The following is a 72,089-nucleotide window of genomic DNA, read 5'->3' as shown; positions in this document are numbered from 1 at the left end:
GCATACGCTAGCAAACCTCACCGCCAAGTCTGTATAGACAACCGTATGGACTATCTCCTGGAATTCTTAAAGGGACGTAAGTCCTTCCTACTCCAAGATATGACTGTGACGAAGTTGTCATCCCTTGCCAATAAGCATGAGGGGCCCAGAAACTACGAGGGGCCCAGAAACTACGAGGGGACGGTAGGCCGAAAAAACGTAAAGAGGTCCTTCGCCGGCGCAACAACCATCGGAACGGAGGAGACATGCACAATGTGCGGTGGACGACACGAACTGTACCGTTGCGTGACCTTCAGGAAAGCCACCCTCTCAGAAAAGACGACTCATGTAAGAAGCGCAAAGGCGTGCACAAAGTGTCTTGGGGATCACGAGGCCGACGGCCTTTGCACTCCTAGGTTCCTCTGCAGGAAGGAAGAATGCAAAAGAAGAAACGCCCCAGCGGATCACCACTACCTCCTGTGCCCCAAAAAACCAACAGCTAAACTCGCTACTGGAAAAGAAAAAGGTGAAGAGAAAAAACAAACCTTGCCAGAAGACATATCCAATCAACTAGAAACCCTCAACAAGACCTTTAAAGCATTTACAGGCAAAGCGGCATTGAGCGTATACCAAGCAGGACAAAGTGACCCAGACAACTTGAAAGAACACCCAGGCCTTTTTATGTTCGTGTCTGCCAAAACTGAGGGCGGAGTCAGTCTTGGGACCTTCGTAGATCCCGGTTCTGACACCAATTACATCACACACCAAGCGGCCAGGAAGCTTGGGTTGGTCGGCACACCAGCCTTAATAACCATCTGCGGAGTCGATAAGATGAAGGTGAGGAAAAAGAAGGGAACCAAGAGGTACCGTGTGACAATAGAGACACGGACCCCAAGGGGAACACTGAGGCACCACCAACTGATTTGCTATGGACTGGACACTATATGCGAAGTGAGGCACGTAATAACGCCGGAACGCCTACAGCAGTTCTTCCCAGGCGTCAAGCTGGAGGATCTGACACGCCCGAAGAAAATCGACCTACTGATCAGTGTGAGAGAAGGGGCTATTGCCCCCCACACCTTACAAAAAGTTGGCAACCTAGTACTATCGGACGGTCCCCTAGGCAAGATCGTGAGTGGAACCCACCCCGCCCTTTTCGAGGACGTGGAATTAGAAAAATATCTGAGAAGCTTTAGGACAGCAGCATGCAGCTCGGAGGTCCTTGAGTGGCTCAAGTGGGACAGCATCGGAGCCGCCTGCATTCCTGCATGCGGAGGGTGTCGTTGCGGAAAGTGCTCACCTGGAGGAAAAGAAATGTCCTTGGCCGATGAAAAAGAACTTGAGATAATAAAGGCGGGATTGACCTTCAAGGAGAGTGATGCTCACAGCAACCTGTCTCACTGGGACGCTAAGTACTCCTGGAGGGAGGACCCAGCATCCCTCCCCAATAACAGGAAGGCCGTGGAAGCAACGTTCTTAAGAACAGAGAAACAGCTCATGAAAGACCCCTTGTGGAAAGAAACGTACTCAAGGCAAGTCCACGACTTGCTGAGTAGAGGGGCCGCTGTCAAACTCAATCAGGAGATGATAAATGGTTGGAAGGGAGCAGTATGGTGGATAAGTCACCTGGTCGCACCAAACCCCCATTCGGCAACCACGCCAGTACGCCTTGTTTGGAATGGCAGCCAAGAATTCAGAGGAGCGAGCTTGAACAACATCCTACTCAAGGGCCCTGACGTCCTCAACCCCATTAGAGCGGTTCTCCTCAGATTCAGGGAGGGAAGGCACGCGGCCATTGGAGACATCAAAAAAATGTACAACTCGGTGTGGCTGGGAGAACAAGAGGTCCACGTGCATCGATTCCTGTGGAGGGACTCACCAACGGACGAAATTGAGGACTATGCCGTCGTAAGAGTGAACACGGGGGACAAACCCGCCGGATGCATCGCACAAGTAGCCATGCGCAAGACCGCGCAATTGCCCCAGTTCGCCGGCATGAGGGAAGCCAAGGAAGTCATCGAAGAAAACGCCTACGTCGACGACCTTCTCGTCTCCCACAATAACCTACAACGCCTAGATGAAATCCTGAAAGGAGTAGAAAAGATCCTGGAAGTCGGGGGCTTTTACCTTAAGCCTTGGGTCCGGTCAGGTCAAAGTGGGAGGAAGGACGAGTCGAAACCCACCTTGGTGACCATGGTGTTACCAAACCAACTAAAGGAAGAAGACAACAAAGCCCTAGGAGTTGGCTACCTCGTACTGGACGACAAGCTTTTTGCGATGGCCTCTATTAATTTCTCAAAGAGAAAGAAGAAAATGAGGACCGGCATTGACCTCACCGAGGAAGAGGTGGACACAAAAACACCAAACCCATTAACTCGCCGTAATCTACTGAGCCAGGTCGCTGGGTTGTACGACCCCATCGGCCTAGTAACACCTGTGAAGCAGAAAGGCGTGATCCTAGTGAGGAAAGCCTTCCAGGAAGCTGGTAAACTCACCAAAGACACTTGGGATGAGCCCCTCTCCGAAGAGCTCCGAGCAAGCGCTGTAGAACTATTCAAAGAATACACCCGTCTGAGCCGTGTCAAATTCTGCAGGAGCCTCACACCCCCCAACTGGAGGGGCAAACCTTGGGGGATTACGTTCTCTGATGGGAGCAGTGAATCCTACGGTGCTGCATTATACTTTCGCTGGGAAACTTCAAACGGTATAGTCACTCGCCTGGTGGAATCGAAAGCCAAGTTAACCCCCCTCGACCAGAAGGGCGACGCAGTTAAAACAGAAGTTTGTGGGGCCGTCTTTGCCACCCGCCTGAAAGAGTATGTACTGAAGCATGGAAGGTTAGGCGTAGAGAAATGGTTCCACTTCGTCGACAGCCAGACAGTGCTAGGAGCCATTCAGAGGGAAAGCTATGGGTTCCAGACGTTCTTCGCAAACAGAGTCGGGGAGATTCAAAAGGCTGGACCTGTAACTGACTGGTGGTGGATCCCGGGCGAAGTCAATGTCGCCGACCTAGTCACAAGGGGGTGCTCGCCTGAAGGGCTCAATAGCAACTCCGTGTGGCAAAAAGGACCCAAGTTTCTATCCAGTCCAGTCGAAGAGTGGCCCATGAAATCCGCCGCGATGGTGGCAGCCGAAGCCAGGGAAACAGTCAACAAACTCCAGAGGAAAGCCTTCACCGCGGTTCTTACCAGGGCTCAAGTAAAAAGAGGACAAGGAACCGTGAAACCAACCCCTGAAACCGTGGAAGATGGGGCGCTGTGGGGGGCTGCGCTCGTGGAACAGGTGGACCCAAAGAGGTATAGCTCCTTGACCAAACTCTGTAAGGTAATTAGTTACGTTCGGAGAGCCGTGAGGAAGTGGCTAGTCTGTTCAGGGAGAGCCCCTACTCCAGTAAAGTGGGAGGCAACACTGACAGTAGGAGAACTCAAAGCCGCGTTCCTAGACCTATGCCTGGCCACCCAACAAGGAATCACATTCCCTGTAACAACACTTAACAGGCTCGTTGTTAGCAAGGACAAAGCCTCTGGATTACTGCAGTGCTACGGCAGAGTTCAGAGTTTCAGCCAAGGAGAGCTCGGCTTTCCCCTCGGGGTACCCTTAGTTCCCTACAATGCCTGGCTCAGCACCCTTCTCGCGCAGGAAGCCCACAAAATCAACCACGAGGGCGTTGCCGGAACACTACTCCGGGTAAGGTCCAGGGCTTGGGTAGTACAGGGGCCGAGGGTCGTCAGAAAGATCATCGATTCTTGCGTGCATTGCCGTAAAGCCAAAGCAAGGACGTGCGAACAAATGATGAGCGACCTCCCCCTTGAACGAACCGAACCAGCCTCACCCTTCGAGTTGACAGCGCTTGACCTCTTTGGCCCTTACACCATCAGAGATACTGTTAGACGGAGAACAAAGATGAAGGTGTGGGGTGTAGTGTTTAGCTGTATGGCATCAAGGGCGATACACGCCGACATCGTAGAAGACTTGTCAACAGAAGGGTTCCTGAAGACATACCAGCGCTTCACAGCTCTCAGGGGCCACCCGAGAAAGCTTTGGTCAGACCAAGGGACCAATTTTTTAGGTGCCAGGCCAGTGCTGAAGGAGCTTTATAGGTTCCTAAATACTATTGACAAGGACCAAATCCAGACAAAGGCAGCAGTCGCAGGGACCGACTGGACTTGGGTGCTTCACCCAGCTGACTCCCCACACCGAAACGGAGCAGCCGAAGCAGCAGTCCGCGTACTCAAGAGGGCACTGAGTAACGTTGGCGAAGAGGGTAACTTGACAGCACTGGAGTTCCAAACCCTCCTCTACATAGCAGCCAACTTGTCCAACGAGAGGCCCGTCGGTGCCAGGGCTCAGGTGCGGGACGAACTAGTCGGGGTTATCACCCCTAACACACTCCTGCTTGGCCATTCTGGGCCTAGCGGGGACACTCAAGGATTCGAGTACCCAACCTACCCTGTCGTAAGACTGAGGGCGATTCAAATTGAAGTCAATGAGTTCTGGAAGCGGTGGAGCCAGCTGGCGGGCCCGAGCCTTTTCATCCGACAAAAGTGGCATACGCTCACCAGGAATATTGCAGTCGGAGACTTAGTGTGGTTGGCAGACCAGAACGCATTGAGGGGCCGATTCAGGCTGGGTCGAGTCGTGGAGGTATATCCCGATGCGAAAGGCGTGGTACGAGACGCAAAGGTGAAAACCTGCCAGAGTTGTCCAGTCTCCGATGGACGTCGCAAGAGGAGTCAGGGGGTGGAAAGCCATCTCTCCACCACCCTCCACAGGGATGTCAGGCGGCTGGTAGTCCTGCTACCAGTGGAAGAGCAGAAGTAAACCATCGCCACCAAGACGCCATGAGGACACCAGTTCATCCTGGATTAATCGGCATGTAATCAATGTATGTTGTCTATGGACAAACCTTTAATTGTGCACGTAGAGTGAAATGTGAAATGTGTTGATGTAGGTAGCATGTAGTATCATTGATGGATTAACTGTAATCTGTAATCTCTAAAACTGTCTAGATTGTTGTTGTGGCTTACTTGGGTTCAAGAACCAGGAAGCCAAGTGGGAGGTGTAGAACTTTCTAGCGGTTATTCAGCGCATTCTGTACGGAATCAGAGTGGGATCGTCATCAAAGCAATCGCAATCAAAGCCTTAACATCCAAGGCACTTCTTATATATAACCAACCCCTTATTTGTGTGTTTTCATCTGTAACTGATCATCAGAACCTGTATGCTTTGCCGGTTTACAAGCTATTAAGTAGTGTATTGAGTTGTGTTTAGAATAAAACCTCTTAAAGACACTCGAGTTGTCCGCCATACTTGTTCTGGTCGCCCTTTCCAGAGGGTAGTTTATTGAGCTGTAAGAAGCAGCCGATAAAAATCTGGACATATAACCAGGTTATATGTCCAGACCTGCTTCGGCTGCTCCATTTCGGTGTGGGGAGTCAGCTGGGTGAAGCACCCAAGTCCAGTCGGTCCCTGCGACTGCTGCCTTTGTCTGGATGTTCGGACTTCCTCACTGCCCTTTTCTCTCGTCTTCCCTGTGGAGTGTTCTTCGACTTTGATAGCCACCGCCCTGCTTGTTGTCACTTTTTGTAAGTGGTGTGATTTGCCAAGGGGACAGTCCCGCTGTACTGGGGTTCCAGTCCAGGACATGCAGGAACCATGTGGTGCACCACTTTCTTGTCTTATACTGGAGTTGACAGGGGCAGTGCTGGGTTTCGGTGGTTGTGGTGTACTGGTGGAGGTTTCCCAATGCATAAGGCGTGGTACGGGACGCAAAGGTGAAAACCTGCCAGAGTTGTCCAGTCTCCGATGGACGTCGCAAGAGGAGTCAGGGGGTGGAAAGCCATCTCTCCACCACCCTCCACAGGGATGTCAGGCGGCTGGTAGTCCTGCTACCAGTGGAGGAGCAGAAGTAAACCATCGCCACCAAGACACCATGAGGACACCAGTTCATCCTGGATTAATCGGCATGTAATCAATGTATGTTGTCTATGGACAAACCTTTAATTGTGCACGTAGAGTGAAATGTGTTGGTGTAGGTAGTAGCATGTAGTATCATTGATGGATTAACTGTAATCTGTAATCTCTAAAACTGTCTAGATTGTTGTTGTGGCTTACTTGGGTTCAAGAACCAGGAAGCCAAGTGGGAGGTGTAGAACTTTCTAGCAGTTATTCAGCGCATTCTGTACGGAATCAGAGTGGGATCGTCATCAAAGCAATCGCAATCAAAGCCTTAACATCCAAGGCACTTCTTATATATAACCAACCCCTTATTTGTGTGTTTTCATCTGTAACTGATCATCAGAACCTGTATGCTTTGCCGGTTTACAAGCTATTAAGTAGTGTATTGAGTTGTGTTTAGAATAAAACCTCTTAAAGACACTCGAGTTGTCCGCCATACTTGTTCTGGTCGCCCTTTCCAGAGGGTAGTTTATTGAGCTGTAAGAAGCAGCCGATAAAAATCTGGACATATAACCAGGTTATATGTCCAGACCTGCTTCGGCTGCTCCATTTCGGTGTGGGGAGTCAGCTGGGTGAAGCACCCAAGTCCAGTCGGTCCCTGCGACTGCTGCCTTTGTCTGGATGTTCGGACTTCCTCACTGCCCTTTTCTCTCGTCTTCCCTGTGGAGTGTTCTTCGACTTTGATAGCCGCCGCCCTCACCGCCCTGCTTGTTGTCACTTTTTGTAAGTGGTGTGATTTGCCAAGGGGACAGTCCCGCTGTACTGGGGTTCCAGTCCAGGACATGCAGGAACCATGTGGTGCACCACTTTCTTGTCTTATACTGGAGTTGACAGGGGCAGTGCTGGGTTTCGGTGGTTGTGGTGTACTGGTGGAGGTTTCCCGATGCGAAAGGCGTGGTACGGGACGCAAAGGTGAAAACCTGCCAGAGTTGTCCAGTCTCCGATGGACGTCGCAAGAGGAGTCAGGGGGTGGAAAGCCATCTCTCCACCACCCTCCACAGGGATGTCAGGCGGCTGGTAGTCCTGCTACCAGTGGAGGAGCAGAAGTAAACCATCGCCACCAAGACACCATGAGGACACCAGTTCATCCTGGATTAATCGGCATGTAATCAATGTATGTTGTCTATGGACAAACCTTTAATTGTGCACGTAGAGTGAAATGTGAAATGTGTTGGTGTAGGTAGCATGTAGTATCATTGATGGATTAACTGTAATCTGTAATCTCTAAAACTGTCTAGATTGTTGTTGTGGCTTACTTGGGTTCAAGAACCAGGAAGCCAAGTGGGAGGTGTAGAACTTTCTAGCAGTTATTCAGCGCATTCTGTACGGAATCAGAGTGGGATCGTCATCAAAGCAATCGCAATCAAAGCCTTAACATCCAAGGCACTTCTTATATATAACCAACCCCTTATTTGTGTGTTTTCATCTGTAACTGATCATCAGAACCTGTATGCTTTGCCGGTTTACAACCTATTAAGTAGTGTATTGAGTTGTGTTTAGAATAAAACCTCTTAAAGACACTCGAGTTGTCCGCCATACTTGTTCTGGTCGCCCTTTCCAGAGGGTAGTTTATTGAGCTGTAAGAAGCAGCCGGTAAAAATCTGGACAATAAATGTAACTAAATGTAATCAAATATAATGTAAAATAAAGGTAATTACTCTGTAACATATTGCTAAATAACCTTCTGTATTTATTACTTATTCAAGTTACAAATATGTTGCATTATAGGTATGATGTAGCCCGGTCCGCGATGGTGATACTGTCTCCATGCATTGTGGGAAATGTAGTTTATGGTCAACGCACTCCTTAAAGCTGCATAGACCTATTTTAACACAGATTTTAAGACCAATTAATCACTCGCGGGCCACATAAAATCATGTGGCGGGCCTCGAGTTTGACTGTGGGTTACAGGGTTAGGATTAGGGCAGTAGGAATTATGGTTTAGGTTAGAGTCAGTCTCCAGGAAATGAATGCAAGTCAATGCAATGTCCTCTGAAGTCAGGAAAACCTAACGTGTGTGTGTGTGGGATGACACTGTGATTCATTTTACATCATTCATGACTGATGGAGGGAAGGCAGAAGCAACAGCTACAATAGCAAGAGCGAGACGGCAGGAAACTTTAGGTTAAAGAATGACGTTACGCTCTCTGGAACATGAGTGACGTAAAACAAAGGAAAGGAAAAGACGCTGCCACAAGGGACCAACCTAACCGAGTGTGTCTAACATTAATGTTTTGATGGTGGGAAGAAAATGGAGAACCTGGAAGGAAACCCACGCATGCACACTCCACACAGAGAGGTCCCAGCCTGGGAATTAAACTCAAAACACCTGCATGCTGCGAGGCATTCATGCTAACCGCTATTCCACCGAGTCAACCCCAGTCCTTTGAAAACAGGAGCGAAACAAATCCTGAAACCAGAGAACAGTTGAAATACGAACATGGATAGAGTCGTCATTTCAGGAAGCTCTGGAGCCTCGGCGGAGGCATGCACTGTAAAAAAAAATAAAACGTTGAGAAAACTCAAAATTTCAAGGCAACTTACTGCAATCAAATGCGTTTTGAGTTTACAGCCCACAAAAGATCTCAATTTTTAAAAAAGTTCAATCAACTAATATTATTTTGTGCGACAAAGTTTAACTTAAATTCAAAATATATCATTATATGTTTTAATTTAATTTTTAAAACTATCTGAACAAAAGATGAGCCAAACTGTTTGAAAACAGAATTTTGAGTTGCGAAAACACTAACTTATAAGTTTGTCTAACAAAATAATATTAGTTGATGGAACTTTTTTAAAACTCGAGATCTTTTGTTTTGCTGTAAACCGTATGAAATAATGATATAAAAAATTATTGCATTAAGTTGCCTTGAAATTTTGAGTTTTCTCAACTTTCTATTTTTACAGCGTGCAGTAAATCTGGGGGACTGAGACTCTACCAAGTGTTTTTTGGTAATGAAAGTTACACTCTGGAGCTTTAACTCTGTACATTGTAGTATTTGTCGTACAGCATGTGAACATGGCAGAAGCTCACATATAGCAGCACGGCTGCGGTCCGTCTGTTTCACTTCTGTAGGGAGCGATGTTGCCCGATTCATTTCACCTCACCGTTTGCTCCATGTTCGCTGATACTGCAGCAGAGGGACTGATCCTCGGGGAGGTCATTTGGATCATTTGTAATAATAAAAGGTTGCCCGGCGATTTAGCGATGACTGTGTCAAAGCCCTCCATGTGGTTTCTTAATAAATGAGCTTTATTACAGGAGAACTTTTTCATCACTGCTTGTACTCGGCCCCTAAATTAATTTCACATCATTGCTTTGAAATGAGTTCTTTGGCAATTCACGCTGGTTATGAAAAACCACGGAGGGTTTTATATTTGATCAAAACAACTTTATTGTACGGCAAACGCGTCGCCTTTTTTGGCGCTTATTCGTTATTATTGCATCTGAAGTTTGAGTTTCAGTCCTATTAAAATGTGTGCATAACATAAAGTTTGTGTTTAACTCCTCGACACTGAAAAGGGGCTTAAGGTTTTTAATCTTTTCATTTCCAGAGTTGTATTGTTTTCATGCCCCAGAGTCACAAGCAGATTTCAAAATGATCAGAATGTGGAGGCGCTGTGGCTGCTCCTAATCACGGTCTCTTCAGTCTTCCTTTTCCGTTGATTAGCCAAATCGTCTTACTGTGATAGATGTGTCGAGCTCTTCTAAACTGCATTATCCTCCTCTGCCCCTGCCCGACGGCTCAATACATTAGAACCTAATGATGTGCAGGCAAAGACACACAACTTTGCGTTTGAGCTACAGACTCCAGGATCGCAAAATATACCAGTTATGTCCATATAATAGATAATAGGATTGACTGATCAATCATTTGTGCTTCTAAAACATTGGTTCTCAAAGTGCGGCCCGTGGGCCAATGGAGGCCCGCAGAAACATTTCTGGTGACCCCCAATGAATAACAGTTGATACTTTTAATCCAGGAGCTACTAAGCTTGTTAATGTTTATTGGACATTACTGGATACAGATCAATAAGTGTAAATTGTAGAACTGCAATCTGGTCATTACAATTATTCATATTTATTAAAATAAATCAATTATTATTAACAGGATTTCTTTCTGTTTTTTTTCCTTTGGCGGCCCTCAGTCCAATGTTGGGTTCCTAAATTGGCCCTCAGGTATCAAAACTTTGAGAACCCCTGCTCTAAAACATCCAAAATCAGCTAAAACGTTTGCTTGATCCCGACAGAAAAATGTGTATTTTAAGATTACAGCTGCCAAAACTGTCATTTGTGCAGTTTTACTTGAAAAAAAAAACAAAAAACTAAACAGTGATTTTCAGCAAAAGTGACACCTCATGAACTTTAACCATGGTTGCAGTTCTAGTAATTATACAATAAAGTTTATTTCCAGTGTAAGTTACAACATTTTGGACCATAAACCGTAGTATTAACTTTACTTCAGTGACTTACCATTGCTGATTAATATGCTTTTCTGAACAACTAAAGCCTCATTAAGGAAGATTTTTCAGCAGTCTCAGTAAAATCACTCACTCCGATGTTGCTGCGTACAGTTCTAAAGGCTGTTTCAAGCCTAGTTTGTGCTGAGGCAGGTTAAAACAATCTTTCTCTAAGGGCCAGAGATCTGAACAGCAGTGAGCAGCAGCAGCAGCAGGGCAGAGTGAAAATTTGCACATCTTTGCATCTTGGGAAACAGCTGGTTGTGCAATATTTTTTTTCTTTAATGAGGATTAATCCACTTGCATCAAAGGACAAGGCTGCTGACCACTGACCACCTGTGTTTTATGTGCACAATCCAGCTATATATTAAACATATCAACAGAAACTATGTGGAGCACTGAAGGCTTTGTTAAACTAAGTCGTTTATAACAGCCTTTGGAGTTTAAAGTCTTTATAAATGAAGGTCATGGTTAAAAAAAAAAAAAAAAAAATCTGAAGTTTTCTGTGTTAAATTGAACTCACCATAACTTCAGTGACATCCTCACGCTCTCATCACTGCAACATCACATCAGGTGGCCGGTGATTGGCGCCGCTTGTCAGTCGGTCCTGCAGATTTCTGATGGCGAACACTGAAGGACTCCTGTGTTGTTCATTAAGCAGCTGAACACAAGTTTGAGTTTGTTCCAACAACATCACACCTCTGTGTGTGTGTTAGACACTGTAGCACAAATAAGTGTTTGTACAGCATATACAGTACATTGATTCACTTTATGTTGACTTTAAGCATAACTGAGCAAATAATTGAGAAACTGAGAAACATTAAGTTAACAGAGAGTTTAAATAAAAACAGTGCGAGAATAGTCACTGTAAGTCTCCTGTGATGTTGTTTTACTTGATGAAGAGGTGTGGAAGCGGTGGCTATGTTGAATTCAGAGCTAGTCACTTCACCCCATGGATTGGGAGTGAAGTATTGTTTTTCAGTGGCTCCGTGTGTTTGTCTGTTTGTGCTTCCACACTTGCACTTGCCAATATGACCAACAGAGGCCGCCATAGGCTTGTTTGCGTGAACGGGGTGAAGTCTGCCATCTCCGATTGCCTTGTTCCAACGACAATTCAGTTTAGTTTAGCAGTTTCATGCACAACATCGTAAGATAAAAGGGACTGGAAGTCCATTATCTATAACATTTACTCTGAGCTGGATCAAATCCCAGCAGGCACTAACGAGAGGCCAGCTGCGTAAACTCTGGACAGTCACAGCTAATCACACGGTAAACATACAAACAACCAGTCACGCTTGCACCTACAGGCAATTTAAAGCCTCCAGTCAAGCTAATCTCAATCTGTAATATGCGTTTGGACCATGGAAGGTGTATTACCTGAAGAAAGCCCACAGAAATTGGGGAAAAAAAGCACACAAAAAGGTCCAGCCTGAATCACCAACCCATCATGGTATCTATAAACGATCCAAAACAACTACAAATGTAGGTTAACTCAACTCGCCTGCAATTACCTGCAGAAAAATCATATCAAAAACTACACAGTTGTTTTTGACAGATGACATTTATTCTCACCAGGCATCTGACATTAGAATCGCTACAGCCTGCCACTTGTGAGTGGCTACCAAAATTCCACAGGGGAAAGCCCTCGCTGTGTAACAGGGTAACAGCACAACAAACAAAACAACGCAAAAATAATAATAATAATAATAATAATAATAATCATTATAATTATAATAACCGTAGGCCATCGAAACATTAAAGATGCTGCTCGTCAGTCCTCCTGTCAGTCCCGGTCCTAGCGGCTCTCAGAAGAGGCCGTGTTCAGATCAGTGGTCCCACAAAGCTCCCATTCAGTCAGGTTTCTTTTGTTTACATACATTAATTATGTATTTGAAAAAATTCCTATAGCCGCTGTTTCACAGAACATTCAAAAGTGACAGTACACAATTCCTGACGGATCAGTTAGACGAGGGAGACTGTGAGCGTCTCCAGAAAAGGCCCCGCAAGGATCGGCACTGGGAGACAGATGTCAGTCGACGCGGTCAGGACTCACAAATCAGACTGAATCCGACAGCGCTGCCTCTCGAAAGACATTAAAATTGTATATACACATACACACACACACACACACTGCTACAGTAGCAGGCGGACTTCTCCTGGAGTCCACAACTAGAAGCCCTCTTAAAGGGTGGAAGGAGGCGAGCACATGACTTAGCAGCATAGGAAGTTAGACAGTGACACAGGAAGTGTAAGTTCAGTGAGTGTTAACAGCAAACGTACATTTTTATATGTGGTCAAACATGTGTAGACAACTGTAGAACATTCTCAAAATCTCAACCTGAAATCTGATTACGTGTCAAATACTGATCTTGTCGAGTTCAAGGAAATACAGTGGTTACTTCCTGATAGCTAGCTAAGACAATACAGCTATAGCCGACAGCCAATTAGCCTAGCATAAATTAAAATCCATAAATTTCAGACCAAAAAACAGAGTAAACAGAGTGGGGAAAATAATTCATGTGCTTACATAATTTCTAACACAGGTTTTCATACAAATTTACGCTGAAAAGACATTCAGTGTCAACAGGCTAGCTAGCTGCTTTCTCCATGCTAAGCTCAGGCCGTTCTCGTACATTTACCACACTGACACGTGACAGATATATGAGCGTAGTAATAATCTTCTCGTCTCACAGTCGGCGAGAAAAAGCAAAAATGTGGTGCAGTTAACTTGTAAGTGTGTGCAGGACAGTGAGGACTACAAGTGAGGAAGGGGAAGTTCAGGGGAATGGTGATTTTATCTTTTTCCACATGAAGACACTTGATAGTTAAAGGGGGAAAAAGGGGCCGTGGAGACATTGGTCCTGCTTCAAGTGTCCAGAAACAATACCCAAGACACTGGAGAACTGGGTTGTGAAGACCAGCTACCAACCTGTTAGCGCTGCCACCTTTTTCTCCTCTACACTTAACGTCCTCCAGTTTTACTTTTTCCTAATCTAACACATTAATGTGCATTTATAAATGTGTAGATTCCTGGCATAGCACCTAATGCACAGGGAAGTCGTGTTAAACACCTACATAAATGTTCCTGTCTGCAGTGGAAAAGAGAGAAAACATTTCCTACTGCAAAGACTCACTAACGGCACAGAGGACTAAACGTGATTATAGTGAATCCCTCTGAGAATACAGAGTTAGTTTGAGACGACATTAGTTTCCTCCTGTCAGAAAAGGTTACAGAGCAAAATGAAGGCGTGTGTGTTGAAAAAGTGAGAGTTGGGGGGGGGGGCTTCAGTGGTTTGGTTTGGTTTGGTTTATGGGGTCAAAGTGCAGGGAAGCAGCATCAGAGGATGCTGCGAGTGTTTTTCCAGAGGAGGCGCGCCGTGTTCAATTGCTCGCCACCTCATCCGCATTGTCAGCCACCTCTAAGGTGCTGTCCAGCCCACCACGCGCACGCCAGATCTTCACGGTCCGGTCACTGAGGGAGAAACACAGAAGATAATGGAATGTAAGGCACACATATAGTGTGAACATGAACCTTCATTTGTTTACATGATATATGGATATATATATAGTCATATATCCTGATTTGGAATGCAATAACTATAATAATCTGCAGAGTTTACCAGATTTCTCTGCCCTTTTTGCCGTGCATCAAAAAAACACTTGACTCGAGTAAGAAGTTCTCCTTGTTTTTATGACCTTTGTTGAATTGCGCAGTCCAAATACATATAGTGCACCGCTTGATACTTGCACGTCAGTCTGAATGCATCGTATGCATTCAAATGAGCCAACGTGAGTCTATAAATACACTGAGACACAGGCGACAAGGTCCATATGGTTCAGCTGCTTCTCTCAAGATTCAGAGAGTGAGAGCGAAATCCACTCTTTTGGCTCCAGAACAGCAGAGAACAGCTTTGCTGACTTTGTGACTCGCAGAGAGTCTGTGAGGGCAAGTCAACAAATACATTTACCACGTAGTAAAACTAGAATCTAACGCAATGAAATCTTATAACAAATTTTATATACTTGGCTGGTCGTGTGTGCGTGTGTGAGTCTTACTCTGATGCAGTGAACAGGTGGCTGCTGTTGGTCGCGATGCTGTTGATCGGACTCTCGTGACCCTTGAGCTCGCCCAGCGCCCCTAACGTGTCCGTGTGCCACAGCTTGAGCACGCCTCCTCTGCAGCCGCTGAGCAGGGCCGGAGAGCCGGGAACCACTCCGAGCGCACACACCCAGTCACGATGAGCGTTAGGGACTTGCTGATGGAGAGAGAGAATGTCACAGACGGAGTTGAGGAGTTGTTGCACACACACACACACACACACACACGCCATCTCTCAACACTTTGTCATAAATGAGTGAAAATCTCAAACGTCAGGGGACCGACTCTCTTCACTGTGTGAGTGTGTGATAAAAATCTATTTACTGCCAATTATTTGTGCAATCTAATGAAATACTGTATCTTGTTAATGTGCTGTAAAGAAAGGCTTACATTTAGATTTGCATGAGAAATTACACAATCTGTTATCGTGTAAGTTTGTTTCTGTTATGATAGAAAGCTTTCTATTGAGCACGTCTGCCGCTGAGATTTTAGACTATTTTAGTGTCTATTCTTGCAAACATACCAAGATAGTAACATTTAAGAACACTGTTGAAACAAAAATTAAAACAAAATAACAATACAATGTGATGTATCATAATACTTAAGGCAAGGAGATGAAGATGTATTGAGATTCCCCCTCCAAACATACTCTATTTTAAGAAAGAAAATGTAAAAATATCAATATTATTATTATTATGTATTAACAATACAGTTTTCTATGTGCAGGCAGAGGAATGGTGAGGAAAGAGTAAAAGCTTTTAAAGCTATTAAGCTTGATGCTAATGAGTGGTCAGTCTTCAATACAACACAAAACCACCGTCAAGAATATTTCCATACACCCTAATGAATAAAATGCGCTAAAAAGATAAATTTTTAATGATAATGAAATACATAAGTCAATGATTATGTTCCGTTTTATTCCACTAGAGGTCAAATTCATTATCAAACCTCCAAGATGTTTCATTGTCTCCTCAGTCTAATCTCATCTCATCTTTATATTAACATGGCTAACCTGCAGCAGGTCTTTTCGGTCCAGGTCCCACTTCTTGATGCCGTTGTCTCGAGAGCCGCTGAAGAAAAAGTCCCCTTGCACCACCAGTGACTCGATGCCGTCATAATGCGGTGGCTCAAAGTTGTGTGTCGGGCCGATGCTCCCCAACGAGCCCTCGCTCACTTCAAACAGCTGCAACAGCAAGGACGCATGGAAAAAAATATTGTTGTGGAATCATAGATCATCATATAGCACTCTATAATGGCTGTAGTGCCTCTTTGTATACACTGTGTATGTATAATATTTTACTTTTATTGCGCTCCAGGGACTCCAGTTAATCTTGTGGGCTACATCTTGTGCCTATATTGAATAAAACATGTGGCTTTTTTTCTCCCAGGAGCTCATACACACCGTTAACTCACCTTAATGTAATGATCTTTGGACCCCGTGATCACCAGGTCTTGGTTGCTTCCGGACTGATCCACGGTCAGACACATGACGGGGCCAAGATGACCAGTGAGTTTACCAGTGGATGCAAATCTAATGTGGGGGAGAAAAAGGATGACGTCATAAAAAAGAGTTCCAGCCTTCATGACATAATTTGTTCAGTGACATGAAGTGAATGAAATATTCCAACAACAAAACCCCCTTTCATTTATGTGAACAAAGTGTGTCTGGAGTTTGAGTGTTCAATCTCGGTGTTTGTGCAGCTCACATCGACTCAAAGTTGATTTAATCTTTCCCACTTCCTCTATCGACTGTTTTTATTCTCTAACAGGATTAAAGAGGAAATTCATCAAGACAAACGGCAGCTGAGCCTAACCACAGCTGAGTGACAGTGATGAATGACAGGTATAGATTGTATATCTGTCACACTCAATCTTCCAACTCCACAGCAGAGAGGCAAACAGCGAGGTGTGTACATATGTATGTGTGTGTGTGTTTGTGTGTTAAGCATCTAAAAACAGTGCAGTGTATCAAAGTCAAGAAGAAATGAATACAAATGATAAGCAGGGTTCATATCAGTCCTCCTTTTTCATGACCTTGCAAATATTGACTTATGAAAAATTGTGAAAAAGTGGTGTTAGACTCGAGTAAATAATAAATTCATTATCCTTGATTTAACAAAGTGAGGTGAGGCGGTGACAGAGATGTATGACTCCCAACTCTATGACCAGTCTCAAAGCTTAAATGTTATAAAATGGAATTTAAATTAACACTGAGCATGTTTTTTATTTATCAGCATTTGCACTGGAATTCTCTCATGTAGTTTAAAGGCAGCCTGTCGTGGTTCCATAGAAGTAGACAAGGGGAAGTCCTCACAGTCCATCAGATCATTTTGGTCAAATTTCTGGACGAGACTTGTCGACTAAAACAGCTATATGTCTATTATATGAAAATATGATTGTTTTCATAGTATTCAGTATTGGTTTGGTCCATAAACTGTCAGATAATTGTGAAAAGTGTTGCTCGGTGTATCCCAAACCTGTATCCACAAACAAAAAAATAACATTTAAGAAGCTGATAAATAAGAGAGTGTGTTATAATTATAAAGAAAACCCTCTAAAAACGAATAATCCATGATCTAAATAGTTGACAATGACTGTAATCGTTGCAGCCTTTGAATGCAGCCACTTATGAGGAATATTAAAGAGTGTTCAGTCACTCTACCAATCTCTTAAAATAAATCTCAATTATACTTCACTCACATTTGTTTGACTTGTTTTCTGTCTTTTTTCTCATTTCTACATTTGCAGGAACCTTTGTAATTATCAATACGAGAAGTGTATTTAAAAACCGAGTTTACCTTCTCAGATCCCAGACTCTGACCGAGTTTCCAGCAGCCGCGTACAGGACCGATCCGTTGGGGTTGAGAGCAATCTCGTTGATCTGGTTCTCGCCTGGTGGGATGGTGACAGTTCGGCTGGTGTTCGACCCAGAGTTGTCCCCGACGTTTACCTGACCAGAAGACCTGAAGAAACACACGGATGCAACATATACGAATACATGATACATTATATCATAATGTATGTAAAATATAAAGGTGCATCCTGTTTCGTTAGTAGTGATGACAACAAAAGGGTTATCTGTTAAAAAGTCAGACTCACGTCAGTGTGCGGATGCACTTGGCCGAGTCACGGATGTCCCAGACTTTGATGCAGGAGGTGGACACAGTGAAGACTAAACTGGAGCTGTAGCGCACCGACACCACGTTGTTAGGGTGACCAGCAAGGGACATTATCTCCTGCCCGGTCACCAGGTTCCACACCTTACACGTGCGGTCTGCAGGGCGACACACAGCCAATAAGAGATCAATTTATTTATTTAAAATTTCATTTAACTTTATAATACATGCTGCTGAACCTGGGAGCTTCCTGCACGTTTTGTTAGAATTTTAAAACAAAGATGTCTATTTAACATGTTGCAAATCTGAAAAGCTGTTTAATAAACATACGCTTAAAGGCATTTAAATGTTAAAGTTAAAGGCGCCATATGTAAGAATGTGGCCAAAAACGGTTACTACACTCAAACTCAATATACCGAGGTCTTTTAGGTTTTCATTTTACGTCATTGCAGCTCAGACGTACCTGGCAACCTGTGGTTGCTCGGCAGCTGAGACTCTACCGACTGCAATGATTGGTAAACGGTGGTAGGTGGCGCCACATGACAAAACATGATTTCAAAATCATTTTTTTAATGCAAATATTTTGTCTGTACTGTTGTTGTTGGAGAGTTCAGTTTGTTATATGAACATTATTCCTGAGTCTCTGTGACATATTAGGAGGATTTTATGGCCAGTTGCTTTAGATTTATTACATAATGCACCTTTAAGTGTTGGTATTATTCAAAATTGACACCAATATTGTAGCCGTTGCGTGTTCATTAAGTGGTTGAAAATGAATAAATAGGAAACCAGAGGGGGTTTGCATTTATACATAACTGAATTAGAACATGTCAGTAAAATGATTTTTATTGTCACTTCACTACCTTGAGGTGAGGTCATTTTATTTTGAAGTGCATGGTCACATGACTGGGGTCAGTTTGAGGTTGAACTGAGGGATTGTGTGGGACCACTGTCATGGAGGCAAGAAGTTATGAAGTTTTTCTGCACTGTGTTCAAGAGGTGCACACGGTAATCGTACTTTATTTATTTGTTAAAATAAGTCTCAGAAGACTCTTATGGACTTTTATGTTTTGTATTTATAGTTTATCACGGTGGCTTATGATTTCTTGGTGTCGACAGCGAAAGAGGAGAAAATAAACAGAACAAATCAAGACAGCTGTACGAATCATGGCCTTTTTGTTGATCCGATATAGCTACAAATATTGGATATCGGCATCCATGACTTCTAATAATAGGTATCAGCCCTGAAAAAAACATATCGGTCTATCTCTACTTTAAAGGTTGGTGCCAGATGTTGTGTTATCAAGTTCTGGATGAAGGATTGTTAATCAAGAATCAAGAATTGTAACTGTTCAGTTGTAAATGCATATTTTATGTGGACCCAGGGAATATTATCAAGCACCACTATGGAAGCTAACGGGATCTACCCACATAATTACCTCAATTTATAATGCTTAAAAACTCATTGAGTTTTTACCAGTACATTATTTTATTTCATCACCTCATTTGCATACCGCGCATGTGACAATTGAGCCCCGTCGAGTTTTATTTGCAATTACATAACTGCATGTGAGAAAGTAATAAAGTCTGCGAGTGTGTAATGAGGATTTATATACATGGAATACTGATGAGGACAGAGAGAGAGAGAAGACGACTGTGGGTGGTTCACCTTTGGATCCAGTGAAGAGGAGGTCATCAGTGCAGTCCACACAGAGAACAGCTTTGCTGTGTCCCTCTGCCACGTGGACACACTGCAGCGTCGCCGAGCGGCTGCTCTTGGTGGACGGCACAGGGTTAATGACGCCCCTGGAAAAAAATGCACTCATTATCACCCTGTAGCATCAGCTCATAAGCCCAAACACATTCAACAAAAGTCGTCAAATGCGCCACATGCTGCTCTTACGGATGATTAGTATGATGCTGTAAATCAAAAAAAAATAGACAGATGTCCAAGTCCAAAGGAAAGGAAAGAGATCACTGTCACCATTTTGTGCTGAAGAGAAGAAAGAGAATGATCCCACGAGTACCCGACACCTTCACATAATTCTCTTTTGACAGACGCTCACTCAGAGAGCGGCAGTGCTGGATCATCAGGGGCAGAGGCGATTCTAGAGTCTGTAGGGGCCCTAAGCAAAAATTCCCAGGGGGCCCTTCCAACCAGTGTTCATCACCATTATGTTATAAATAATCTGACATCAATGAAAAACGTATGAGTGCAAAATATTTTTTTTTTTCCGAAACGAATGAAATAACATGGAAAAAACCTTGTAATTAAAAAGTATGTGAAACTATAAATGTAAATAACAATAAAATACTTTAAATAGCTTTTAAGAAACTATTACACTATATATACACATTACACTGTAAAGAACCCACATTATAAAGCAATATAAATATAAAGAACAATAAAATACTGTAAATAACTGAAAAAAACATATAAAATGAGTAAAAAACAGCCCTCAGGCTCCAAGTGTCGGGGCCTCAAGCAGTTGCCTGCCTTGCCTGTTCACAAGCTGCGCCTCTGATGAGGGGGTCAAAGGTTCAATATCGTTTCACAAACCCGCTCAATCGCTAATTTGCCGGTCATTCTGACAAAGTGGCAACTGACGGCAGAATCAATACAATCACTTCTCTTTAACGTGTGCATCTATTGTATCAGAGGAGTAGGAGCAGGTGCTGTACCACAGAAGAAGACATCAATATTCAGGAGTTGTGCATGAAAGAGGTCTGCAGCGTGAAAAAAGAAAAGAAACGAAAAGTGACTGATGAACAGGGGATTATTGAAGATTCTGGCTCAATAGCAGTAATAAGCTTAACGAGATTACACAACGTCTGGGTTACTGTCACTATCTATTGATGCCAGACATCCCAGGATAGTCATCCTTTGTTTTTCTACCATATTAACTGGCTCTCGGACAACAGCGCCATCACTACAGCTGTGTGTAACTAAACTACGGATTAGCAGACGGTCGCACGAACCCAAGCTCTGCTGTACAACCGCAGGGGGAAAATAAAAAATGTAGGTTGTGTTGAGAAAAGGGTGCAATCCACAAGTTCATCTGTGTTTCATCATCACCTTTTGCCCCAAAACACCACAGGTGAAAGCCTTAGAGGGCCATATGATAAAAAACAATAAACACAAGTACTTTGTTGGGTCGGTGAGAGGATGTGAAACAACTTGGTGTAAGCGGCCGGAGGACGAGTGGAGACATCCATTCTTCCTGGAGTAGAAAACAACATCTGATATAACGGAGAGATGATTACCTCTTCATCAAAATACTTATTTCTATCAACAGCTACAAAAATACAATAATCCTGCAGCTTTAGTCCTGTAATACATAACAAATGTCTTGGCTTTAATATTTTCTACCTTTTATGCAACAAAAGTTTTGCTGCTGTCACTCATCTGCAATCCAGCTTGCTATATTTAGCTCTGCCATTTTATTTATGGCTGTGAAATATAGAGTGTGTGCCCCAAATACTGTAGTGCCCTCAAGAATTTCCTATATGCGATGATAAACTAGTGTCCATGGCGTATATATATATACACACACACAGAGCACATCTAGTGCTTGAAATACCACAGTATAATGCTGTAAATTGTGGTGTGGAGTGTAAATACTGATAATGATGATACCAAGTGTCCAAGGTTTAAATGAGCATACTATACTACAATACAAAGTCAATGTGTATGTTAATTACAGCGAGAAAGTTAGTGATTTTAGACACAATACAGCAAACAACAGGAATCCATTTGCAAAGCAGAGACCTCTTACTTTGAAAATACTGCTCTTTTATGAATCAATAGGACAAATGATAAGGCAACAACAACAACAACAACAACAACAACAACAACAACAACAACAACAACAACAACAACAACAACAACAACAACAACAACAACAACAACAATATAGAGGGAAGGCAGATAATGTTTTGGCAATTGGATTCTTCAGGTTATTTGGCCCCTGGTGCCCCCTTGTGGCTGTAAAATGAAATCCATTCCATTCTTCACTGACAGCTGAACTGTTGTCAACGTTGGAGAAGCCGAGGACTATGCCTGGTCTGAGTTTAGTCTTAAAGAACTCTGTTAGGATTCAAAATCTAATTAGCACGGAGGCATTTGTGCAGACACACTTTTCTTTAAATCATTCCTTTCATCCTTTTTGGTCAGATTTAACTTATCACACCTGGAGACAGAAGGGCTTAGTTTCATTCAGGATGTATACATAGCAGGATGATTTGAGACACTAAGTCTCAACTCAGATTCATCATTTTGAAACTCTTTCTTGGAAACATGACTTCTTTGACGCCTTAAATAACCCTCCTGACTCCAGGTGTCTCATCTAAGTCAGTTTGGTTTTAATATCGTCACCACAGAGAGTATTAGGGAGAGACAGGAGGAAGAGGTGGGTATATGACTGTCTATCTTCGATTGGGACAAGGCCTCGCCTATAATCCATGTCTGTTCTGCTAACAGCAGACACCAACTGATTTCAATTTAAAGTTATTTACCGTCTCCACTAGTGTAAATCCAGATTTCATTAAGTGTACTCCTCTCTTTCACCAACATGTGACGGATGTAAAGTCTTGGAGGGCAGCCTGCACCAACTCTTTTTGGTCCCACCTTTCACTGACTGGATTTTGAGGCCTATAAAATGGCCTGATTCTGAGAGAATAGAAGTCACCTTCTCCCCCTTCTTTCAGAGGTGGAAGGCAGAAATAACATTGCTCATACAGATGGAAAAAGTCAGACTTTTAATAACCAAATTAATAAAGAAATTCTCATCTACTTGGGAGCCATTCCTTGCCTACTTGGACAGGGCCAGAGGGACTGAGAGATTAGCCTGTCATGCCTGCTATGGACCGATGCACAGCCCTTTCCTTGTCTGCAAGTCTGTCAGTACCTGGAGCCATGTAATATTTAACAAAATAATAATAATAATCTGTACTCAAATGTGAAACTACACTGTAACCGTGGGAATGCAGTATTGGCCATCATTTGACAAACTGACTTATTTTAGAGCGGAAATCCCTGCTGTTCATGCTTAGATTCTCTTTTCAGCAACAATCTGATCCTCTGTCAAGCCAACGTTAACTTAACTTTCATTCCCACTTGTCCTGTAGGACCTGCTGTGCAGCACAGATAACGCCGTCATATGGCTAAACATGTGGTTTCGGGGACAAGCGGCGGAGGAGGAAGGGGAAGAGGAAATGGTGGGGCTGCTCGTCGTCCTGAGGTTCCTGAGGGCGAAGCTGTGATGGAAGACAGCGGGGCTGCCAATTAAGCTGCGGCATAATTAAAGTGTGTGCTAAGCTGTTTACACACTGGCGGTGGAAGTGTGGGAGGACTGTGTGATGACAGACGGGAGATTCATATGCTGCACTCATGTCAAAGAAGAGCAACTGACAGGACAACATAGCTGCCAAGTGTTCATCAGTTTTACATTTTCAGAACAACACTGTTCTGTGAAAGGTATTGACGGTCCTGTGTCAGACCTCCTACAATAGTAAATAGTAGTTATTATTTAAAGTAAACTTAAAGCTCCAGTGAACACCACAATAGTGAGAAATGCAAAGATAAAAAGGCTTTTACATTCAGTTTAAATTCACGCCTCTACACGCCGCCATCCTTTGAATTTGTCAACCTGCAGCATTTGTTCTGTAGCCTCTACGAGTAACAAGAGAAAAATCTATAGAAAGCAATTTGTATAAAATAATAATAATAATGCATTTTGTAATAACAGCCAAGCATGTGAAAAAATTTGAATGCTTATGCCACACAAGAAAAAAATGTAAATGTCATGTTTAGCCTCAGGGTGTTTGTGTGGAGTAAAGACTGTGTAGTAGCATTAAGGATTCATTCAATGGTGTGGTGTGGTGTGGTGCCCTAGTGGCCAAACAGTGTAGCTCGCAACAGCCGAGTTCATGCCAACAAAAGTAAAAAAAAAAAACCAGACTTAATAAGGGGACTATTATTATAATTACACTGAAATAGAATAATGCATCAACTGTGTAACTGTTCTACTATTTTCTATCGTGCATTATTAATACAAGCTGCCATCATGTGACCATTTGCAGACACACATTCTGCTTTATAATAAGAGTTCACCAAGCACATTCTGCATCCCTCACAACAATTCACTCCCAAGAATGAGAGAGAGAAAGGCTGGTGATTTTCTCAATCAAAAAATTTCAGCAGAGAGATTCATGAGCAAGTTCAGCACTGAATTTGAGTCAAAAGACGCAGAATTAATAAAATTGTGTACTTAAATCCAGTAGAAAAGTTGGCAGGTGAAAGGTTATCACAGCAGGCATTGAACGTTTCTGATTCAGTTGAGACCACATGCGTCTTCAAAGCAGGAAACCGAGAAAAGGAGGATTAGTAGAGCTAAAGTTATTTCTTTTCTCTTTCTCTCGGCTTTTGCAACCACAGTGTCGGCAGCAAGCTCTTACTGTTTAATCTCCTTGACCTTTGCCCTGTCGGCGGCTGCATGCGCCCTGTCATACGTCTTCCTGCGAGAGAGTGGGGAAGGCTCCGGAGTTCGCCTTTCCAACGCGGGTGAAGTTCTGGAGCCAGAACTGACCATTCAAATGTCATGGGAGTCATTCACAAACAACAACAAAAAGACAATGTACAGAAATAATAAGAAACAACTGATGGATTTTTAAACTAAAACAAAAAAAGAATAATGCAACAATTAGACAGGAGCATGCAGAACATTCAGAAACACAGTTACCTGGTGATTTAAAGTCCCAAAACAGTGACGGTTCTTCAACAAGCTCATGTCTAACTACTGAGGACACTGAAGCTTTTGTGCAATTCTCAAACTCAAAAATAATTCAGCCAAGGCTCTTTAACAAACAAGTCAATGTACACTCACGTTTGAAGCATGGCTTTTCATAAACCAGTGGTCAGGTTAGTAAGTTTGTATGCAATATGTAAGTCAGCTGGAATAAGGGATTAGAAAAGAGGTTTATGCACTGGATAATAACTCTGAAGTTTCATGCTTTTAACTCATAGGTCTCATCAGGTGCAGGAAGGCATAGCTAAGAGACGTAGGGTGGCTAATGGATAACGTGAACCGAACTTAAATAAAGCAGAGGATGTAGCAGCAAAGGTTCATGCAACAAGGAAGTGCCAATAAATATGTTAGCAAAGAGTGCCAGGCCTGGACTTACATGCTGCCCATTTTAGAGGAAAAGCCAGGGGAGAGAGCTGTGTAGTCCCTGACTGATGAGCCTGACGTGTCCATGTCTCCTCCTCCATCTGGTGTTTCTGCCAACAGCAGCATCGGACTGGAGAAGTCTGTGGTCGCCGCCTCAGGGACGGAGTCAGAATTTGCATACAGCAGCTCCATCTGAGTGGTGGTCCTCCTGCGAGCCTGCAGAGCACAGACACGAAGACCTGTGTCAGACAAGTGTTTATGTGGGGGGGGGGGGGATGACATAAACACTGTATACTGTAGTTGTAATACCTTATTCCTGGTTTTGGTTTCTCCACATAGTTTCATGAGGTCTGACGCTAAAGTGCTGAAAGGGAAAGGCATATATGGTTATAGTGTCGATACACATACGATCATTTTATTTATATTTATATTTATTATCTGGTGTACAACTGAAACAATTACTGGATTATTAATCCATTACTATACTACTATATATATATATATATATATATACACACACATATATATGCATATACACACATATATATATATATACACACGTGTATATATATACACACGTGTATATATATATATATATACACATACATGATCACACATACGCATATATACATATACATTATATCGTGACAGAGCATGTGATCATTGCTAATTTTTATGAAAATGTACTTACGTTCCCTCTGCTGAAGGGCTCTGAGCAGACTCATCACTGCTGCTGTCGTCCCCATTTTCTGTCAAATGACATCATTGAATACTGTTAGAATTAAAAAAAAACTCTTGGCTAATGAGAACAAGACGATGCCTAATCACTTTCTAAGTCAAATTCACTTCACCTAAAAGACTAAAACATTTATAGCGTTTCACCACAGGACAAAATACTCTTCAATAATCTGGGATTTACTGCCCAAACTGGATGTAGAGAAGACGAACGAGGGAAGCAGATGAGGGGCAATATCAGTGCAGTGCCATGCCGTTTTTAAATCGACAAACAAACTTCCTCTGTGAGCTCAATGTGACTGGATGGGTTGAAAAAGGTGAGACAGCAGTCAGGCTCTGGATGGGTCAGCTGACCTACAGGGTCTGACAGAGCTAAAATATCCACGTTGTACGGCTCCTGTGGAAGGGTCTCGGTTTATCAGGGTGCTAAAGCATAGAAGCTGTAGCACATGGAGAGCTTGGAGAAAGAGGAGGAGGAAGAGTGTGTGTCCAGATGAAGGGAAGTGAGGGGTCATCAGACAGATGGAGAGAAGCCGGGTCGCATTGCAACTCATGCAACCTGTTAATGTTATGTTTCGTTAGTTTTCAAAGCAGAGGGAAGAGGAACCATGCATCGTTACACTGTAAGGAGTCTAATATGATATCACTTACCAGCTGGGATGTTACCTAGCTCTGTGAAAACATCAGAAAACAAAAACAAAAAAGAAAGAAAAAGAAAAAAAATGGGGGAACAGAAAAAGGCAATGCAAAAAATCAAGAACACATTCCCCCAAAAATTCTAAAACAAATGAATATAAAATAATAATAAATGGTGCATCTACTGTAAAACGGTGCATCCTGCAGAACAAAAGCTTGCAAAAAATTCTTCGTAATGTAAACATTTTGGTTAATTACAGACTTTTTGCCTCATTATAACAGTGGAATTAATTCTGAATGATATTAGGTCAGCTTCTATTCAGCCGAAGGCAACAGGCAAGAGAATCTCAATACGCCCCGATCATGCAACTGACCATTAACCCAGTTCACTTTCTGAAAGGCAAAATGCTTTGTAGCTGACTTTTGAAAAAAACTTTATTAACAGTACGGTCATCCCCAGAGTAAGAATCTGATGAATTTCACTTGATGTGATACTAGCAATGCTCCCAGGATGTGGACTGAGTTAAGACGGGGTCTTTGTATGTTCTTCTTCTTCTTCTCCTCACACAAACCAAACTGCTGTTGTTTTCCTAACCTTGCAGAGCATTCCCCAGCAGAGCGTCCAGCTCCGGGTTGAACTCTGCTTTCTCCTTCAGCATGTGGAAGAGCAGCTGATTCTGTGTGGCACTGGTGATCTCCGTCTGCTTCAGCCTGCCCTCCATCACCTTCACCTGGGACTCTTTCTGCGCCGCCTGCAGACCCTGAAGTGGTCAGAACACACAGTTAGTGTGTTAACCCTTTCAAATTCAACATGTTAGTACTTCAACTGCACCAATACATCTCAATTACCACATTTTCATATCTGTTGGAGACTGGTGTGTTTTTCTGAACTTTAACTGATAAAAATCCACATTTATACCTTTATTTCAACAAAATCTCTACTCTAGTTTGTCCAGCTGCAGAAAAGAGTCAGCTGCACAAACTACAGTCTATACTACATTTGGCACACAGCTTATCTATGCAGAGCAGTGTTTATACGGTGCGGTTATTTGCTCATTATCTACTTTGTCATTTATATAACATAGCCATTATGCTACAGTACAGTGGGCATGCACTGCATACACTTTCTCTGATAACCTGCTCATTATTAACACTAATTTACCTTATTTATGGCCATCGTCATGAAGTGGTCGAGAAGGAAACGAGACTCTCCCAGAGTACATGAACATATCACGGCAGAGATGTCCACTGTGTCGCCCTCCTCCTGGAAGCAAAGAGTACATTTATGGAGTCATTAAGTGTAAATTAGAAGCTTTCTTTATTAATTTGACCGTATTGTACAGCTAGATAAACATTTTTAATACTTTAACTATCATCATCATGCTTTCTCACCTTGGTTTCCTCCATCTGCATTATGTTGGCCTGACAATCTGCGATGCTGTCATTGATGTAGTCGATGTTGGCCGCCAACGCGTCCACTTCTTCGTTGAGGGGAGGCACTGCCTTCTCTGCCTCGGCCTCTGCCCCCTCCCTGGCCAGACGGTCCTTCTTTCTGAGAACCTTCTCCTTACGTTTGGTCAGTTCTTCTCGTTGCTGCAATCACAGACGGATAGGAGAGGATGTTTTTATTCTTAGATTTGTGTTTGAAACCCATTGATTGTCCCTGCAGGTTTCCACCTCAGGAAAGAAAGTCAATTTGACAATAGATTTAATACTATGCTGGCAGTTTCTATCCACAGCAGCAAGCTCTAACACACAGACATCCACCAGATGATTAACCCTACTCTTTGTGCCAAACCACCAAACAGACTGTGCATAAATCCAGCATTGTTTGAGGACTGGATCTGGATTTAGTGGGGGAAGCCATTGACTGAAACAAAATACCTAAATCAGTTGGGAAAATTTGTATTTAATTGAGAAGATACTCTGGTAAATGGGGAGAGAACAATATTCCGGATTAAAACCTCAAATACAATGCATGTGTAGTCAAGGTCACATGACACCATTAATACATATTCCCCCTGCTAATCTTAGTTTTCAAGAATTTAACTGCTCGACTGCCTTCTTCAGCTCTAGGCTTGTGCTTCCACCTGTGCACTGCAGCAGGACTTTACCTTGAGGAGGCGGTTCATGTCGGCCTCCATATTTGAGATGGTCATCCTCTGCATGATGATGTCACAGATCCGTCGCTCAAGGCACTGCCATTTATTACGAGCAACTCTGGTGGAGTAAATCCCCGCTGTGCGCCTGTAGTACGAACTGTACACACACACAGAATAAGTCAATAATGTTATGTAATAATGAATGATTTCAAACCACCAATGCTCATTTAGAGACAACATGGATGAAACTCCTGAGGATATTTCGTGTGTTATGCAGGAACGCTATTTATTTCGACAATTCCTAAATGAATGTGTAAAATCCACACAGACTCACCGGTTTCCATTCGGAGCTGCATTGCCGGAGGAGTACATGCGGCCAGACGGGGGTCTGTGGGCCGAGTCCTGCACTGATGGTTCTGGTAGACTGACTTTCCTGATGACTTTACCAGAGGTGGGCCTGGCCTGCCTCCTCAGAGCGGTCACCTGAGACACACACACAAATTAAAATAGACATTAAAATGATAAGAGATAAAAGCCGTATTTGCCATTTAACTTTATGAATTCATTTTTGTCTTTTAAACCAGACCATATGCTTCTGTAAGAGTGAAAATGTACTTTTAGTGTGAATAAATGTGCTCACCTCCTCAGTCTTTCTCCTCAGAATGAGCTCCTGCTGTCTCTTCTGAGCCTCCAGTAACTTAAGTTGATGCTGACAAAGAAAATGATCGATAAGCATCAATAAAAGACCTGAACTACGTAGTGTAGTTGCCACTTAAAGCACATGAGGCAGTGGGGGACCTTCCTGCCACTAACCTCTTGCTTGCGTTGGTCTTTCTTCAAAGTAGCGATTTCCCGGTTTCTGCGAGATTCGTTCATCCTGTTCTTCTCCTGCTGCTCCTTCATCTGCTTCATGAGACGGACCTGGTCCAATCAAAGATGACGAATAGATTGCATACACAGAGATTCTGCTTTCATTATGTCTTCTTAATAATTAGAACGCTCTAGAGGAAGTTTGTATCGTTTGTGTTTAAAACCCAGCTGAGTAAAGACTGTCAGACGACACACAACAGCTACACATTGTACCAAATTCTACCATCTAGAATAATGATAATCAAATCTTTAGTGGCCACACAGTACAGAGTACCGATCGTACCTTTGTCTTCTTCATTTCTGCCACATCCACCTGAAGCTTCTTCAGCTGTCTCTCGTACTGCGACTGGTTCTTCAGCAGGCGGGCGTGCTCCTTCTGAGCAGACTGGAGCTTATGAAGCTCCTTGTTCATGACACTCAGCTTCTTCTCATACTCAGCCTTGATTTTGCGAGTCTTGTCCTCTGTGCCACTTTCTACTGAATCTAAAAGAATGGAACACAATCAATCAATCATGGACAACTCTGATATTTACCAAATCAATTATTGTTACATTTTGCATATTTTTTTAATATCTTACTCATGTTTTGGAGGACACGGTCCCTCTCCAGCTGGGTGTCCTTGATCTTGCACTGCAGCATCATCAGCTTCTGCTCATACTGCTGTTTGAGTGTGTGGAGACGCCGCTGGCTGTTTTCCAGCTCATCGATCAGCTTCTGCTTGATGGCGATCTCACAGGTGATGTTGGCCAGGTCTGCTTGGAAGTTCTCTGTGGGACCAAGACAAAAAAAATGATTACTCACCATTTACTAAAAAACTGGAGAAGTAATCGACTTCCTTTAACAATAGATTTTACAGAATGCATCAGTGGAGGACTGTGCTCTCTCTAAGCACTTTCTATACATCTTTGGGAAATGATTTTAACCTTCCATTTGCTAAGGCTTTTGAGAATAAACTCCATACAAAATTGACAAATTGAGTGCATTTCACTGTGTCTGATCGATCGCTTATGTAAACTGACTGCACCTTCTATTACTGCTATTATGGATCTTCCTATTCCTCATGAACAATGGTGCATCTGTGTTTCAGGCCATATTTAGAATTAGAATTGTGATGTACTTTCATTATGACATTCTTATTTGTCCATTTCCTTAGCATGAGGAGCCACGTTGCATTAGACACCACTTAGATTGAAGTATCACAGTAGTGCCCACAGATTATAGGTAGAATCAGTATTTTCCATGTAGTCCATCTGTTCTGTTTTAATTATTCACTACATGCCCAACAATTCAACTTAAAAATATATGTTTGTATGTTCAAAACCTTTCTTTCTATTGCAGAAACAGTATGGGTTTGCATCAACACAGCTCCCCCATGTGGACAAACTGCAGCAGACGCTTCTAACACAAAGAGGGAGAACAGGAAGTAGGACATTGGTTTATATACCCTTTTCATCCGACTCCGAGTCAGAATCATCAGAGCTCTCTTCCACGTCCATCTCTTCCTCTTCTTCCTCTTCTTCCTCCTCTCCTTCCTCATGATCGCTGGCCTCCTGGATGTCCTATATGTCAAATAAACTGAATGTATTTTGATGCATTTAAAAAAAAAAAAAAATCGATACAAAGACGAAGTATTAGACCTCAGGTCGTACCATCTCTGCGTCCTCACTGACTCGCTCCGTCGTCTCCTTCTCAATGCCCTTCTCTTGCTCGTTGTCGGGAATTTCTTCCTTGTTGGCACTGAAACATTTGGACATAACGAAGAGTCAAAGACATCATACACCTGCCATGAATGTTTTTTTTTTTTGTTTGTTTTTTTAAGTGTACTTTAAGTGCATCTTTTAAGGTTACTGTAACACATAATGCAAGTTAATTTGAGGTCAATGGCATTTTTAAGTTGGTACCATACAATTTTAAGGCTTTTTTGGCAAACATAAAATGTGTTATATGTAAACAAAAACACAATGGGACAGAGATTTTTTGTTTTTTTTTAAGTGTAATTTTCTAACAAAGGGAGTTTGAACAAAGCCAAAAGAAAATGGAAGGAGGGAAAATGCCGCAAAAAAAACATTTGTGAACCAAATCCTTGAAGCAGATCTGTTGGATAAATATCTTTATCCAAACGCAGGGGGTTTGGAAAGCCATGGTGATGTTTCAAACAAAAGCAAATAATGATAATAAAAACATTAACACCCAAAAAAGAAATGAGGGATTTGTCATCCAATTTAACCATGTTCTGATACATTTAATTTTAAACTTATTTGTCAGAAATTACTGAGACACACTTTTTGCCTGTGTGCTCCACCATAAGGCACTTATAATATTCAATAATATGATACAATATTGATTATATTGTGTTGTGAAATTTCTCAGAATAGACACCTGTTGAAAAGTTCCAAGATGTTTTCACTGCATATAACAAAAGTCAGCAAAAGACACAAAGAAGCAGGGGATGTAGCATGATGGATCAAAGGGGTTTTCACACAGAAGATCTAAAGAGAGAAGAATAAGGTTTATTTTGCGGGAGTGAATCGCTGCTACAGAGGCATGTGTCACTCCAGGTGCAGAAAAAGTACCTGCCAAAAACATATAGAGTAAAATAAAATGCTGAGTTAGGGGGAAGCAAAAGAATGGAAGAGGCAAACGGAGGGTGGAAGCTCTGACAAACCTGGCATCCTCAACCTCTTCCACCACCACCACATCCTCCTCCTCCCTTTCCTCCATCTCTCTCTCTTCCAAGAGCTGCTGGAGTCTTCAGGGAGAGGTGAAGGATCGAACGAGAGAAGGAAGCAAGAGATGAACGAAGGAAGGAAGAATGGAGGGAAGAATGGTCAGAGAAAGCTCTGTACTGGTCAGCCCCAAACTTCATCCCCCGCAGCATTTAACATTAATCTGATTACTTCTGCTCAGTGTGAGCCGAGTGATCACAGGCAACTTCTTCAACAGACATTAATCTTAATAATCACAGTGGATTATGGGCTTTAATCACAGCAGAAGATCTGCATGGTTAACGAGGGCTGAATTCCATTTAACTTCCTTAGATTTACAGGAACTGAACACAACTAAAACAGGCCAAAAATGCAGATGGTGGGAAATTATTTTTTTTCCAGATGTGCACATGAACTACTAGTTCCACCTAGTATTGTCATTCAAGTCCTAGTATTTCTTGAAGTTTGAAACTTACTCGGATGTAAAGGCAGCACAGTATGCAACAAGATGCAACAGCAACCTTAGAACACATGTTTTTTATTGATGACAATTCCCCTCCGCTAATGTTATTACCTCTTCTTTTTCTTTTTCTCTCGTTTCTTCAGTTTCTCCAAGTCTTTCTTGGCCAGTTCAATGATATCAGACGTCTCCTTCTCAGGGGCCAGCAGCGAGGAGGAAAAGGAGCCGGAGCCTCCATAGAGGGACTGACGGTTGGAGGCACGAGACAGATTCTTCCTCAGATTTTCATTCACGGCTTCACTCTCCAGGAGTTTGGCTCTAGGGATGAAATCCGAGGGGACACACGCAAGACAACGTTCACGTCAGATCCAGGTTTGTATAAGCACGTTTGTCCAACACTCACGCAACAAGTGTGAGTGTTGGACAAACGTGCTTATACAAGTTTGAGATTTCTCTGTCGTTTATCTTAAGATAAGAGAGCTGTCATACATTTGCACTTCAGACTGATGTACAGAACACTGTGGAGACTTCATCACTTTTGAGCAGACTGAGGAATAACAGCTCTGGGACAGAATGACAACACACATTCCTCTCTCTCTCTCTACAGTCAGAGATGTCTACCTGAGGTCTTCAATCTCTTTGATGTAACTCTGAATCATGTTTCCAATCTCCTCTGTACCTCCTTCACCTGGGGGAAAAAAAAAATCAGATGAGGTAGGTGAAAAGCACAATGGCTTCATATTTAGAACTACAAAATAACACTGTTGTACTGTTCCACACTGGTTCTGCTTGGTGGAAACGAGGATTAGGAGTGCACTTCTGAACCCTTACCCGCTCTGGCGAGGACTTGGTTGGCTTGGTCGCTAAGCAACTGAGTGAGCCGTGCCCTCTGAGCGTCGATGGTCTCCTGCATGGCCTTCACCCTCACCCTCAGGTTGCTGTTCTCTGTGTGCAGCATGGTGTTCTCATGGAACATGTCACTGAAGCTCTCCATACCATCCTCGCCCACCATGCGTTTACCCTACAGGGGAGGGAGAGGATTTTTATAAACAGATATCAGCATGCAATGGTTCAACTGTTAAGTCAAAAAAATAACCACTATACTGCTCACCGCCTTGTACTCCATCAGCTCCATCTGCAGTCGAGCTATTTCCGTCCTCAGAGCGCTGATCTGCTGGCTGGCCTTGTCCTGGTTCACCATGACCTTGTTCTTGATGTTGCGAGCGCGGTTGGCATATTTCAACGTGTTCAGCGTCTCCATGAAGTCACGATCAGACGGGCTGATACACGCTATCATCACTGTTTGGCTGAAACAAAAAGGAGGGGGACGTCAGTATCATTCTTTAACTGAGCAATGTTACTTCTATGATAACTGACTACAGGCTGCATGCTTTCACAGGTTGGATTTCATTGCTATTTTAGAATAGCAATATTGCTAGTGTTGCTGGACATTCTTTCTTTTCCACTTCCATCATAATATCCTATTCTTAAATAAGTTCTTCATGAAATGAGAAACCTGTTTCCTCCTAATGAGTCCTGCAGAAGCCGGGTCAGTTTGGAGTCTCTGTAAGGCACGTGTGATGACCGCTTGCTCCGGTCACCCAAAGCACTGATTACATTCCCCAGAGCAAGCTGCGGCAAAAGAGAGGGCCGAAGAAGGGTTTCAGGTTGATACAGGTGTTTGCAGAACAAGAGTCTTTAATATATAAGCACATTTACATAACCTAACCCCCCTTTTTTTTGGTCAAACCCTGAAGGCAGGTCAGCAAAGTTTGATCAAACAATAAATAAGTCAAAGTACCAAAGATTTAGAACTGTTGCTATGACAGAAATGATATTAATAATAAAATCCTATTTAATGATTTAAATGCTTTGTTTTCTTATGAAGCAAAACCACACATAAATCAATAACTAAATTAATCTTAATTCATTAAGTTCCTCACAATCAGAATACATGGACTAAATTGCATTAGTAAATGTAGCATTCCACACTTAAGGCTTCTATGTTCTATTTTTTTTGTTGGTGAAACAATAAAACTTGTGGGAATTTATAATAACTACACAATCCGGCCACTAGATGGCAGTACAACTCTAGAATATCAAAGTCCTCCAGCAGCCAGGCAGAGGAGGGAGAAGCTCACCAGTCCACAGTTGATGGAGATGCCCTCTTTGGCTCGATCGCCTGTCGCTCCGGTTCTTTTCAGCCTCTCAGAACCGGCCAGGTCGACAAAGTGAAACTTGGCCGTCAGCGTCTCGTACTCGTCCATCTCGGAATTTCCGTTGGAGACTCTGTTATCGGTCTCGTTTTCTTGCTGAGTGACAATGACACGCGCGCACACAAACCCTGTTAGTGTTTCCCTACGTCGGACAAAGTAACTGATTGTAAGAAAAAGCTTTCATTCAACATTTAAACATTTTTCCCACAATAAAAGTGTATATTGAAGCACTTTAAAGAAGACTAAATGAATTAAATCAAGATACAATGACTTAATTATTTAATTCTGACAACTGCAAACAAGCTGAGGCAGTCAAAATTAACCTGGATCAATTTCTCTGTATGTTTTGATTAAAACGGCATAAAAGGTACATTTATAATAGTGTGAGAGTGCACTAACATTGTCAGAGGCACAAACGCGGACTTGGCACAGGTGGATGGTGAAGATGGCGTGTGATCGAGAGCTCTGGACGTTCATCTGAGTGCTGGCTGTGGTGCGAGACAGAGCGCCCAGTTTCAGGCATTGCATCATCTGAACAGAGCGGGGGGGAAAAAGTGTTGAATGTAACATTTATGCTGCCTGAAGTCAGCTTACAGATAACAAAACACTCTCTGGCATTTAGAAGAGTAAACATTGAGTGCAGTAATAAATGATATATGAATAATAAATAAAGTGTATTTGTAAAAAGCCTTGATCACAATAATCGGCTGTAAAATCTAATGAAAGTGTCATAATCAAACATGCATTCACTATTTAGATTCAAGCGGTTGGTGCGCATGACACTGATTCTGACACACGCATGATCTTCCAGTCATACCTCAGCCTCTGAGGACACGGTGCGTGTGGTCACACCGACCGTGTAGATTCCTCCCGTGGCGTCTTCGTGGATCTTAATGTGAGATTTCTGCTTCATGTCTCTTGTGGAGTCAAACAGGTCCAGAACCTCCTCGTTATAAAGCTTCATGGAGGCAAATCACACACACACACACACACACACACAAAAAAGACAGATTACTTTAAATACTGGACTAAATTAGGCACATTTCAAAGACAACCTTCTGAGCTAATGACCATTAAATGCATTTAGGACCAAAACCTCAAGCAAACAACAAGGATGAGAAATGTGTAATTTTGAAAAATGCTAAACTTAAAATTCTTGTCATAACCCTAATGTGTCTGTAGACATTCAGAAGGAAAAGTGTTTAGTTTATGGTGTTAAAATAAGAGCATGAACTATATCTAGGCTATTTTATATACAGTAAAGCTTTTATTTTAGAAGTGGAATAGAAAATTGCAGTACAATCTGCTATCTGCATATACCTGCAACAATAATGGGTCTTAACTTTTCCCTCAATGTTCCATTGTTCGTCTCTGTGCCTGGTATCAGCAGACTCCCACCTCTGTCTAACCAACCAAACACTAACTCCTTTACCCTGAACTACTGCACAGACGACCTTGAAGCGCTGTGCTGTCTGTTCTCACAAACTCACAAAGACAACTGTTCTTATTTGTACATTCACCACAGTCTTAGAGTCTGTACTCTCAAGTATCTAGGGATCATTTAAATGTTTGTCTATTAGAAGCTTTTATCTGGAGGAAAAGTGGAAAAAAAATACTGGCATTTCAGAAAAGGTTCAATTAATCCAAGAAACATGTCAGTAATATAAGCTTGACCCATGACAGCTCTATAAAGCCTGAGGTAAAAAGCAGCTAAAATAAGAGAACGTTATCGTCTACCTCGAGGAACTGGGCGTTGATCTTAAACTCGGGCATGGGGCGTCCCTGCTCCTGGGCGGCCTCGCGCCGTTGCTCAATGCTTTTAAAAAGGTGATGGACGGCGCGGGGGATGATGCCCAGTTCTTCGTCTGCAATGTTGACGTCGAAGCCCGTCCCCATAGTGTAGGTCTTCCCTGAACCTGTCTGTGTGAGGACATGAGAATAAGCATCAGGGCACATTGTAAATGTACATAAACATTTAATTTCATTAATATGCCAACAAGGTTTTAATTGAACTACTGGACTGAATTGATTTGAACTTGGTGAAAGAGTGGGGCTTTTTTTCCTTTTTTGCTTTATACACATTTCCTCAGTCCTCTTTATTTTCTCAAATCTTTTGTTTTCTATTCCTTTTCACATCCCCTACAAAACAGTATATGTACAGTATGACTTAAGTGTATTTACCTGGAGGCTACAGATACAGTTGGGGAGCAAGTTTTTCTAGTCATGACAAAATGTGCGACTCGCATCTCTTCAGAAAAAGTGTGCAGCATGGTGGCTTCAGAACTTCAGAGAGTAGACATTATATGGCAAGTTTTGCACAAAATAATAAAACAAAAGAAGCAATATTTTTCATCATCACCCACATCTGTGCTTAGAACAAACTTTTGATAAGATAGAAGATTTATTTTGAGTTGTGTTTATGTGGGCTGCGTTCTTGTGATGAAGCCAAGTGGATCGGTCTAAATCTAGATTAGTCCCAATAAAGCCACAGAGGAACACCAATCTCATCTAGGACATACTGTCAGAAGTAGGCCAACTGTCACAGAAACAGTAAACCTGGGAGACGTGGATTAAGACGGAACTGAGCAGAGGGTGAGGTTATGATGGCCAAACAGGCAGAGAATGATCATATTAAGTTTACAAAAAAACATGTAAAACCTCCCTAATAAACAAGATCCTGTATCTCACATCTAAATCAGATCAGTTCCAGTGGTTTCTTTCTTTAATCATGCCCCACAACCTCTTTGACAGAGATAATGATTCAGGTTTTTAATTCAGTTGAATTGCACAAAAGCTACTTTAAAACGGACACAACTGCTTTAAGATATTTCACTCCAGATTTGCCCATTCTTCCTTTTTAACAAGATAATATGTTTGGCTATATTGTCAAAGCCTTGAGCTCGATTGCTTTGTAGCTGGGACTTGAGAAGGTAAAATACAACTCTCATACACAATAAAACTCTGTCAATGACCAGAATCAGTCTTTTTGCCGAGTTACAGGCAGCTTCAAACTCAAGGTCTAATTGTTGCTTAATAATATGGTCAGAGTTTTGTATTCTTTAACTCCTTCCTCTCGTCTCCTTTTTCCCCCAAACTTCTCTTTGATACCACTTCTTTATTCCAACCAACTCTCTCCGTCCACACAGCTATAAAGCACCGTCGCACCGTCGTGCAGGCCTGAGAGAGAGCAAACACAAAGACTCACCTGTCCGTATGCAAACACAGTGGCGTTGTAGCCTTCGAAGCAGCCTTCGATCAGCTTCTCGGTGCACTTGCCGTAGATGTCTTCCTGCTGCGAGTCCATGTCGAACACGTAGTCGTAGGTGAAGGACTTGTCTTTGCCCAGGATCACCTGAGGCTCCCCGGGCATCACACACGTGCAGATGTGACATCCTTCGATCTTCTCTCTGGCCAACTGAGGACGAATCCTGCAGCCAACACAGAAGAAAGGGATGAAGGTTAATGTTGGTGTACATATTAGGAAATAAAAAAAATAAGAGGAGAATACATGAGGTTAAACAATTCCATAACAATAAAATATTGAATCAATATGATTTAAGTTCTGCCAAATTGGATGCAATTGTTGATTTTATTGTGTCCATATGTCCTGGTCTTAGTGTGATTTGTTTGTATTTTAAGTGCAAATTACACTGTTCAATGCCTGGAATACAAACCAAGAAACATGTTTCTGTTCTATAAATCAGGATATAATACAAATCAGCAGATATTTGACAATATTTCATTACAGCTTAATTCAACAAAATGAAAAAAAAAAAACGCAGATCAGCATAGTAATTCTGTTTAATTTGTACTTTTATCCATAATCAATCTAAAAAAACAAAAAAAACAAGGAGTCAGTGTCAATACACTGATATTTTCTGTAGTAGTAAAGTAGTCAGTCTATAATTATTATATATTTTTTGCTATAAAATATATTTCTTGTTATAGGTTGATTTTTATTGCTTTCAAAACATAAAACTGAAAGCAATATCCAAAGCTTAATTTTCATTATTGTCATTATACTCAGTACAGTGAAATTATATGTATGGCTTCCACCCTAACACGCGTCAAAACAATGGATAAATAAATAATCAAAATAGAAACAGTAGGCAGGCAGGTGCCAAATTGCATTAAAACAAAATGCTTTTAAAAGTGTTTAAAAATGTTTAAAACGTATATTTACAAAATAGTACAGTATATTATAGATTATGAGATGTGTGTGCCTGCACAAACACCGTGTTAGAACAGGATGATCAGTTACTGTAGCTGCTGACAAGAATTTTACTGTTGAACCAATACAAAGATTCATCAGATGACTTGGCATCTTTCCTCTTTCTTTACTGTCCAGTCTGCATTGAACACAGCTGCAAACAAATCACCTGAACCTCCATGTTCTCCTCAGTCACTGTGACAAAAGTGGACCGGTCTTTTCATTGCATCACATTAAACGAGAAGTCTCCTCATGGGCACAGCCTCACAAAGAAGCTTAAAAGAAAAACACCTGACAGCGGGGCCCTGCAAATCTCTCCATCCCATGTGGATATAAAGGCCTCATTGTGCCCCCAAAGTTTGGAGGAGAACAATACTGTGAGCGGAGTACAGTGTGGCCATTGTGTTCATCAGAATGACACTGGATCCCAGCGCTGACACCGACGCCACGGCTGAAGGATTACACAGCTGAGCGCAGACGAGGGAGGAGAGGTAATGTCCTGTGTGTGGGGGTCATGACATATCCAAGGATTATGGTCAGAGATTTGGGTCAGAGATTAAAGGAAAGGCCTTAAAATTCAGCACTGTAATGAACTATAATTCAGAGAAATCTGTTACTCCCAGCTCATCAAGACACTTCCTTACTGATGATTGAGGCCTTTTAATTAAATATTCATCTGTGTTGTAGACTTGGTCAGTGCAGGATGTTCCACGCAAAACTACATATGAAAAAGCACAGGTATTAATAACACTGACTGATGGGATCAGGTGAGCTACAAGGTGACCCACTGGAACTGGTACTTTTGCCACATGGACACATTTTGAGCATGTGGGACTTCAGTTTGTTTGTATATTACATCCTCTTTTCTTTTTATGACACTAAAGTGATGGTGGCAGAAAAAGCAGCAGCAATACAACACCCAAAGGCAGAGGAAAAAAGATGTCAAGCTCGTAAACATGGATGTACAATAAATAAACTTGTCTGATTATTGTGCGAAGGGCACAGGGCACGAAGACTATTGAACATAACAATGTAGCAAAAATCATCATGTCCAGAAATCAGCTTTTTCTTGATATATAGGATATTAGAGTATTACAAATCTATGGTTTGCATAAGTGCAATAGAGTGGAGAAGAGTACCATCCTCTAAAGCTTAATCTCACTTTTGCCAGCTGCAGGTCATTCCATACAGGTGGTCTAGGAAAACACCTGCTGCAGTCAAGCTGCTGAGTGGCAACACAATACACCAACTGTACCAACACTAAGCAGTTTGTTTGAACGATAAGTCGTAAATGCTCAGAAATTTAATAAACCCGAGTTAAAGAGATTACACAAAGAAACAAACCACATCTGGTCTTCTATGTTCCTCAGTCTTTAGAACTTGTGTTTCCTATTTAACAAATTATCCCTCCTATAAAAATAAAAAAAATCCCCATTTTTTGTTGTGCCTGTCCTGCAAGAACGTTCTCCAACGCTCTGCAGTTACCCCACAGGGGAGGTTTCTTTGTTTAAGATGATTAGCACACTAATTGGGTGTGTAATCCTGTCTATTTCAGCGCTCTCCCACAGTACTTGCACACCCAGGAACTAAAAAATGATTTGATATGCATGAGTAAGACGGATATACTGTCAATATTTTTGAAGGAATCTTTATAGGGTGTATATTTTCTACACAAAATAACATTGGTTGTAGCTGTACAGTTAAGCCATTTTGAGTCACACTCACAGATTCTGTCCTGCATGTGATCATTAAAGTGAACGTCTATAATTAGAGGATCTGCTCCTTGCATCCTTGCGTCCATGCATCTCGTCCTTCCTTTCTAATACAAAGTTAAAGACATTTTGTAATCACACATCTCCAGTCAAATTTAGCTGTGGGGCAGCCAGCACACGTGCAACACGCAACCGCAACATCCCCATAAAAACCACCTCCCTTACTGCACTCGATACAGCACTGCAAGGGCTGCAAATAATTGAAAGGGAAGGGTGTGTGTGTCTGTGTGAGACCGCCACGTGTACACTTTAATCTGAGGCTGTAGTTCCTATTCAGCTGTCAAGGTATATATACCTTGTAAAAAAAAAAAAGGCATATATATACTGTATATGTATATATACAGTATATCTTACTGTATCTGTTGACTGTACAGGCTTCTTCAGCAATTCTTAAGTTGTGAATAAGGTTTATTTTCTGCTGCTTATTTAATGAATTGACTAATTTGTTGTAGTTCTAATGCTTGCATCTTAAAAACATTATGTGTCCAGTTTACACTTTTGTCCAGAATCTGAAAAAAAGTCAAAAATGTTTGTCCAAAATTTGACAAAAAAGTCATATCATATGTTATCATATCATAAGTAATATGTTGTATGTTGTCCAAAATCTGACAAAGAGTAGAAAAAAAAGGAAAAAAAAAAATGTTTGTCCAGAATTTTACAAAAAAAAGTCCCAAAAGATTTTTTTTGTCCAAAATTTGAAAAAAAAAGTCATACCGCAGTATATGGTCCAAAATTTGACAAAAAAGTCAGAAAAAAAATAATAATACTTCTGAAAGTAATGTGTTTCACAAGAATGTAACTGTTGTTTCAGTTTAGTATTTCAAACAATTATAATAAATACATTTTACCAACTCTATGTCTTATTTGGTTTTTGCAGATAGTGACCTGTGCACCAGAAAACAAAGCTCGTTCCAAGATAGAGAGAAGAAGATGGAAAATAAGACTCAAGAACAACCTTTGTTCATGCACACAGCCAAAAATCAAAGCCACACACACACACATTAGTGAAGCTCCCCTCCCTGTGGTTTCTGCAGAGAGGAGAGTAAAAGCACCAGATCTCATCTTTGTGTGTGGAGATTTGCTGAGGGAAACAGTCTGGCTGCTGCAGCCGACGTCACCGCTGTGCTGTTCACTCAACTTAAAGTGCAACTACTCACTGTCCTTCACAGAGGACATGATACGGTTTTGCAGAGGACATGGAACAGAAAGAGTATGTACACAAGAGAAAGGGTATTAAGCAGACAAGTGTGCAGCATGTCCTCGTCTCACACACACACACACACACGGCTTGTTGCCAGATGTTGCAGGCAGACGTCTACATGTCTTTTCCTTCAGGCTGAATTGAGGCTACATTGCAGGAGGTGATTGCTTTGAAACTTCCTTTCTCATCTTACACTCACTGCAAGTTACATCAGGATCATTCAGCTTTATTTACAAATAATGGGAGTGTAACTGATAAGCTGTAAAAACTGCAAATGTAAAAATACAGCTTTACCTCAAACAATTGCCTTTATTATCAATATTCATTCACTAGGTCAGAAAATAGAGAAAATTCACCATTAAAACTCTGAAAAGAAAACAGTATTGCACTTTCTGTTGCAATACTGTTCTGCTATTATTGTACACGCAGAATCATAACTTTACTGTATATTAATGTAATATACTGTATAAGCTATTAATGTAAAGACTTTCAGCACAGAGTACAGGAAAGGTATAAATGTAGAGCTGAAACAATTAATCAATTACTAAAATAATTGTCAACTATTTTGATAATCAACTAGCCTACGCTGTCGGGGGCCGACAGCAAGGGGTATATCCGCGAACTTGTCTAATCCTCAACTTTCCAATATACCCAAAGTATACGCACTCGCATCTGCCACTAACTGTTTTAATTAATTATTAATAAATTCAACAAAATAACTAAATAAATATTATGATATAATGCTGACTACACTTTATACATGTTCAAAGTATTCATATAAACTCCATATTGAACACAGAATACCTGAACTCATAAATTCCTCTCTAGTTTTTAATAAAACTAGTTAACCTATTATACCTTGTTAAATATTATGAATATTAAAATGCTAACCACACCTGCCATATCTTCAAAGTGTCCAAATGTCATGAAAAAGCATACACTATGTTTATTGAATTTCATGAAAAAGCTACAATATGTTCAAACTTTCCATTCAATGCATTAATAAAGAAATGGAGGCTTAACTATTTTTTAAATGATAATTAATACATTTATATTATAATGTAATAAATATTATGAATAAGTGCTACATAAACCCATGATATCCTCAATGTGTCCAAATGAGCTCAATAATAAAGAAAAAATGCCTTAACTATTTTTTCTGTGTTCACTAATGTAACTATTACCAATCATAGCCAAAGTAATAATGATTGTACTTGTAGATAGTTGTTACATGAATCATTGTACACAATTTGAAGGCAATATCTCCATCAGTCTGGAAGATAAAGCCGAAAAATGTGTTTTTAGCATAATAAATTAATTAATTTGCTAAATAATAATAAAGCTACAAAGATAGGGATAATTCTCAGGTGGTTTGTGATGCCCATGCAACATTTGAAGCCAATACCTTCCATTCTTTGGAAGATACAGGCAAAAATATGTTTTTTATATCATTAATTAACTAATTAATAATAATGGTAGACAGCTCAAAATCAATAGGGATCATCTACAGGGGGTATGTGACCCCCTGTAGAAATAATAACATTTAATCTCAAACGCCTTTCCAGTTATCGCGTTAACGGCTAAAATCTGCGGACGCGGGAGAATAATATCCGCGCGCGTTTCTCGCGGATATAATTAATCAGTTTGATGCTTTTTTCATGATTAAAACAAGATTTCTGATTGCATTAGCTTCTTAAATGTGAACATTTCCTGGTTTCTTTGGTCCATATAACAAAGAAATCATTAAAAATCATTAAATTATCATATTGGTTTGTGGACAAATCAAGACATTCCAGAACATGATCATTTCCTGGTTTGACGAACACCGATCAAGATTTTTTAGCATCTTCTGACATTTTATGGAGCAAACGATGAATCGATTATGAAAATAATAGTTAGTTGCAGCTCTAGATAAGTGCAACACAGCTCAGCTAATGTGTGTAAAGAAGGGGATTGCGTGCAGTTTTACAGTAAAGAGAACAGCCTAATGACAACTGTAATGATAATACTTCTAACCAGAGTATATATTTAAGGGAAATGAGGCACTGTGTCACTGTGAAGACGTGGATATAAATATATATTGTGCTGGTTTTCACAGCACATTCGCTGACTACTGCAATTTGGTCTCAAAAATAGATGCCGAGCAAAAATGCATGACAGAAAAAAAAATATCACTGTTTGCAGTACAAGTGCAAGAGAAATCCATGACAAAGATCCTGTGCAGCTTCAGTGGAGAGGAATGCTTTTCAAGTCACCCCACAGTGGAATGAGAGGGTACATTTTTAGTATCAAAAAGTGGTTTCATGGTCAGCCCCATTCAGCCCAGGCGGGACCACCTACAGCAGCAGACAAAGAGCTCTGCAGGAAACCCTAACCCTCTGCAGGGAAAACCACAAGCACATGCAAGCTGTGTGTGACAGTCAAACTCAAATCCATCACTTAGAAAAGCTTTACCTCAAATCTGTCGGGAATTTCATGTTTTCCCCCCGAAAAAAACTGTCTCAAAGCTTCCTTTTTTGTCTGCGCTTCCCTTAAAACACACCATGCTCCACACGACAAAAGGATGAGGTTGCCGTGGCAACGGATAGCAGAAGCAGTCGAATTGAAGAATTAAAGTCATAATACGATCCCAGCAGGATATAATTCTGGTCTGGTCGACTCACCGGTGCCAGGAGAGGGGGGGCATTATCATGAGAGCGACTCGCTTTGCCAAACCAGCTGCCCATCAAAGACTTAAGGAGGAGGTTCAATTGAATGCCATCCCAACATTTCCTCAGTGCTTTTATCCCTATGACTCGATCATGTAATTACTCTTAAATCGCAGAGATGATGCATCCTGCTTTCAAGTGCAGCCACTTAATTACAAAAAGAGCCACCAAAGCTGCCATGTAAACATCATCGGTGTTCATTAACAGTGTGGTACATACTTCAGGCTGCATCACGTGTATAAGCAGCATAAATTTAACAAAAGGTTTGAAACTCAAAGTGAAGAGGAACCATAAAAAAAAGTCAACTTATCCTTAGGGCCCTCAATTAGACAGTGATGCCTCCTTTACTCTGTCAAACATGTAAATGTCACAAGCCTGAAGCAAGCAAATGTCCTGTGTAACCCTGTAACACGAACTCTGAAGTGCCATTTTTTTCTATTTGACAAAGGTTGTATTGACATCAGTGCTAGGACTAATCCCAAAACAAGTAATGGCTCATCCCTCAAGAAAACAGAGCACAAAACCCTGAATTTTTGTCATGAAAAACTCAGTGCAGCGACCGATGCTGCACTGAATTATGATAGAATTGAGAAAATGGGCCTCAGAATGCCAACCTTTCACTTCCAACAACTCTTGAGCGTGACACAATACAGAGCACAATCATCTTTATTCTCCTCAGAGCAGTGGAAAGAACTGTGTCCACATTTCAAGATAAAAAAAATAAAAATATGTGACTTGAACAAATGTTTTCATTTATTCTCTACGATTTTGTCCGTTACGGGGTTGTAGGTGGAGCTGGAGGCAATCCCAGCTGGCACTGAGGGGAAAGGGGTGGGGTACATTCTGGACAGGTCAAGCATCCCATCACAGCACACAGAGGCAACAACTATTCACAGCTAACTGTCACTTTAGAGTCTCCAATGGACCGACTTGCGTGTCATCAAAGACTGAAGGAGGGAGCCAGAGGACACGCGATTACACCACTGCCAAACCCTAAAAGACCTGTTTAATTGTTAAACATTGTTAAACACCTGATTACCAAACAACAGTGGAAATGAACTCAGCATTTAACTATTTGTCAACACAGACTTGTTTCTGGGTGTGTTACAGAGCAACTGCAGGGAGAACTATTTCACCACATATTTTAAAATGAGGCTTTAAAAACAAACACACAGATCCCTGGCAAAGAGCAGTCAGTGCATGTGTTTTCATACGTTCAGAGGAGGGCTGGTAATGCCCTGCAGCTGACCTGAGCTTAATGGATCATCTTCCTCTAATAAAGCTCTGGATATGCCTGGACATGGCACCGATCATGGAAAATTAATATATTTTCAGAAAAACAAAACGAAGCTGTGCCGGGGTCCGTGTGGCACGCCGATAACGGTTTCACTGCTTCCTGAAGGTCAGGGGTCAAGGAGCAGACCACCCTATCATTATCAGCGGGGGTGGGGAGGGGAGGAGGGGGGGTTAGGCAACAAGGTGTTAGCCAGGGATCATGGGTAGCTGTCAACATGGAGAGCTACCACTGTCAACAGAGCAGCGTCAGTGTTCGAGGGAGACGTACTGTAGATCCTTGGAGATCCTGTTATTTGCAGAGTAGACATAAACTATTTAATTTAAATTAGAGCTGCAACGATCAATTATTTTCTCGGGTTAATCGAGTAATAGTTTGGTCCATAAAATGTCAGAAAACATTGATCAATGTTTGTCAAACCCGGAAATGGGGAGGTTCTCAAACATCTTGTGTTGTCCACAAACCAAAATGATTCCCTTTTAATGATTTCTTTGTTATGTGGAACAAAGAAACCAAGAAATATTCACATTTAAGAAGCTGAAACAATCAGAAATCTTGTTTTAATCATGACAAAAAGCTTCAAAGCGATTAATCGATTATCAAAAGATTTAGATTAAGTGGTGGGAAAACTTCCGTGGCTTTTCCCAGTTTCAGTCACAATTCCCAGTTTTCAGTCACAATTGAAAGCATCACAATGTTTTGTTAAACCTCCTCATAGTAACAGTTTTATAGACTCACAGCAACTGCACATAAATGAGAAGGCATCATTTCATTTACACAATAAGAGTAAATGAAATGGAAGGAAGAGTATGGTGTATTTCAACAGTCACCCTGTTCCCACCTGCCAGAAGAAATCTGAGCAAAGTGTATAAAGTCCAAACAAAGCCTGTGGTGACGACGGCCACAGAAAAGACACAAGAACAGACTTCAGTTTCAAGGATCATGTTACTGAAAACCAACGGTGCTGCAGGCTTTTAAAAAAAAATCCTCCCTCTTTTTTCCTCGCCTGACTGAGCCGATTGATCGTGGACACATTCACTGTTCTTTAAAAGGAAGCATTCCTTTCAGGAGTGGAGACATTCACCCAAACATACACACGTGTACATTTTCAACCTAATGTGACAAGTGTTTAATGTGGATTAAATAGACCCACAAATAAATTCCCACTCATACAGCAGCAGCTAGCAGTCATCGGAGGTTAAACCAGGTAACATCCCAGTCAATGTAACTTTGAGTGATTGATATTTGCTCTTTAAATGTAAAATGCCACTTTGCCAGACCGAGGTAAATATAACATCAAAACATGGTGAAATGTCAGGATTCAGTTTCTCTGCATGTATCAGAGAGATGAATATCGGTGGCATTTGACCAATAATCTGTGTTAAACAGGACCCAGAAAGACGAAAACAAAAACCACCCCTGAAAATGTGGAAAGAGTGTGTGCTGGTGGGTGAGGTGGACATAAGCCACGCCGCCATCTGCAGCTTTCAGAGCAGTCGGATAGCAGATAATAGGTTAGACAAACATATCAGTCAAGGTCGAGTGGAAAGCAGTTCAGCTTCTGCAGTTAACCATTTGCATCTCTGTAGCATTTGCAATTGTATCTATTTAGGGAGACGAAGAAAAAACTATATAAAATCATTATTTGGCAGTGGGTGGCCAATCAACACTGCAATGTTTCACCAAAAACAAAAAAAAACACCCACATTCACACTTGCAGAAAAATTCAAATGACTTTGACTGCATGAAAATGCAGATTCAGACGACTGCTCCATGATCCGTGCAGATGGCTGATGCTTCTTTCACAAGCGTTTTTACACATGCTTGCATTCAGGTGCGAGACTGTGTCTGACACATGTAGGTGTCTAGGAACCTCACACACGTGTGTGCATGGTAGGATCTTTGTGAGGTCATTTTGACCTTGTGCAGACATTTGGTCCTCAAAACTTTAAAGGGCTCTTTGAAGAGGAATACTTGGTTTTTACGGTTAGACTTGAGAGTATGTTTTGGTTAGGTCAAAGGTTAGGTTTAGGCATTAAGTTGCAACAGTTAAGGTTAGGGTAAGGGGCTAGGAAATGCATGTCCATGTTGGCAGGTTTAACCACCAGAATGACTGACAGCGAGTATCATCCAATAGGTGACCAGATGCAGGTTATTACATCAATTTCTACACATACAGTCTATAAGCTAGAGCTAAAATCATCTACTGATCACTGAAATGAGTAAGATTTCTGTGTACTATGATCCATGAACATCCGCTCAAATCTATCCGTTCCCATTAACTGCAGAGAGAGCATCTTGACATAAATAACAAGGAGGCAGCACACTATGCAAACAGAGCTATTTGTGACCGTCTGAGGCCTATATTTGTGACGATTTGCTGGCAGTTTAATGATGGAAGTTAAGCTGCATCCACATCTTATTTGCGGCACCGGGTCCACATTTAGACGTTAGCCATTTGACCTGTGCCCTTAACTGGACAGGTCTGTGCAGAGAGGATAAGACCAACATCAAGAAGCACTGAAATCTAGAGTAGAAGTGAGGAGGGAGAGAAATACCAAAAAATGAGGACAGAGTAAATACCAAAAGAACAGAGAACAACATAATTGCACTGGGTGTGGTGTGCATGTAAGTTACTCTATAATTACAATGTGCATCCAATCAATTTCACACAAAAAGCACGTTTCTGAAATACTTTATAATGAGGAGGAGGAGGAAATGGAGGGAGCGAGGCCATTCCATGTCATAAACATGTCCACATGTGGTACATGCGGCTCCACAGTTGAAGGCCCCTCTGCGTTGAAACAAGTGCGTCTGGCAGAAATGTGCTGACTCCTTAGAGGCTGTGATAAAGATAACTGAAGTCTTCCAGCAGTGGCAGGGGCCAAGTCATGAATCTATTCTAGAGGAAGTAAGAGTTGAACTGTAGGCTATGATTAGGATCATCTCGGAATGGAGAAGACTCCAGTCTGGAAAGAGGTCATGAAGGCTCAACACTGGGAATGGATCAGGGTTCCATTCAAATTACTGTATTACAGGGAAGCCTGTCACCTTGACATAGTTGGTCACAAAAGATAATGAGAATTATGAACTGTTATGGATGGTTTTGACAATGTTTTTGTCTATAGTAGCTTCAACTTTTTCCCAAAAGAAGAGGCTTCAAACTACTATGTTTTAGGGTGAGCCCAGACAGCTTAAGTAGAAAACTTATTTCGGCCACATGTATCCACAATTAAGTTCTCGTTCACTGCCCACAGTTTGAGACCATAGGTGTGGGTTGGATTGGTTTGTCTGGAAAATTGAGAGCGTCGCCTTTCGACTCAGTTCCCCGTTCACCACAATAGACCCGGAACAGTGTCCGCATCACTGCTGACGCTGCCTCCAACCACCTGTCAATCTCTCACTCCATTCTCCCCTCACTAATGAACAAGACCCTGGGATACTTAAACTCTTCCACTTAGGGAAGTGACTCTCTGCCGACCTGAAGAGGGCAATCCACCTTTGTCCGGCTGAGTACCTTGGCCTCAGGTTGATGGCGCGTTCATACCGGACGCGATGCAAATTTGTCACATGACAAGATTATATACAAAGTCAATGCATAGACACAGAACAGTTTGCTGTTCTATGAAACTAGTACGATCACATCATCTGCAAAAAGCAGATATGGAATCCTCTGCTTCCCAAATATTATTGCAACCATCTTGGATTTTGAACAAAGGACAGTAGACTCGGGGTCACCCGTTTATCACAGCATTATTAACTCAACATATACAAGTCTATCACTTAAATATAACTGCAGAACTATAAAGCCAAATTGACTGGCAGCCTGAGTGCTCCATTTGCCGGGCCATTAAACGCAAGTGATTTACATCCAGCTACTTTAAAGCATAGTGAATTCTGAGTATATTAAAAGCTCCTCGCACTCACACTTCTCTTGCAGTGACAGGCAAAGTAGGGTGTTTATTCATAGCTTCCGTCCGTGTCACTTGATGCTTACTTTAACACTTTGGCTAACGCTTAGCATGTAAGTAGCATGTAAAACCAATGTGATGTGAGCAGGTTTACACCAATTCAATAGTAATCCAACTGATCTGATTTTAGCTTCTTACTTCATAGTTGCTGATAATAACCTGAATTTTTGGACAATGTTTGGACCCATTTATGGACCCAATAATTTATCCATTGATAGAGAAAAATAATCAACAGACAAATCAAAAATAATATATAAATAATAGCTGGATGTAAAGGTCACACATGGATCCATACAAAATAAAGTATAATGCATAAATACTAGGGGTTAATATGGTCGTCAGTTCACATAAAGCCAAAATGAACAGTGGTTCGATCTGGGCCTTTTTTTAGAAAATACAGATGATTACATGCGATTACTTTCCTTCACTACTTAGCCACGATGCATAAAATGAAGACCTATAAATGTTGCATGTAAGATGGTGACTGAAGATATTAAGTACTAGCGGAAGCATACGTTTCATTAAACGTTTAAAAAGATGCCATAAAATTGTCACTCAATATTTCCTGATTTATTCCTCATTTAATCATCTATAAATCGTCAGAACAGAAAACAAAGTGCTTGTCTTGTCTCAGAAGCTACAAAACCAAAAGAGATTAATTTCACAACTGTACATGATACATGAAAATGGGAAATCCTCACATCTGATAATTTGAAACCAGTCGATGTTTATCATGATTGCTTGAAAAACAACTCCATTCAAGTAAAGGGTATCTCATGAAGTAGAGTACAATCATTTCACCTCCAAACATCAGTACATATTTACCTGCAAATTTTAACTGCATAGTAACGCAGGAATATAATGTCATCATATAAAGCAATGGACCAGTGTTATTTGCAGTAATGGGTTCAAAGTGGGTTTTTATGGCATCATGGAAAAGTGTGTGTGTACAGGCGTTCATGAGCACTGGCAGAAAACACAATAACATCAACAGGTAAAAGGAATTAGCTCAAAAACATTCCCAGGGAATTGTCACATCTCTGACACCGTGGATGGTAATTATAGAGATAATACAGTGGGAGTTATTAAAAAAAAATTGATACAGCTAGACACCAAAACACACAGAGATTCACAGGACCATGGGTACATGGCTAACTGGCTGACTTGGCTCAGTGGATGTGAACAAAGCACAAGGTCTGGAGAGGCTTTAGACTCCACTGGGGCTTTTGTGTTTGCATGGTGCTGCCAGGGGTGATGAGCACACATCCTAAATGTCCCATATCTGTCCTCCCACTGTCAGTACTCTCCTGGCCCTGCCCATGTTTTTGTTCTGTCCTACTAAAACGGTATTCTATCACATTTTTGCACTCAAAATGTTAGTTTGCAAAAATATTTATAAACAGAGATAGCTGTTGAGCAAAGGGATAAGCTGTTCATTGTAAATACATATAAATGACTATACTGTCACATTTTTAGCTGCTCTCTGGCTCTTAGCTTCTGTTTGCAGTGTAAACCCCCACAGCCATGGTCAGCTGTCGTCTCCTGTCAGCTTCAGATATGGCCTGTCCTGGTCTTTAGGTAATAGTAGATACCTGCTCTAATCATGCAGCTCATTGTAACAAGCTTTCTCTCCCACTGTTAACCCCGTCTCTACACTTGGCTCGCGAACGACAAGCTGGGCTTACACTGAGTGACTTACACCAGTCACTGCATGTCTCCATGCCATTAGATTAAGAACACCTGAAACTTAAGCCTTTAGAGGTTTAGAGGCCCATTAAACTTCATTATTATCATCGCTGTGCCCTCGAGCTAAGGATCAAAAATCAACCAGGGAAAAAGGAAGAGAGACTGAATTTCATTGATGTGATTCGTCTTTTAACTGTGCAGGCTGCCTCACATTATTCACTGGTTAATGCTCTTGGCAACAGCAGCCACACACTTCAGTTGTAACAGCATTAGATATAAACATGGTCTAAGCCATTCCGCCTCACTTTGATCCGAGCTGCTCATCTGTCACCACCTTAAAAATAAACGATAGTTGCCTTGTGTTTGCGGTGTTGCAGTAATTACCTCAGCTGGCAGGTTGAGCAACTTCTTAGCCCTTCCCATCAATGTGTACACCTACCATTTAAGCCTATCTATTATGACGTCACGCACTGAGCAAATACGCTGACTTGAGTACAATATACAGTATATATACTGTAGCCAAGGAGGAGCAATTCTTTCTCAAAGCACTAACAATGCAAAGGCACATTCTAAACCAATGTTATGAATGTTGCACTCCTTTAAAAGAACAGGGCAGCTTCTGTTGAGATAAGCCAGGGTCATAAACTGATTACAAAAACCACCATGATTACGATAATAAGCACTCTTAAGATCTGGCATCATGGTCTACCATTGCACTGCTGGTCTCCATGAGAGGCTCAGGTGTTTTTCCACATAGCAAGAGCATAAGCATACACAAATATCTGGGAGCTAGTTTGGGATCATTTGGATTTGCAGCAGCAGCGAGAATGAACCCTCACACCCAATCTGAGCTGCTGCACATGTGCACGGTGAGACATGTCAACACTGTTTTGCCAGCTGGCAGCAGTTAAAACATGCCGATGCATCAGGCCGGGCATCACAGAGAGGGAAAACAATCAAGGTGTAAAACCTCCGTGTGACAACAACACCGCTTATAATGGCATTGTTGCAGCCTGAACGCAACAAAGCTCAAAATTACCCCCCATTCATTTTTACTGAGAAAGATTAACTGTGCCTCAGTTTTCTCAAACTGGTTTTCCACACAGTGAAAGGCAGTGTGCTAAAATCAGAGCTGTAATCTTGCTTTTCTCGAGCCAGAACACAAAATATCCACCTCTCACTGGAAGAATGCCATCCATACTTTTTGTGGCAGTTTAGACTGGTTCTTGTGGAAATAATAACAACCTGTGAAGGCTCTTAAAGACTATTGTGGGAATAGTCCTTTTAAAACACATGCTTACATTATAGAGACATGTGTGTTTCACTATGATTTTTCTTTGCAATTTTCCTCACGACCCATGAATCATGCGACAGAGGAGTTATTTTGGCTCTGTGGACGATTTTGTGGCCGTTTGTTTGTATACTCCATAATATACATTTACCTACCAGTTGAACAGCTAAAACAACTGGTGGAAACTAAGCCAGTGTCATAGTCCTGACTGCAACCAACTTCATGAGAGTTTTAAGTGTTCTGTTTTAGTTCAATCCAACTAGCCAAGTAACTGAGGAACATAAACAATCACAGAAGTCTTTATGATGGTTGGATTTACTGCTGGACTGCTGGATCTAACTGGATGTAGCTGGAAAATTGAGATACAACAGTCTTTAGACAGACTTTATACCTCCAGATTCTGAAATGCAAATATTTTCTTAATCTTAAAGGCTTAATCTGAAGAAACAGACCTGTTAGACCCCAACTGTCTCACTTGCTTGCAAGAGAACACAATCGATATCTACAGGGAAAATAACTGATGCAGACATAGTCAGATGTTCCAAGTCTGGTCAATTGGAGCAACTACACCTTTCAGCACACACCTGAACAAGGTCAACTTTCAGAGACCTTTACAAGGCGATTCAGATTTATTGGTATCATCAGTACAGCTGCTGTTCAGTGATAACAGCGTAAAGTTCATTTCCTGGATCTACGCAACCATCCCAGATTGATTGAAAGTGACACCTGACAGCTCTACTTTCCCTCAACCGTGTTCTCCTGTAATCCAAAAACAAACTGACATGACATTATAAGGTCATAAAGTGATATTAGACAGCCTTTGGCACAAACATCCTTGTGACACCAAACATGACACCAAAATGTGCCATTTACTAATCATTTATTTCCCCTCACAACATTGTGCAACAAAGAGTTTACTGCCTTTCTAACAATACATATTCCCTGCCAAACCACAAAGGCAGCCCATAAATGTCAGCTGCATGACAGGCAGCATCGAAACATGGATTTCTCCCAAGAGGGAATTAGTAAAAGAAAGGCTTCAGGGCTAACCCGACTCCTCACACCCAACGATGATTCACTGAAGTGAACAAGTGTGCATGTGAGATCAGGCAAAGATGCAAAAAAATGGACAAGAGCCATTATGTCTGTGCCACCTCAGCACATGGGTGGCAACAGCCCACTTCAGCACAATAGCACAAGGCCGCTAAAAGGGATCTCCTGGATGTCCACAAAGAGCAGACTTGATGGTAATCTACCCGTTTTCCTTGAAAGAGAAGCTCCTCTTTCATTGATTAGCTGCTTCCCTGCAGGAGGTTTTGACAAGAAGCCAAGGTTTTAGAGAAGAAAAGCTGTCTCTCTCCATCCCACACCGTCGCTCCCTTTCTTTCTCTGAATCCTCACTCAGCCATTGCACATGCACATGTCGGCGTGGAGAAGATGCTGTGCCGTGCACCGCTCAGTGTGTGATGCTTCACATGTTTTTCTGTCAGCACACAGAAATAATACTGTGAGTCACTCACACAATGAGGAAAGTGCAAGTCTTTGCCAAGGGGACCCACAAACAAACTGACCAATGATGTGTCCCTAAAGGCCTGCAGCGGCAAAAGAGGTGTCCAGTGGAAGTGGGTCACAGTGCTGCTAAACTGACAGGGGGATAATAATTTATAGATACAGTGTATGTGTGAGTGTCTCCAGAACCATTTCTGGTATCAACACAGGACCAGTCGTCCTCATGGCAACCAAAGCTCCTTACTAGCAAGTCATTTATGTGCATCTGATTGCAGTTAGAATTACGATTAAGATTAGGGTAATGTGTTGGTTTTACCTGTCCAAATTAAAGTAAGTCAATGCAGTGTCCTCAAAAGAATAGCTGTGTGTACACGGTCATGGCATTTTCTGGCATAAACACCGATCTTGTCGGGACCAGCAGTCCTAGTACGGACCATGGTCATGTTTGGGATTAAGATGTAACTTGTGGTTAGGTTTGGATTATCTGGTTAAGGTGTGGGATGAAGCTAGCTGTATCATAAAAACAATAGCTACGCAAACCTGTGTGTGTGTGTTAGCAGGTGCTGCTGCTGCTGGTGACCGCGGTGTGTTTTCTAGGCCCACGGCGCTGACTGACAGGTGGCACCGGCTAATTAAGTCACAAATATACATTCACGCACTTAATGGGAAATTTACATTTACATATTTACATTCTTCTCGACTTACCTCAGTGCCACGCGGACTGTGCTCTCGTCCTGTCCCGTCGTCATGGTTCCTCATGCAGTGAAAGGAACCCCCCCCCAAAAAGCGGATTTATCAGCCTCGGCTGCTCACTCTGTGGCAGAACAGCGAGAGGAGGAAAATAAGTGCGCACTCCACCGAGCAACGGAGCCGCTCACCTCCGCTTAAACACGGCCATTTGAAAACTAACGCGCACACAAAAGACATTCAGCGTCGTTGTTAACCATGACATGAGCGTGGAGGTGAGGCAGCAGCGTCTACGTGCGCTGCATCTTTGCGCAGTTCGCTCCGGATGCTTCACTTCATATGCAGAGTACTGTCGCTGCCGCTGCGCGAGTCATTGCTGCGTGCGCTATAGCCACAGCGCACACACACAAACACATACGCAGATTAAAACACACGCGTGCGTGCGTGCGTGCCCCCACCGTGTGTCTGCTCCGTTTACGCACCGGGAGGAAACCGCAATGCGTCAGCAAGCCACGCCCTCTCCAAGGCACCAGCTGTGAGGTGACGTCATGACAAGGTAGTTATGAATTGCAAAAAGCAGTAAGAAAAAAGTATTAGTGAAATTAATCACTTTTCTACCGCTGGAGCTGGAGACAATGTCATCTGAGGTGAAGGTGGGGTCCACCCTGGAGAGGTGGTGGTCTTCTGTCCATCACAGGGACAACACATGGAGACAACAACCATTCAGTCTCACAGTCAGTTTAGAGTGTCAAAATATTCTATGATCTTTGCATGTTTTTGGACTGAGTACCCAGACAAAACCCATACTATGCACGCACACAAGGAAAAAACATGCAAACTCCACACAGACAAGGCCCTCAGTCAAACCGGTGACCTTACAATACTCTTTTTAGTACAGTACAACTATAGCTGTGGATCCAATAACTGCAGTAGAGTATTAGGACAACAAAACTGAAAGAAAGAAAAAATAAAATGACTTGAAATTGGAAAAATTGTGAGATTAAAGTCAGAATTCTGAGGGGAAAAAAAGTCAGAATTCTGAGAAAGAATTCTGAAATTAAAGTCAGAATTCAAGATCAAAGTAGGAATTCTGGGATTTAAGTCAGAATTCTGAGATTAAAATTACTGTTATATTATTAATATTATGCGTGTGTGACTTTTTTCTGAAAACTGATTTATAATTGACTTATAATTCTGACTTTAATCTCAGAATTCTGACTTTAGTCTCAGAATTCTGACTTTAATCTCAGAATTCTAGACTTTTTTCTCAATGTAATCTCAAAATTCTGACTTTAATCTCAGAATTCTGACTTTAATATCAGAATTCTGATTTTGATCTCAGAATTCTGACTTTTTTTATCTTTCTGACTTCTTTCTCAGAATTCACGACTATGATTTCTAAATATCATAGAGCTTACATTTAAAAAAAAGAAATCAAGAAAAAGCCTTAAAAACAAAGATAAAACAGTCATGTAAGAGCAATCATTTAATGTGAGGACGTTAATGTAAACATTAAACTTTACCATGGAGTAATGAAAACACATGAGGTTATGCTTTAAGGTCAAATGACATGACAGTTTGTCAAAATTAACTCTGAACTGTGACATTTCCGATTAAAAGATAGATGATAGAGGAGAGAGTGTTACCTGAGTGATATCAGCATGAAGTGAGTTTGACTGTTGATCCAGTTGGATGACAACAAGCAGTGAGCCCCACCTGGTGGCACACAGAGGTATTACAACAAAGAAAAACGCTCCAGAAAAGTTGGAGCTCTTTAGTGACGTCATTAAAGCTGTCATTTCTAGAGTAGAGCCTTTAGTGCCACCTTGTGACTCTAAACCATCATGGGTGGTTAGAACAGCTGGAAAAATAATGTCAATCAAACAAAGGAAACATTAAAAAATGTAATGTGCATTTGTTGGATAGCCTACTGACAGAGAATTCCCTGAGTTAAATATCAGTTAAGTATTTGATGATGTAGTACATTTCAATGTTGGCCCAATTCAATTTCCTTTCCAAATCATGAATATTAAGGGATTGTAAAATAAATTATACAATTCTGCCGTTTTTCCACTACTTTCTGACTTTTGCCAGACACACAAGTTTATCAATTTATCAACTGTATGTAAGTGTGTCCTCCTTCAGTTACCACTGTCTGTCTGTATGTATATGTGTGTACCATGATACAGTGATACATGTGATAAAACTGCAGACTTCCCATAGTCTGACAGCGTCTAAAAGTCAACAACATTGCTGTTATCTCCTCTGGTGCCACATCGACAGGAGAAAAAAAAACGCATGCACGCCCTTTTGAAAGATCATCATCCACCGTATGTCACATCAGCTCTCTGGTGTGTGTGTGTGTGTGTGTGTGTGTGTGTGTGTGTGTGTGTGTGTGTGTGTGGCACTGAGGCCACCAGATGTTCAGTCCTCTTGCAGTTCTGCACCTGCTGCCTCAGTGAGAGATTTACCAGAGGCAGCAACTTCTCAATGACGGAGCTGAGGACCTCGAGGAGGCTCTTTCACATGCAAATGTGCCGCCCACCAATGCAACAGTTTTGCATCACACAATTTCGCTCTCTGTCGCTCTCTTGACCAATAAAACACCATCCTTCTGTGGCATTTTGAGGATTTATTGTGAGGATTGGGAAGATGTCCACTTAAAGCCTCATCTCGAAAAAGTATGGAATCTAAAAACAGGAACTATTGACTGAGCAGTAAACACAGTGTCACTTGGCTTATGTGCTAACCACATAAAGGACAAATACTCAATTAAGAAGATAAGTTAAGAGATAAGATAAGAGAGTCCTTTATTCGTCCTGCAGTGGGGAAAACTTTACAGCGTTACAACAGAAAAGACAGTAAGGATCAGGATAATAAATAATAACCGTGCATTAACAAGAAAAATACAATATAAAAAGATATTAACACTGAGACTATATATAGAAAAGTTTAATAGAGTTAAATAGAACAGAATGTATAGTGTACATAATAGATAATTTCCAGAATATATATAGTCTGGACTAGATATTTACATTATAGACAGAGATTGATCATGGGATATCATATGTTTATATTGTTTATATATTGTTTATATTGTACATGGGATGAGGAGCCTGGTTATGTAAGAAGAAATGAGTTTTAACCGTGATTTTAGATTAAAATGGGTCAATACAACCAATAAAATAAGAGTTTTCACTTGTGAAAAACCATGATTGCATCACCTTGTGACTGATATATTAAAAGATATCCAGTGATCATGACACATATAATAACAATAGAATATTATAACATTATATTATGTTATTAAATGTAATTTAACCGACTGTTATATATAAAAGATGACTACACTGCTGATGTTTTTACTTGGTTTATTATTCATTATCTCCATATTTTTTTAATTTTAATGTGTTAACTTAATCACTAGTAACCATGTGTGACAAACTTATTTTAACCTATTGAAAACAAAAGAATCATAATTTGGCTTTTAAATTGCATCCTGGCCTTGATTTCAGGGCACATGTGAAATATAAACGTATACATTCATGGACAACATGTTAAGGCGGTTTAAATAACGGAAATAATCCACAAGATCACCTTACGTACGCTAATTATTTCGGACCCAGAGGAGCTGAGTGTGTTCTCATCACATCATGGGAGACGTGGCCTTTGTTGTGGGCCTTATCTCCTGTGAATTTCCCTGCCTGCTTATTGACAAAGGCAGCCAGATACACTCACTCTTCATTATGGAGAGCAGTGACATCAGCTGCTCGGCTGTGTTACCAGGATACCTGGAGAGAGAGATCCAGACATCCAATTAAAACACAAGAAGAGAGAGAAAAAAAGAGAAGACGATGAAGGGGGGAGATGAAAAAAAAAAAAAGCACAGGCTCCAAATCAACTCCTGGATAATTGTTTTGAAACAGAGCAGCAGCAGCAGCACACTGACACACTGAGAAACAAACCAACAACCATCAGCAGCATCACACAAAAGGTGAGTCCCTGAATGAAACCGTGTCACTTTGTTTGTCAGATGGTTCTTAAAAGGAAATAGAAGAAGAACAATAATAAATACTGCTAAATGAAAAAATGTTCAAAGAGCAGTTTGTCTGATTTAAACTTTGAACTCATTCTATTGAACCCAATAATCCGCTGTTATTCTTATTCTTGGTGCTTGTATTATTCATTTCTAACCGTAAAGTGATAAAGAATTTTCCTGAATGGAAAACATCAGTCACAATATGGACAATATTGTACTTTTTTGCAGTGCAGATGAACAGGCTGTCTAAATTCATTATGCTGCAAACTTTCAAGTAAACATAAGTTTTTTATTTAATGTATGTAAATATTTAAAGTGTCTTGGGCGAGTTTCATATAGTTATATATTAATTTAGTTAATAATTAACTATTTGTGATCAAGCCTGTCCCTTTTTGACTCTTTTTTTTTTTTTTTACACAAAATTGCTCATACAGTTGTTTAAACATTGACTGTAAAATATCACCCTCTGTGAAAATCGAAGTAGTAGTATGTGGTGTGTACAACTGTACATAATTGTACTAATAATAATAATAAAACGGTGGGTCAGTTTTGTGGGTCAAAACATTACTATTATTATTATAATCTACCGTATTCCTGGAGGCTGCTACTGGAGCCACCATCATGATTGTTGGTGGAGCTTCCGGAGCAGAAGCGGAAGCAGCAACAGTACTCTAGTTCAGGATTATGATGATGGTTTGACACTGACTTAGGTCTTTGTTAGCCTATAAATAAATATCAGTTAATCTAATTCTTTACATGCAATATTATTTAGGTAATACGGACACTGTTGCATCTCATTTTTGCTCCTTAATGGGCTGAAACACAGCGTGCTAAAGTGCCCCCTTGAGGGGTAAAAACATGAGAAAGTTCCCTTCAAAAAGGGTATGAAGTTCCCTTCTGTCCCTACATGACAGTGTCCCAAAGGGTGACCTTCAGTGATGTGTAGAAAAGGCACATCTCTGTGCTAGAAATTAATCAAACAATAATGTGCATGGCCCCAGATCGCACTTTGGACATGTCTACCATAAGTGAACACACATTAGGTGCCCTTTAAATTTTTCTCAGTAGGTGCCCTAAATTCCAAGTACTATGGTGATATTCATACAATAAAGCAGTCTTATAATGAACTCTTAGCCTTATGTTAGCACTTGATGGGTTTAATTTAACACAAATCCTGATATATGTTTGTCCTAATCAGAACTGGCGTTAGTTTGACACTTGTAGTGTTACTTTCACACTACAAGATTTACTGTGTAGAAGAAGATGACAGTGAAAAGTTAAGATCATCCTTTTTAAGCTGAAACAGGTGATGTTACCACATGTGAGCTTGCGTTTAGCGTCCTGTTGCCATGGAAAACTTCAGCGGCAGTTAGGTCATAATGAAGAGGCGTTTGTTTTAGTTATCTAAATCAGTGCTCTAGGTCGCTGAAGTTAAACTCGCCTAGCCCCGCCCGTCTGAAAAACGCAAGTATATTCACCAAACAGCCTGAATTTTCCCCGCAACTCGTTCTTACAGGTAGATTTTCTCTTCAGGTACACACGAATTGTCCTATTTCATACCCCACTTACCCTCGCGGCCACGTCTCACTTATTTGAAATAAAAAATATCAAATTATCCGTTTGGTTAGTTTACGCTGACGTGAAATTCGGTTTCATCGCAGCCTACAAGACTTCGCGCAGGGTACAGTAAACTCACAGCAAATCTCCGCTGGTGACTTTGGAGGGTGATGTAGCTCGACTGGCTGTGCTCTGGAGCAGCCTGGTCACCAGAGCTGCACAATAATACTCGTAAATGTGATGTGTGTCCGCGACATGGGTTGTCGATAAACACATAGGTTGTGGTCGTACGTGTTGTCAGGGCGTGATGACTCGTAAGCACCCGTACAATCGCTGCAAACGGCGGGCAAACGCGTTTACCAGCGGCGGCTAGCTCGCCTGCGTTTAGCAAATGTTAACCAAAACGCTTTGGGTCGTCATGTTTGCTCAGTCCTCCGATGTGCACGCTTTACTTTGCCGCGGTGTTGCTTCTGCACTCGGTGCAGTGATAACGGACGGTTAGGGTCCGCGTCAGCTCCAGCACCATGACCCCCGCTCAGCAGTGAGCTAGCAGGCTGCTGTTAGCGGCTAACTTAGTCGGTGATGCTAGCAGCAGACTCCGTCCACGCCGCCCGCCGTTGAAAACCCACGTCCGTCCCATGGAGCTTGAGTGTCGCTCGGCTTGCCGAAGATGACGGGCCGCCTGAGCCGGGTTTTTGTGCCTCTGTCTACAGGAGGCGGAACATGGAAGCCGAGGAAGAGTGGAACAAAGAGCTGAGTGCGCACACACTGCTGGATAAGAAAGTGCTCCGCAGGCAGAATGGAGGGATTGGTAAGGCCGATGTTTGGTACTGTTCTGCAGCACACCGTCACTGTCACGTTTTCCATGCTGCTGTGGAGGCTCGTTATGTTTACAACAAGGTGACCTCTCACTTGCAGGCATAGTGAGGACTCTCCACAGCCTGCTGAGAACACAGAACACACTGCAGATTCAGTCCATCACCCGCTCAGAATGTGCAGGTAGGTACAGAAAAGTCTGATCTCCACAAAACTCTGTAAAATTGAATGCATTATACACTGACTTGCTGGTAGTGGTTTCCTGCAGTGTTGAAACTGCCCCATTTTTGTTCTAAAAGCTACCAGTAATCTTTGTTAAAAAAAAAAGTGGACCATGCTGATGTTTCTTCTAAAATTTTGTGGGTCTTTCAAATCATCTTCTTGGAAAAAGTGAACATTGAAAGATGAAGATTGTAAATGTCCCTTAAAAGTTGACAGGTCCCAGGGATCATCACCAAATTGTAATTCCCACCTGTAGAAATTAGGTTCACGTCAGGGATTATTAGGCCTAGCCTTAATCCAGCCATCTTTTTAATTATATTTGGTCATTCTGTTTCTTTTACTGTTGTTATTTTCACAAATATAACATGTATAGTCAATGCTGCTTGTGGATGTAATTACATAATTCATAGCAGTTTTGTAAGGCATGTAAAGGTTTTGCTTTAGTATTTCAGAGATTTTCTTCCTCAAGAGCTAAATGCATTGTGAAAAGATTCAGCTGTGTGGCAGTGACCCAACGTGATGAAGTCATCACAGGCAGATGTCGCTGATATAATCATTTATCCCCATGTCCCAGGCTCCTGTCCAAATCTGATGATGAGTAGGATCGAGCACACCGATGCGAGGCCCATCCCTGTGGCCCTCACCCCCCAGCTCCCCCCGAGAGCTCACAGGCCCCTCTGCGTGTCGGTCTCCTCCGACAGCAGTGGACGCTTCAAAGCTCTGGAGACGCAGGAGTGGAAGAACAACCTCAAAGCTCAGGTACAGCCAAACGTGACACGGTGTGCTTCTGCAGGATAATTTCTTAAATTATGGGGCGAGTAATCCACTCATGTAACATACTTGTTTTAATCCTATTCCAAGCACATCTGTTCGTCTCTCAGACCAGGAATAGTTATCACAGAGCTCACTCCATGCATTTAATCTAAAAGTAAAAGTGGAAAAAATTCAAATTCATTCAACAACTTGATATCGTCACTTATAAAAGTCAATAAAAGCTGGGATGCTCATCTTATTTGTTGTGTATTTGCAGATGGAGCAGGCCCACAGTGCTGGAGCCGCAAGCAGCACAGGTTCTCTGGAGCGAGCGTCCCTGTTCTGTGCTTCAGCTTCCACAACAGCGTCCAGCTCCGGCCTGTCCAGTCCAGTGGAGAACCTCAACAAGAGCAAATCCTCCAGCCGCTTCTCTCTCTTCTCTCCGCCCTGGAACAGCAGCTCTGAGTCGGACTCTAACCCACCATCGCGTTCGGGGTCGAAGAAGTTGCGCAACTACAGCAGGAGAGCAGCCACCGGGCCGGCGGGCGCCAGAAGCCCTGATACACCTGAGCCCAAAACCAGCGGCCCTGAACACTTCCAGTACTCTGAACCCGTCATCTCTAAGGTCACGGACTACATCTACGTTGGCAACCTGAATGCGGCGTACAATGGACGCACCCTCTGCCGCAACAACATTGACAGCATCATCGACATGAGCAGTGTGCCGGGAGAACCGGGGCCCAGTCTCAACCTCATACCCTGCACCTGCTCCCGCGGCGCCCGCCACAGCTGGTCCCGCCTCAAGGTGGACATCGAAGACGTGCCGGACGCTCTGGGCGACGGCCCCGCCCTGAAGCAGCGCTGCTTCGAGGACATCAACGAGTGCATCGACGCCTCCACGGAGAAGAGGAAGCGCGTCCTTGTGCACTGTCGGGACGGGTTCTCGCTGGCTCCGACGTGCATCATCCAGTACCTGATGGTGAGGCAGAACATGAGGCTGATCGCCGCCTATGAGCTGCTGAGGGCCAAGTACCCTGTCAACATCAGGGAGTGTCACCAAAACGTGCTGGTGAGTCTGGAGAGGGCGCTGCGTCCTGGAGGCAACGTCAACCCCGAGTGCTTCAAACAGGCCATCTCTCGTAAGGTGGCGTGGACCTGACTTGTGTTTTCAGACTCGCTCACCTGCTGCTCATGGATTTACATATTTTCCTAAAAACAACATGGGCAGCTGAACTTTCCCCCCCGTAGACTGATCTATTGGATATTATCGTCCACACTTGAGTTCAGTATCTGTAAAACTTGATGTGTTTCCTCTTTAAACCTATAAATGTGATGTGGCCGTGATGCCCTATCCCCCGCGCCAACCCACAGAACAGTAAACGCGATAGACTCAAATCTAATGTATACAGCTTCATGGTAAAACGATGTAATAGTGATGGCTGTAAAGTCCTGCTTCAGTTCTGTGCCACGTCGTCATGGTGATGTTTTATATCAGGGGAAATTCTTAACGGGAGCTCTCAGGAGATAATTGATGTCATTCCAGTACAGGGTGGGAAATTACTCATTACACAAATTTGCAGCTGCGTTCACACTTGGAAATAAAATGCATCTTGGTGAGCTGTGTGTGGCATTTAAAGCTATACTTCAGATTTTCAAACAATAGGACAGATTAGGCGTGAAGGAGGGAGCGATTGAGGAGCCGAGATAACAGCAAAGAGGGCTGCAAGTCGGCATTGATATGTGGTCATTGTAGAAGGCTGCAGCCTCCGGGTTGCCATTCAGAATTAAAAATGGCAGGAAAGTTCATGTTAATCTTTGAAACTGCAGTTTGTAACTTTCAAATATAAACAAACATTTCTTACATTTAAAAAAAAACATAGTCCAATGAGTCTGCACGCTGCTGTGTACGTGGACCAGGAAGTGATTTGTTTTATGACTGAACAGAGGGAGGCAACCGCAACATTGTGCTAGTAAAGCGAGACGACTGGAAAGATTGGAGTGAGTTTAAGTCTAAAAAAAAATTACAGGAGCTAATTATACTGTTCGTAAAAAAAAAAAAAAAAAACTGGTTATTCAGCAGTCTCCCCTTGTGTTGATCGAATATAAGTTATAAATTACTGTTTTATTTTATTTTTTGTAAACCAACTTCAACATGGAGTGAAATCGAAATACAAGTTGCCAATCGAGATGCATTTTAGGATTTTTTTAGGGATGTATGATATTATCGGCGCAATATTGGGTTTAAAATGTATTAGCTACTGTCAAAACACACCAAGATCTGCCGACTATTGACTAAAACAGTAGGCTGAAAAAGCGACTTGACGTCTATGCTAGCGCCCCCTAGAGCTAATATTTTTTTGACATGTTTTTATTTTTCTCAAAAAAGATATTTATATCCACATCTGCGACATATGTTAATTTCACGACAGGAGAGACTATATAACCTCTGCAATTCGGCAAAAAGAAAGACGTGAACGTAGCCCAAGCCCTCCCGATATATCGGATATCGGCAAAAAGTCCAATATCGTGCATCCCTAATTGTTTTTATTCCAGTGGTGAACTTAGATCTATATCATATACATATATAGACAGACACAGTCTACAAGATGACATCGAATTAGCTAGTCATTATTTGTTTCGCAGCTTGATTTTCTTCCTAAATCATCTGTTGTGCTGGTTAGTTGTTTGTAGTCGGTGGGTTAAAAAGGTATAAATTCTGAAAATCATTTTTTTTTTGCAAAAAAAACAAAAACAAAACGAACGCTGCCCCTCTGAAGATCGGAGGACTTGATGTGTGAGTTGTCACCACTGGATTCATCAACACTAACTGGATATTATCACTGATTAATCCGCTTCTATCGCAAGAGGGAACTTTGCACACAAACACACAATTTCTATTTACCACTAGGCTTCTGTTGATTGTGACCTTTGGTTTTAACGCCGTCGCTGCGCGTGTTTTCTCCGAGGTCATACTCGACGGAAGATGGATGTTTTTTCCGACTTCTCCTCTGTGAGGAAGACTGTAGCCCCCCCCCCACACACCCAATCATCAGCCACAGTTTGTTGGATTCAGTCTCTGGTGGTGCTCAGACTGTGGCTTTGTGAATTTGAACTTCGGTGTATGCAGTGAGGCTGTTTGTGTATCTCTGTGAATTTTTTCAGTATTAGTGTATATCGGTGCCACTGAACTGCAATTCAGGGTTTTTACACTGCGGGAGATGATTTTTGCACTACTCACAGGGTTGTTCAATGCAAGCATTGCCTTTTTTATTATTATTATTATTATTATTTTAATATTGTTTAATTGTTTCTCTTTATTTTAATATCTGTTTAACAGCATGTTTACATGCTCCTAAAACTCATAAAACAAGTTTAAGATCTGGGCATATTAAAAATGCTTTCAACATTAACACTCCCAAATAGATAAACGTTTATGTTTTACCAAATTTATTCATAACTGGCCTAAGAAAACCAAGATGTGACATTTTTTATAACCTAAGGATTGTCTGATAATCATATGATACGTTTGCATACATGAGTATGCATCTAGAGCTGCAACAATTAACTAAATTGAACTACTAAATGAATCGTCAACTATTTTGATAATTGGTCTGAGGTTTTTTTTTCATGATTAAAACAAGATTTCTGATTGTTTTAGCTTCTTAAATGTGAATATTTTCTTAATTTCTTTGCTCCGTATATCAAAGAAATCATTCAAACTGAATCATTTTAGTTTGTGGACAAAACAAAGACATTTGAGAACGTCGTCATTTCCAGGTTTGACAAACACTGATCAATGTTTTTTTTTACATTTTCTGGACCAAACGATGAATCGAGAAAATCGTTAGTTGCAGCTCTTAATGCATCCTTGGAGAGAAAGAAAATAAATCAACTTATTGAACGTGCTCATCAGTTAAGCTCTAATTACATTACATCTGCACTGGTCCATGTCCTCGTCTCTCCACTTCCTGTCTGTGCTGCATGTTTGTTTGTTTAATTAATTCATTAAATAATTATTTAATTAATTAAATCATTAATGACTTAATAAATGAAGAGCTGCGTTTGTCGTCATCTTCTGGACCGTATCATTTGCAAAACAAAATGCTGTTTATTAACCCAGAGCGGTTAAAAAAAAGATTTATGCAAACGTTTAGTCCAAACAAGTTAAATTAAACTATTGTTTGATTATTTGTTGTTTCTTTTAATTCACACATAGGTTAGGCTCTAGCTGCTGTTGTACAAATTGTGTTACATAATCAAACCTGAAAGCAGATGAATACAGATGGTTATTTCATGAATTGAATCATCTAAGATGAAGTTGTTTTACTGTAGTAAAAATCAGGAGTTGGTTTGACTTTTTCAGCTCTGAATTAATCTGTGAATCATTTTTTTGTTCCTGAAACTTCGCCTCTAGCACAAATTTCTTTCACGTTCAGAGTGTTTAAACTTCGACGTCACAACTTTTTCACCTCAAAAGTTTCTGCTTGACTAACAATTTGCCTCAATCCCTTTTTAAATTTGTTTACCGTCTTCCTCGGTCGATGCAAGCTAACCTCTCTTGTAGAAACGTTGCTTTTTAACCACATGGAAACAGCAGCTAAAACTTAAACTGTACTTGTGCTGTTGAGCTTATTCTGTGACAAAATGACCTTGTGCAAAATTTGAAGGTGTATTTGCAGCACAAAGAAGAAATGATAGTCGTTTTCAGGAATTTAAAAATCCAACATTACACAACAAATCATGCAAATTCATTTTGTTTTACGTGACGTTCTTTAGTTTTTTTAATCGCTCGGCGAGAATCGGTTGGAAGCAGCAGTTCAGTCTGGATGTTAGCATATTATGGGTAGGAGTGGGAACTTTAATAAAACTAAAAAAAAAAAAAAAAAAAGATAAAATAAAGTATGGTGCCTTCATTTGAAGTCGTCTCGTGGCTGTATGGTGAAATTTGCACACTTTGTATGACTATCACTGCTCTTACTATGTTGTAAAATGTTGAATATTTTTGGATGTTTTATTTTGACCTCCTCCCACCCTCGAAAAACATGATATTTGTGTAAAGTGGTCTTTGCTCTAATATTTGCTGGTGATTAGTGTACAGTATATACTGGTGTGTTACTAATGCAGCTGGTGAGACTGAAGGAGACGATATATTTCCCTCCCGTGGATGTTTTAAAGCTCACACATGGCACCGTAGTAGTGGACAAGAAAAAAAAAAAAAAAGGTCCGTCATATCAAACTGAATAGTTTTTCTAATTCGTTCTCTCAGGTGATTCCTCAGTGGCCCGGAATGTTCTCGATGAATATGATGTTCAGAAATGTGAAGCAAAGTATTTCTCATGTCATGTTTCCTAAATCAGATTTAATTTGTACTGTTGAAATATTAAAGAAAATGATGTACGCAACTGTTGTTCTGTGGTTGACCTTTCATTCATCTACAGTAGTATAATTACTATAATGGAATTATATTATATAGTTTTTATAGTATTTATAGTACCCTAACACTACCACAACAGGCTGTTGTGGTGATAGACTCTGTTTTAAGAATTAAAGTATGATTTACATAACATTGTTTAACATATATATACATATATACATAACTATGTTACGAAACTGTTGTTCTGCTGTTGACCTTTCACTTGTCTACAGTAATTACTATAATGGATATTATATCCATTATATATTATTTATAGTACCAAATATAAAAGGGTCATGGAATGTGCATGAATCACTGACATAAATACAACATGATAGATTGTGTTTTAAGAAGAAAAGTATGATGAAATATTACATATATAGATATATATTACACACGTATATATATATACTGTATATGTGTATATATGTGTACATATATACACATATACAGGTACTATAACAGGTTTTTGTTATAGTACCTTTGCTTATGAGAGTGGGGTGGGGCTGGGTGAGCTTTCTCCTCTTTTTCTTCTTTCCTAGTCTTTGTTTGTCGTCTGTTGGTTCTTGTAAAACCGGACACATTTAAACCTGCACAGAAAAGACACGTAGAGTGAAAATATGACCAAATTAAAACAAATTATAACAAAAATATAATAATAATATAATAAATGATAATTTGCAAAGCAGTTATGTGAGCATTTATTCAACAGACTACACAATACGGCCTCAAACCACACACGCCTTTGAACACAAATCCATAAATACAATAAATATATTTAAATCAAACAGAATACCAAATCTTAACAATGGCACACAGTGGAAAATAAAAAATAAAAAATAGATAAAGAGATGAATGTAAAGGAGATGTTCAGGTTAGATTTCAAGGTCATGATTTGGGGAGTCATTAGAATCCAGTTTACATACTGTACTTAACCTGTGCAAAAGTCTTAGGCACACAAATGGCTTGATGTAAAGAATCTGACTCTTTTATACTTTGGCATAATATAGATAATTCAGGATGATGACACCGCAACAACCCAATTTAACACAACATTCTTCCAATATTCTTGGTGTTTGAGGCTGCATTAAACAGAACAGCTCAGAACACCTGCTCACAGAGCTCTTCTACCCGTAATGTTTCTTTAAGGCGTTAAAGCAGCTGAACAACCGGTCGTTGTAGCTCGTAGATTTAGACTGATTGCTTTCGTGGAAACTGAACCAGCAGGGACAGGTCCAAATTTGTGGTCAACTGTAGATGTAGCGGGGTGGAGGGGGGGGAGCAACAACCATAAACCAGCTGCAGAGGGCAGCAAAGGAAGACTGTGAAGGTCAATTGAGGAGATTAAAAACAACATAAGTAAGTTGCTAAGTAGCTCGCCAGTTATGTTAATGACTGCAGTTAAATGTAAAACAAAGCAGGAACAGACTCCAGGGTCCGTTCTGAGTCTCAGTCGTAGTCATGCACACTTGGCAGTGGGTAGACAGAAGGCCATGGTGGAGGGAGGCACCAGGATATCAGTGAAGATAGGTCGATATCCTGCCGGCAGAGGGGGGGCGCTCTCCTCCAGCAGGTCCAGCACGGCCCCTCTGATGTCCCTGGAGACATCGCCACGGATGTCCAGCAGAACGGACACATGCTCTTCACTGAGGGAGGGAGCAGACACAAACATGTGAGTGAGTAACTCGGCATCTTTGTGGTTGTGACACACAGTAAGTGCTAACTTTGGGAAGTAGCCTGAGACTCAGAGGGTCTGCTCTCTCTTACAGGGTCACAGAATACAAATGTGGACTTGCTGAAGTCTATAATATCGTGAAACTGTTCTGTTAAAACTAAGACTCTGGTTCGCGACCTGGTCAGAACAAGTGCCCTTCTGCAGCTGGAGTTTGCAGGTTCTCCCCGTGTGTTTGGGGGTCTTCTCCAGGTTCTCTGGTTTCCTGCCACTGTCCAAAAACATGTAGATTTGAGGCTTTGGAAAATGAACACTCTAAATTGAGTGAAGGTTCGAAGGGTTGTTTGTCTCCATGTGGTCCTGTGATGCGACCCTCATGTGGAGGATAAAGCAGTAGGAGATGGAAGAATGGATGGATTTGTGCTGTATTATTTTGCTAGTATACAGAACTCTTTTTTAACTGGAAACTTAAGTTTCAAATTGCTTTGTATACTATTAAATATTTGCATCAACCATAGAGATAATCAGCGATTTTACATCATGGCACAAAGGAGGTGCTTGATCCAAGATACTGTAGACCTAAAGAGGCATATATTTTATCATCTGAGTGTCTTGTTAAGCATCTAAAATATGTTTTTCCTTATGTCTGTGCCGGCACTGGCAGCACGCCTGGTTTCCTAGCAGAGCCACAGTGGTGTGTGCACATAAGTACCTCATACAACTACACTTCCAAAATAAAATGACATGTACTATCAGTTTGAGGTCAGAGCGTAGCAGCATGGTGTTACCTGATGTCTGGGTATTTGGCTGCAAGTCCAGACACTTCCAGAGTGAGCATGCTGGGGTCTTTGAGTCGGATGAATTCGGCCAGGACAGGAAGTATAGCCAGAGGGTTCACTTCAGGGACTGAGCCATCGCCCTCCTACACAGGCAAATGGTTATCAATACACCTGAACTTCACCGACTATGGGATTGTGTCTTTTTCATTCATTGCATTTTCTTGCACCGATGTCATGTCTGTAAACCTCCACAGTTTAAATATTAATGTATATTTATGTTGAATAGTGAGACGTGAGATGAACGAGACCAAACATAATTCACACCAAACGTCTCTCATCTGCAAAAGGCTGCGAGGTTTTCACTGGAAAGGTCTCTCACCAAGCCGTGGAGGACTTCTCTGAGCAGCTGTTCGTCCTGAACCATCTGCTGAGCGAGCTGCCTCCTCTCGTCAGCGCTGCGACACACCAGCCTCTTCTGCATCACAGCTCTGACGTACTCCACCACCATTAGCCACTGGGCCTCCTCCTGCAGACGCTGCAACACACACACACACACACACAGAGGTAAGATTCAGCTGTACCTGTGAGGACTTGTGATAAGTTAATCGAGTGCATTAAAGTTGTGTTGATAGGGTCAATGTGAAAGGATTCTGAAGCCAAATATACCTTAGAGACCGCACTGCAGCTTCCCTTAGCATTAACATTTAATTCATCTCTGATATAAAGGATATATAAAAGCAGTTTGACTCATTACACAAAATATGGACGTGTATTTCTGTGACACTGGGATACAGTGAACCATTTATATTATTATGTAATACGTTTTAATGAGTTTTATTACAATTCTAAAAGTAATTTAAGCCCTGATACTTAAAATAAATGTTCGATTTACATAGCTTCCACAAAAATACTCAGTATAGGCCTGACTTCTACAGTAAGTCACTCTAACACTTTGTTATAGCAAACAGTGGCAGACCAGATTAAAAGGAGTTAGCCAAATAATTGGACAGATACATGATTTAAGTAAAGATTTTAAGCAAATAAACCAAATATTGGAGAGGTGTTCCACATATTCCTCTATTGCTTCACATCTTGGCTTCAGTGTGTTATTATCACACAACCCTCGAGCTCCACTCACAGTTTCACCCAAATAACTACAGTTAAACTAACCTCTCTGCAGGGCGGCCGGACACGGCCGTACAGCTCCAGGTGGTGCTCCAGGATGTGGCAGAGTTTGGGCGTGGGGCCTCCCTGGACGAGCCAAGTTCGGGTCACCAGGCCCGGGAGGAGCGGCTGCAGGTCCAGCAGGAGCTGATCCATCACCAGGCGACATGCTCGTCTCACCGCCCGGTCCAGAGCTGCCAGCGGGTTGGGAGGAGTGCGAGAGAACTGGCCAGCCGAGCGGGACGACTGCTGCTGCTGCAGGCTCTCTGTGGACCTTCTGCAGTACACGCAAAAGCACAGTGAATGTTCTGTTCACATGCTAAAGGTTTCATTCAGATTTCCCTGCTGCTTTTATCTAGAACGTTCCTGAGATTATTTACCGATTTTGTCATTCCTAAAGGTCTAGCGTGTTATGTTATTAGTGGAGCAAACAGAACTTCCATACATCCCTCCCTTTTCCTAGCATGTCAGGAAACTAGGATGATTTTCACATTCCAGAAAGAACCTTACTTGAGGATGATGCAGTTGCAGATGGAGGCCAGCAAATAGTGGAGGTAGAACTTGTTTTTGTTGTTGCTCGGATCCCTGCGATGCTCTTTGCCAAATTCCACCAAAGCTTCCCGAAACCTAGAGATGAAGAAGACATGAGAAAGACGTGAAAGGTTGACGAGGAGGAGGCAGTTACCTAAATGTGGTCGCCAAGCTACAACACAAACACACTCGACCTGTTCAATAGGTTCTCCATCTCGTAAAGTCCCATTTGTATCGTCTGATCTCGCAGCGAATCCCCGATCATCCGGGCCACGCGGGCATTCTCCTCCAGCATCTGTCACAAAACC

At 41.6% G+C, this 72,089-nt stretch overlaps 2 protein-coding genes across 4 annotated transcripts in view; both read right to left on the bottom strand.

Moving 5' to 3' along the window:
• Window positions 1-13,690: 13,690 nt before the first annotated feature.
• On the bottom strand, window positions 13,691-55,102 carry LOC310930258 (kinesin-like protein KIF21A). Of its 3 annotated transcripts, none has more exons than XM_083893182.1 (34): window positions 54,854-55,102; window positions 37,712-37,934; window positions 36,244-36,426; window positions 35,324-35,464; window positions 34,906-35,037; window positions 34,432-34,602; window positions 33,807-33,922; window positions 33,402-33,597; window positions 33,122-33,311; window positions 32,912-32,978; window positions 32,405-32,608; window positions 30,775-30,862; window positions 30,570-30,684; window positions 29,704-29,892; window positions 29,409-29,608; window positions 29,069-29,176; window positions 28,896-28,964; window positions 28,590-28,738; window positions 28,268-28,412; window positions 27,546-27,746; window positions 27,316-27,417; window positions 26,749-26,914; window positions 26,169-26,189; window positions 25,474-25,531; window positions 25,092-25,146; window positions 24,796-24,998; window positions 24,070-24,195; window positions 19,283-19,419; window positions 17,597-17,771; window positions 17,296-17,460; window positions 15,911-16,028; window positions 15,510-15,680; window positions 14,455-14,654; window positions 13,691-13,870 (listed from the first exon to the last, which is right to left on the bottom strand). In XM_083893182.1, exons 1-34 carry the CDS (start codon window positions 54,895-54,897, stop codon window positions 13,780-13,782), a joined length of 4,719 nt encoding a protein of 1,572 aa, XP_083749308.1. In that variant the 5' UTR covers window positions 54,898-55,102; the 3' UTR covers window positions 13,691-13,779. The 3 variants fall into 3 exon arrangements, with proteins under 3 accessions (XP_083749308.1, XP_083749309.1, XP_083749310.1); XM_083893183.1 differs by having other exon boundaries at window positions 24,070-24,183; XM_083893184.1 differs by lacking the exon at window positions 26,169-26,189.
• Window positions 55,103-69,094: 13,992 nt separating this feature from the next.
• Window positions 69,095-72,089, bottom strand: part of exoc3l1 (exocyst complex component 3-like 1) — a gene marked incomplete at its 3' end in the record, with an annotated part of 9,551 nt that continues 6,556 nt past the window's right edge. Inside the window, exons 10-15 of the mRNA XM_083894011.1 lie at window positions 71,976-72,076; window positions 71,761-71,877; window positions 71,257-71,527; window positions 70,466-70,621; window positions 70,096-70,229; window positions 69,095-69,281 (exon numbers count right to left, since the gene is read on the bottom strand). Coding sequence (XP_083750137.1) covers window positions 69,095-69,281; window positions 70,096-70,229; window positions 70,466-70,621; window positions 71,257-71,527; window positions 71,761-71,877; window positions 71,976-72,076 — 966 coding nt within the window. The remainder of the gene's footprint in view (window positions 69,282-70,095; window positions 70,230-70,465; window positions 70,622-71,256; window positions 71,528-71,760; window positions 71,878-71,975; window positions 72,077-72,089) is intronic.

Source organism: Microchirus variegatus (genome assembly GCF_963457635.1).
Source record: "Microchirus variegatus genome assembly, chromosome: 8".
Taxonomy (NCBI): domain Eukaryota; kingdom Metazoa; phylum Chordata; class Actinopteri; order Pleuronectiformes; family Soleidae; genus Microchirus; species Microchirus variegatus.
Note: the sequence above shows the minus strand (reverse complement) of the source record. Positions and strands in the feature narration are given on the sequence as shown.

Bases quoted from the DNA above. Each gene is read 5' to 3' on its own strand.
- LOC310930258 (XM_083893182.1), bottom strand. From the start codon at position 54,897: ATGACGACGGGACAGGACGAGAGCACAGTCCGCGTGGCACTGAG. The intron at 28,413-28,589 runs GTGAGTCTGTGT...GTGTGTGTACAG, and splicing joins GCAGCTCCGAATGGAAACCG to TTCGTACTACAGGCGCACAG. The intron at 16,029-17,295 runs GTAAACTCGGTT...CCCCCACATTAG, and splicing joins AGAGTCTGGGATCTGAGAAG to ATTTGCATCCACTGGTAAAC.